General features: G+C 39.0%; 1 protein-coding gene across 1 annotated transcript; it reads left to right on the top strand.

Moving 5' to 3' along the window:
- Positions 1-24493: 24493 nt before the first annotated feature.
- Positions 24494-59902, top strand: SERTAD2 (SERTA domain containing 2). Its single transcript, XM_053459732.1, has 2 exons — positions 24494-24706; positions 57488-59902. Exon 2 carries the CDS (start codon positions 57492-57494, stop codon positions 58455-58457), a length of 966 nt encoding a protein of 321 aa, XP_053315707.1. The 5' UTR covers positions 24494-24706; positions 57488-57491; the 3' UTR covers positions 58458-59902.
- Positions 59903-68600: the final 8698 nt, after the last annotated feature.

A 68600-nucleotide genomic window follows, 5' to 3' on the forward strand; every position in this document is an offset into this window, starting at 1 on the left:
CATTCCATTGCCCTAACACAACATTTAAAAGGTATAACCCTCCTGCCCCTGTTCACAACCCCCAAACCCGTTAAGCCATAAGTATGAAAAATACTACCCTATAGGGTACTATATGTACTATATGTAAGGGATGGATATGGTCCCTCTAGAAGGAAAAAAAACTAAGGAAGTGGGGCACATTTGACAGTGATTGGTGGCCAAATAGCTGCATGAAGTGTGCCCAAATAACCCTGATAAGATAGTTTGGGTTGTCTGCTTTACAGAAATATATACTTTTGTGGGTATTTTTGGTTTATTTGTTTAAAATTAGAGTTGCAATCCCGTCATACCTAATGTAAAAATTCTACGGCTTTGTAATGAATAATGTACACCTTATAGTATGTTCCCTATAAGTGCTGAGAAAGTATGGAAAATCTATATGAATTAGGTATTTCTGAAATCAGGACATCTGGATTGATAAACTTGGAGGGGATTTTCCATCACTTTACCTAATTTTGTGGGGATTCAGAGGGGGAATATATAAAAAATGTTTTTTTTTTTCATTTTCGCTAGTTTTTCAGCTAATAATCTAACTATGGTATCAAAAGAAAGCCCTCTCTCCTTGAAAAAAACAATATATAGTTTAGATGGGTACACTATTCACAGGAAAGGAGAATAATCGCTGAACGGACATACAGCAAAAATGGCAAAATTGCTCCGGGCTTTGGGGTACCAAAAACCCCTGGGTCTGAAGGGGTTAAAGGTGGAAAAAGTTCTGACGTGATTTATCTTTGTCTCATTCTTTAACATCACAAGAACCTGGCATTTTAACTTTTTTTGTCTTTTGTAGACTTTTTATATCCACTGTATTAGCACTTAGCAAAATGATTCACTTGCAAGAATAAACTGAAAAAGAAAACAAGCCGGTGACAAATTCATGAATGTTAAAGTCACAAATACCAGTGGGAGGTAAGACCCCAGGGGGTTACATAGTGACGTTGTGATACAGTCACACTATGGGAGGCATGAGATCCAAGCCAGTGAAAATCAGTTTTCACCTTGGGACTTAAAGGGTACAAACCCGTAAGGGGGAAAAAAGATTATATGTTACCTTTTTGTGGCCCATTCAGCAATAATGAGTCAGGTCATTTTGGCCATCCAGATTCCTGTCACAAAATACGCAAAAATAAATATATACTCCTATGCACCAACAGGCGTTTAAAAGATACATTGCACAGCCTTATGAAAAAGTAAAACATTTTATTCACGAAAGAAATAGTTGTCAGGAGAGTTGTAGTTTCAAGTCTTAGACTTCATTATGAAGCCCAGTGAGCTTCTGCTGCAAGAAGAGCTTGACCAGCTCTATATAATGCACAGTTACACTTCTTAAGTCTCCTTACCCATTAAATAATGCATTATACCTGACCAGGTAAAGACCCAACACCTGTCCAGTACGGTCTGCCCAATGTACACAACACGGTCTGAGACTAGGAAGGTGATCCATGAGCATACCTGGGAACTCTTCAGGTTTTGCCTGGAGACTCTGGGAGAAGCACTGCTCCTGGGAGTCCTGACACACCACACATTTCCCCCACATTTGCCCTTTAATTTGACAGCAGATAGCAACCATTCTGCCCGCCTAGTCTGCCTGTTTCTCCTGCTTTAAAGGCTCAAACCTTAATTAGTCCTTGGTCTCATCTTAGATTCAGGATAGTCGTATGTAAATATTTCCTTCATGAGTATGCAATGCACAAGTGCTAAATTGTATCGCATGTTCCAGTCCATTGTATATATGATGGATACAGTATGCATCCTCAGAAGCCTCCTTGTCCATTTGCCAGATACTGACCTTTCATATTCATTTGACTGCATAACTTATTAACTGGTGTCTGGATACCTAGCCTCTGGTCCCTGGTCGTTTGTGGAACATTTTGCTTATTTGCCATTAAGCATATAGTTTCTTTAACTGGTTTACTGTTTACTGGTCACCACCTCTCTCTATCCTGCAAATGGCAGCATGCGCTACTTTCTTGTGGCAGCTTTCTCTGTGTTCCCGTCACACACAAGGCGAGGCTCCTGACTGTGTTTTTGCGGTGTGACTACCATTATTTGCTTAATTCAGAACAACCCACACAGCCGATTCTAACACGCTGATGTAGGGTGAAAAATCAAGCACCTAACCATAGCTACAGCTCTCATTCTTGCTGCAATACCAAGGTCCACATGATGTTTGTAGAGCAGAGGGCATTATGTCACAACGTAGAGAGCTGTACTTGTACTCCCCCCCCCTTTAAAAAGAAGTGAATGGGCGACATGATGCCGGGACCGGCAGCTGCTTTTCATTAAAGATGTGTGCACTGAAAGTTTTTAAAGATGACTTGATCTATTTAGAGTATGTGGGCCCACTGGGGGTGAGTATAAAATATCACACTTGTGCAAAGTTTTAAAAAATTTAAAAAATGGTCTTATCACCATAGCAACCAATGGAATAGTACAATAAGCAACATGTCCAAAGAATTGACAATATGGTCTGGATTTCATGCTTTAGTTGAAGACGACACTTGTCAATAAGGGTGTATGAGTTAAAATAACTATTTATCATGTTGCTGTATATGACCAACAAAAAACATTAAAATTGAAGCTGTAGTGTGAGCGGTCACAGAACGCGCGTTGCTTTTTGGGCAGGATATCCTCAGGACCCACTGTCAATATGTGCCTCAGTATATAAGGATAACAGTTATGCTGTACCCTCGTCAATGTGTGCCTCAGTATATCATGATAACAGTTATGCTGTATCACTGTCAATGTCTGCCTCCGTATATAATGATAACAGTTATGCTGTACCCCCATCAATGTGTGCATCAGTTTATAATAACAGTTATGCTGTACCACTGTCAATGTCTGCCTCCGTATATAATGATAACAGTTATGCTGTACCCCCGTCAATGTGTGCATCAGTTTATAATAACAGTTATGCTGTACCACTGTCAATGTCTGTGCCAGTATATTATGATAGAAACTATGCAGTTTTAAAGTGTGTGTGTTAGGGGTGCCACATACACCGCCCCAGGTGCCAAATACTCTAGGTGCGCCCCTGCTTGCAATGCCCGTGGCTCTTAATGGTGTGTTCTAAACTGTTATGGTTTAGTTTCATTACAGACATATGAGGTTTTATGTGATTAGTACACATTGCTGTTAAAATGACATCTTAAGTCAGCTGCAAATAAGTATTTCATTTTCATATAGTTGCAGCTGAGTCGAAATAGGAAACAGAGCCAGACCACAAATTACTCAAGTTAATCGGGAGTAGGCCACGTCTTGACTGGGATTGTCTAAAGTCTGAATTAGAAGTAAACACGACATGCAAATTATACAAAAGACAGCCTTCAAGCATCATGCGTGGGCAGAGATGCAAGACCACTTAAAGCTTTTGTGGCTTTCCAAGTGTACACATTAGATTAATACAAAGAAAAATATGTGTTTACGCTTAAGTATACTTGTGTGTTAAAAATATTAAAAATATCGATGCGTCTGTTTATCAAAATAAAGGAAAATAACAAAATCTACTGGCAACATCTTTCAAAGGGAGAGTTCACCGTTTATGACAGCCACACTAAGAAAAAATACCTGTTATTCAAAAAGAGAAAAGATATGGTAGAAGCTGCAGCTATGTAAATGCCCTTGTACTCTGTGGTCCAATGATTCTTGGACTGCATGATGTGTTCAGTGGGGTTGATGTGCGGGCCACTCGAGTTCCTCTACACCAATCTCTAGATTGTAAGTTTGTTTGAGCAGGGCCCTCCTCACCTGTTGTCTCTGTAAGTCAAATTGTTATGTTACATGCTACTTGTTATGACCTGTCCTCCCATTGTACAGCGCTAGAGAAGTTGATGGCGCTATATAAAACAATAAATAATAATAATAATAACTTGCGAAATCATATATTTATGGACTTTGCATTGTGCACAGGGGCACAGTCATGCTGGAAAGTTCCAAACTGGTGCCACTACGCTTAAAGTTGTGCAAACTGGTGCCACAACCTTTGATGTTTCTCTAAAATGTTGTATTCTGCAACATGAACATATCCCTTAACTGGAAATAAGAGGCCCAAACCCCCAAAAACTGTGGCAAACTATTATCGCTCCTCCATTAAACTTCACAGTAGGCACTATACATTACTGTAGGTAGCGTTCTCCTGGCCTCCGCTAAACCTAGATTTGTCCATCAGACTTCCAGAAGCAGGATTCATCACTCCAGAGAACACATTTCCACTGCTCCAGAGATCAGCGCTGAACGTTGGCTTGTGTGGAGCTTCTTGGCCGTGGAAATCCATTTCATGGAGCTCTCAACAATGATTATGCTGATGTTGCTTCCAAAGTCAGTTTGGAACTCTAGAGTGATGCTACAGTGGGCAGACAATTTTCATGTAATAACACTTCAGCACTCAGTGGCCTTGCTCTGTATTAGTTGTCAACCGCTTTATGGTTGAGTTGTTTTTACTCCTGGACGCTCCCACTTCACAATAACAGATCTTACGATGGACCTCGGCAGATATTTGATGAACTGACTTTAGCCCTTCTACATATCATTCCTGCCTTTGATCCCACGCAATAACTAGAAGGCGCGTCCATACTTTTGGTCATATAGTGTATACTGTGTGGTAGTCAGTGGCATTTTCAATTTTTATAGGGTTTTACTATCACCTAATACTTATTATATTTTACTTAAATATTTAATTTGTTTTAATATTGGTGTACTGGTATTCTGTACAGTTGGTATGGTTTGTAACAATGTTTGTGACTGCATAAATACACTTTATGTTTAAGGACCCTCATACTGAACAGGACAAACCTCTATCTTCTACTGTGGCTTTACGGTCTGCCTTGTAAAGCACATTAGAGGGATTCTGTGCATTTGCCTCTTTCCTTGCCCCCCAGCTTCTAAGCTTCTAATTGGCTGAACATATCTCCTGCTCAATAAAGCACATACAGCATGTACTGTTTTCACCACCAGCAAGCTCTGGTTTGCATGATAGTTTCATGGGGTCTTGTAAGACCCTCCACACACACGGCTTAAATTGAATGTGTCAGTTAGCCAACAATAGACCACAGAAGTTGTTCTGTGCTGCAGTTTCTCTTCAGGTAAGTGATTTATTTTATTATTTGTTTTACAGTTTCAAGAATACTAAAGTACTTTAATGTGCATTCTTCTTTGGCAGACTACATGGGATTCTAGAGTACTATAGCTGAGTACCTGACTTGTGAATAGAGGACGAGCATGAGATTGACTCGATCCAGCGCACATCCCTCCTCTCATTTGTAGTTTACTTCTATAGCTCCAAAGCTGCTGTTGAATAATAATTCCCACACAACAACCAATTTACTGGTAGACTTGGGTCACATTTATAAAGAGCAATTCTGGATTCAATATGTTTTGCATTATCGCCATGGAAACCCATGGAATATTCCTGTGTTCGATCCACAGTTAACACTTTTCCACAGACCTACTCTTTCTAACCTTAGCACATATAGCAGTAAATGCTAAGCAACATTCACAGAAAAAAAGTTGTACTGCCTTTGATAAAATGCTGTATTCAGTTATGCCCAAATTAAAGTGTTTGTAAGCGTCTTTATAGCTGCCCGGAGAGAAAAAGAGAAGCTTATATTGACTTGGAAAATCCCTACATTTCCTTTAAATAATTAGAGCCCACTGCAATAAGTGACAAAGGTGACACATGCAGTTTCACATGTTATATTTTAAACATCAGTAAGATCTGTAACATTTTCCATCAATGCCTTAAAAAACCCTTTTGAGTGGCCAACAGTTGTTGCTGTCTGTAAGTATGCACAACTGTAATGGACGGATACAGGGAGAATCCACCGAATCCGGACCACACAGGTGTCACCACCACAGAGAATGTGAATGACCCTACAGTGCTTCTGTGGCCACCACAATGCCAATTGTGTTTTGAAAGACACCGATATAGGAGACACATTCTTGAATTTAATGCCTCCGTAAACTCAATATTTCAAGCTTTACATTCACCTGTAACACTGCAACTTGGTAATATGTACACAGGAGAAAAATACCCCTCCAAGCTACTGGGCTCTCTAGTTCCCATCCTACTCAAAGCAGCCTGATCAGAAATGAATGTCAATATTTGCTTTTTATAAATGAGGCTCAGTCTAGATTTGAACAAAAGTCAACCTGTAACAGAGACTCATCTACCCCAAGTATGAGTCTGAATTGTTTTTTTATAGATGTTTGGCACAAAATACAGAAAGATAAGTGACGGGTTCCTGGGACGCTTGCCTAAAGATTTGGCTTGGTGGCAGCATTGGCTGAGTAGATCCAAACTCTCCATGCACAGAAAAAAAATCTTATCGTAAAACTTAAGTATCTGCAGTTTCCATTAAAACTATAAATTATTGTGCTTCTTATTGTAAACTTAGTATAAACAGGCAGATTTTTCTTCCCCAGGCTGGTGGCAAAACAAAAACAAAATGGTTATTTATTTCTTCCACCCCTAATCCTAATTCTTCCCCTGCCATTCATCTACCCTCTGCCTTTTAATTTACCATGCATTCACCTATTCCCTCTATGCTTCATATATTGTCATTTCTTTATTCATTTAAAATGTTTAAGCATCTTTGCAGCTATTCTTCATGAAAACCTATTGTTCTTAATAAATAATGGATGCTTGGGTCACAACTGCCTATGCACTATGAGTCTGCATTCCACGGAGAGGGAGAGGTAGGACAGTATTTGAAGAAGTAAAACCACCTGAATGAGAGAAGGGCCCTCTTTTCCTAATGTATTGGCATACCTGCTCCATCTCCAGGGCATGGGAGCTCTGTTTGGCCATGTCCACTCAATGCCCAAGTCCCCTACCGCACAATTCTCTATGCCCCTCGTGTAATCACCCTGCCAATGTGAGCAGAGGGCGAGGGCTCTGGGTGGCCTGACCTGGGAAGTTCCCAGGTATGTATATCGCTTTGTCTTATTCTATCAGTTCTAGTTCTGCTATCTAAATAAAATATAATACTAGGCAAGGCCCTGGAACTTTGTGTAAAGGGATAACTTTCATCATGGGTGTGAAAGAGATTTCTCATTCTGTGCCCGCTATCACTGATGTATGGGAGGATGGTTGAGTTACAGTGCCGTGGCATACATGTGCTAGAGATTTGTAGATTGCGGATATGATCCATAGTCCAGTATGCAGATTCTGTGGAAAGAAGAGTTTGACTGTCACTGTCTGTAGCACTAAGGCTGTGAGCAGGTTTCACTTCTTTTTTAAGTTATTATAAATATATGTCATTGTTTTGGTCTTCTCTTTCCTTCTTTGTCTCCGCTTTTTCTTATTTTTCTTGTTCTTTTTTGTATCATCACTCTGGTTTTCTCATTTATTTCACTCCTCTCATTTCTTTATTGTTTCTCCTCTCTCTTCCCCTTCCTCTCATGTCCTTTACCTTGTCCCTCTCCTCTCTACTATCTTTCTCTCCTTTCTCTATTTATTGTATCCTTTTCTTTTTTGTCTCTCTCCTCACTCTTTCTATCACCTCCATGCGAAACTAAACATTTCAGCTATCGCATGTCCATGCCCCAGCCATACCCCATACACAACCATTCATTTTCCAGGAAACAGCTTGGCAGAAAATGGTGACCCCAGCACCTAGTGGTCTATGCCCACATTCCTCTCCATTCTGCATGATAAAGTGCAGACCCCGGTGAGCTTTTCCTGCAAGGAGGGCTGAGCTAGTTCTAAATTAAAGGTAATAGTGGCGATGTCCAACACTCTACTCATTGATTTAGCTAGCCATTATACAGAATAACCTCAGCGTGTCTTGGAGAAGAAGCTCACTGGGGTTTGTACACGATAAGGGATTGTGATATCAGAGAGTTGAAATGTTCACCTCTTTTGCAAACGAACTTTTTAGCATAGGAGCACATGGAAAGAAGCAGCACACATGATAGATTATTGGTTTGCATATTCACTTTCTGGTAGCTTAGTGAGAGCAAAAACTTATTTTACACAATGGCCTAACTATGCCTGTGGTGTCCTTCGTGTCCTCTTAAATATGGTTCCTGGGAATGCAACTCACTGGGGCTTTCTATTGTGGCATGTGTATATATTTTTATTATTTTGGAGTGGGCACTTGTTATCCATACTTTTTCTGATGAGAGGTCCACTTCAATAATACGTATTTCAGGCTCTACCAAGGTCTAGATATGTTTACATATGTTTTTTTCAGTATATTTGTATACTATGAGTTCTCTCCAAACAGAAGACATAGGTTTGGTAAATCTCTCTGGTATGCAGCACCAACATTATTATTTTGGCTTACAGTTTTGCTAACAGTATAAGTATATTCAGTATAGATGGATACACGGGTAGATAGATAATGAATAAAAAATAATATTGCAATATTACAGGAAAACACATTATATACACAAGATAAGCCAACTTGTTATAGACAACTTAATACATTATCTTAATGCACACTTGTCGTAAGAGTGCCTTTAGCTATTAGCTCAAGAGGGGGCTGCAAGTCATTGCACACAAACGGATTATAAACTTCCCTGGCAGCCAAGATATAAAAAACACGTCCAGTTGTGTTATGAAGTGAAAATCACTTTTTTACAAGATCGCTTAGAGAACTCGATTGAAACCGCCTTCCTTTGGGGCCAGGACTCCTAAGTAAACAATAACCTCCAGTGAGGCAGATGGGAGGTAGGGTGAAGGGGTGTAGAAAATAAGGGGGATGGGAGGAATATGTTGGGAGAGGATTGGAAGGACGGCACAAAGAGTATTCAGAGACAGGAGAATAATTAAGGGATAAGAAGAAGGAGGGGTATACGAAAGAGACAAGAGTCATAGAACAAGTGGAGAAAAACATATACATTAATGCTATGTGGACACGTACTAAGTCGAAACATTCAAATAAGGCAGGTAAGAGGTAATGTTTGTAGGTATGGACAGTAATCAGGACAGGCAGATATTAAAAATATCAACCAGGCACCAAAGTTAATAGTAAGAATATGAAAAGGTTCTTGCAGAATGCCTTTAGATTGAGGATTTTTAATAGTAATATGGAATTGACAAAGATTTTGTAGCACGAGCAGTTCTTGGGCATTGTAGTTAATATGGTACAAACACATTGGCACCCAATATCATGATCATAGTGATTGGTAATGGAGAATTCCCTGAGTTTTGTTTTCCCATTTTAACTCCATCGATCCAATAGAGGCGTTGGCAATGCATGATGTCTTCTCTAGCACTGATGAGGTTAATTGCTAATTTTGATTGGATTCTGATCCATCACATCAGGGAAGTATCTAGATGCTGATGGAAACACATTGCAATGACTCTGTAGGGGTGTAGCCTGCTATGTTATTTTATTAAAAAATAGTACCCACTTAAAAAAGGTACATGGATAGCATTTTGGGGCAGATGTGCTTGGCACCGAAGCACACCGTTTTTACACTTATTCAAGTTGTATCTTTTTTTTGAGGATCAGTCCTACTCGACTTTATATTGAATGCACACTTAAGGAGGACGATATCGAAGGCAGGGCTCTCTTGGATAATTGATTTGTATTTTAATCTATAATAAATAATAAAATGCTATTATGCTATACAAAGTTTAAATTGGTAAATATTTATTTTACCTATTTATTTAAATGTCTCCTTTTTTACCAGGCTTAATTGCAACAGTGGCTATGACTGTTATAGAGACACAGAAACAGAATCTGACAGCAAATAAGAACCATTCGGACCACCTAGTCGGTGCTTCTTTCCCCTGACGTAAAGACTCAGCAAGCCTCTTGGATGCCACTGATTGGCATTATGAATCCTAGTACTTTTCTTTCCTTGTAAACTTATACTTGTTCTCACTCCTTTTCATAATCTTTTTTCACTCCCGTATCTCATTATCCTTCCTATTCAGCAACTCTTCTCAGTGTTCTTATCTACTCCCCCATTATCCACTCTTTCCATATTATAACACCTGCTATATGCCATATTATTATCCTGTTCACACTCTCACTTAAGTTCCTTTCCCTATGGGCATTTTACTTTCCCCTATTAACAAATGTATTCTGATCTTGATAAATAGATTGTTATGCCTTACTATATCAGAAATATTTCATACCATTTAAACAATATTTCACGTCCAGTATAATAAATACAATTTACCCTTTTTTCAAGAGGCCTGAAAAGGGGGGTTGCATATTATACCTGAGTTCAATTTTTTTTAATGCTGCATGATCGCTCCAATCGTGATCATGGTATTGAAGGAGTTAACACTTATGTCTTCAGTCCCCACAGGTTTGTGTGGCCAAGTCACAATCAATGCTCTGCTCTTATGGAGCTCCAGCATTGAAAGAAAAAATAAATAAAAATAATAATTAAAAAAAAACAGCACTGGTCGGAAAGTCAAAGGCGCTTCCAGATCAGTTGCTGTCAGTTACACTCTGCAGCACATGTCCTCTCACCCTTCCACCTGTAAGAGTCAGAGAGACACGTCATCCTGGTAAAAAAAACACATACAGATTATTAAAAAAAAACTATTAGAATTTTGTATCATTTTTATTATATAACTGATTAGTGACATTATAGGCTATTGATTATTGATCAGATTCACCAATCACTGACAGTGACCTAATCCAGTCACTGATAGTAGTTACAATATTTACAATATTTATTTTATTTTTAATAGCTTTTAACCTAATAAATTGTGATCTGATCCACATTTAATGACTCTTTAGGTTGCTGATCGTTGATCAGTCTCGCTGATCATCAGGCAGTGACCTAAGCTGGTGTGTGGGTATTATACACAGGTACTTCATTTTTCCTACAAAATTGAATATAAAGGTATATCTGCGTATTATACACAGGTGCGTATTATACCCGAGATTTTACGAATATAAATCCTATATTCTAGTTCTTACTTTCCTCAGGGTAAGCTTCAAAAAGTTAAAGGTAGAAAGTCCATTTATTAAAATTTTCAAGAATAGCTACAGTTACTTTGAACACATTAACAGTTAGTAGTAATTTTTTTAACCCCTTAAGGACAATGGGCGGTCCCTAAACCCATTGAAAACCGTATATGTACGGGCTTTGTCATTAAGGGGTTAAAAGCAACAATGACATTCAGGGCCGGCCCAAGGCAAAATTTTAAAATGCCCCCCCCCCTTATCTACCCTTCCTCTCCCTCCGTCCCTGCCGCCCCCCCCTTGTACTTACCTTTCAGCAGTCCTGTGGCGAGTCTCCCTGTTCGGTCTTGGTGCCGGCTTGTAATGCTGAGCGCCGGAAATCTTCCGGCACTCAGCATTACAAGCCGGCACCGAGACTGAACAGGGAGACTCGCCGCAGAGCAGAGAGAGAGGGGCGCCGAGCGGGTACTGACAGCTTGGTAAGCGAAAACCACTCGGCGCCCCTTTCTCTCTCTTCGCTTTAAAAAAAAAAGGGGCTTGGGGCTGCGAAGTGCTGCCCCTTCAAAAGTGCTGCCTGGAGCGGTTGCCCCACTCGGCTCCATTGTCGGGCCGGCCCTGATGACATTGCTTTTCTACTGAAACGCTTGAGGCACTTTCATAGCAGTGCAATCCGTGATTGGTTATATGACTACGTAAATTCTAAATGCCACCAAACAATTGTATAATTTTGCATTAGCAATAATGCTGTAAAGACCAATTGTATCTTCCTCAGATTAGGCATATTCAGTAAGTATTGAAAACTCTCGTAATTATATTCCCTAACGGATCAAAGCAAAAAATATGTTGGGATACACCATACATAGTACTTAAAGTTCTAATAGGTGCTGCCTGCGTTGCTGGACACAGCAGTTTTATTACTAAATACACAAAACCTTGACTTTGTGCATCACATTGAGACTGTCCGGCAAAGTACCCCTTGAAAAGGACTAAAAGGCACCTTTAAATATTTTAGTTAAAAATAATAGAATATGATACCTATTAGGATCCTGATTCCATGAAAGGCTTATGCCATTAACGCTGATCACTAAGGCTGAGTACCAATGGCGCTACGAAGTATATTTGTTGCCAAATTCCACTATTCTGGGACATATGTCCTGAGGAAAGTCAGTAATGACTGAAACGTCGACTTTGTTTGAATAAAGAGAAATTGTTAATTTAAAGACCTGACCATCTTTTGAAAGTGCTTTTCATATATATATATATATATATATATATATATATATATATATATATATATATATCCTAAAGAGGGAAGGGGTAGACATGATACAGACATTCAAATATGTCAAGGGATTAAAGTTCAAGAAGGAAACATTTATTTTAAATACTGAACAATCAAAAGTGAAAGTAAAGTATGTTTAAACTTCCCTAAACACTGTTACATTCAAATTACCAGGATGCAAACTATAAAGGGACTAAACATACTATATATAATAAATCTATGCTCCATTTCTATATGTAATTATATTTATTCCTTAAGAAGTTGGGTTATGTACTGACAAAACGTGTTTTTTCTTTGAGGGTTGGTTTACGGGCAGTTGTAGTGGTTACCAGTACAGAAGAAAGAAAGGATCCAGAATTATCTTTATTCTGTGTCCATGCCCAACAAGGTTCAACATGACTTTACATTGTTTTGTATGGCTTATTCCTTTACATTTTTCTTCCCTTGTTGGAGTTTTATTACATATAAAATCATTATCTTTTCTGTTTTATTCTGAGCATTTTGAAGACATACATGATGAAGCTTTGACCAACTCAGCCCAGTTGCCTGGGGCACATCAACTAGGTGGGGAGATCACTGGCAGCAGGTGCAGCGGATGATTCTAAGATACGTGGAGAAGTACACAAGCATTTATAGGCCTACATTGGCATTTCATACGTTCATATGCATCCATGTAACCTTCACAAAAATAAATAATAAAATATTTACCTCAGAACTGCAGAAAAACTCCCCTTCAGCGGTCTGATGTTTCACACAATTGACTCAAAAGCAGCCAATCAGTGATAGGGCAGTGTTACATATTGAATAACATAGGACATATCAGGAGATGTGTTTGGCCAAACTGGTTGTAGGAGGTGGACACTACAAAATGTAAAGGGACCACTCAACTATCATATACGCTTAAGTGCACCCCAAATCTACTTTTTTGACCACTCTGTTAAAATATTATCCAAAAAGTTCTCAAAAGTACACGGGGGGGGAAAAAGCATTGTCATCTTCTACAGCATTTCATAAAACTCAGTGCCCCTCATGTTTTTCTTTCCAGTAATGTTGTCAATGTGAAATTATTTACAAGTTTACCTGGGCCCCAGTGCACTAGAGCTTATTTGTTTTTCTTTTAAACAGACCAAGCTCACTTTCTCGTAGCGCTGTAATATTTTTTCATATATTCAGATGTCCGTAATAGCCTTAGAACATAATAAAGGAAAGGTTACCATTGTGGCAGCTACACTTGTATTAAGTTAAATGCCGTATATCTTTCATATGGTGACCACATTTTCTTCTCTGGAATTCAAGCACGGCAAGGTCATGGTTTTAGGTTTGTCAGTTACAAATGCTTGTGCAATGATCCAGCACATTTAAGCACCTACATATTGTGCTTTTCTTGGATTCTTCTATTATTCTTCAAAATTGGGTCTCAAATTAGGACTGTCCTGTCACATCACCTTCATCTCATATACATACACACCTAATTTGTATGTCCCTTATATAACTAAGCTGATATTGCTACCTCTTCAATGTTTCCCGTACCCTATAAGAAACCCTCATATAATAGCATTTGCCTTTAGGTAACTCATCAGGTGAGAGGGATAAGTGTATTTTTTATGATGTCTATAGTTTACCTTCAAAAGAAATATGACAAAGTACAGTATATCTCCCAAGCCTGCTCTGAGACTTCCAACTAGAATATTCTGTTCACAGGAGAGGTTCAGGTTACATTGGTGGCTGGATGCCAAGTCACCTGTTAGACATTGTTTACCAGGTACCTAGCAACAATAATACCTGCTAAAACTAATACATTTGGATTGAGCAATTTTCTGATTGGCTTCCTAAAGGTCAAATATGACTGGACAGACCGGGAGGCAGTCATTTCTGTCTTGTATTTCCCGTGTTTCGGTTCCTGTCCTTCTGTATGTTGCTTGACTCGACATTTACTGTGGAATATGCCCAGATGTTCCACTTTGTATAGTTTACTCCAGAACAATGTTTAACTCAACCATTTGTGTGACCATTTTTTTACAGAACCCCTCATTGTCTCAGTAATGTTTTGGCATCAACCAAATAGAGATGTGTACCAACAAACATGTTGGACCTCAATTTAGTTAACATTGATTCCTATGTAGTCAATGTAATGTAAGAACTAGGTTCAGGTGTAGCATCATTCTTCTCTTTGGACACATTTCCAAGCTTCTGTAGACTAGATGCACCTAGCACCACAATGGAGGACTTGAATAACGGGACTTCTTCTATTGTGGTCCCTGAGAATTGGTGAAAGGATCCTTACATCCCATACTGTGTTTCCATAAGCTCTGCCCTAACTTAATGCTCATGTTGTATTTATACTACCAGTTCATACTTGTCATCACCTGGAGAACTGCTGGAAAAAAAACAGAATAATTTAACTACAAATCATCATCGCAAACTTCTCAACTGTGCTTTCTTATAAAGCGGCAAAGTCACAAGACTTGGTTGAACTTGTTATATTGTCCAGTCTTTTGGAAACATCAGATAGCCTAACATCCACTCATTAGATCTTTGTTAACTCGTTGATAAAGTATCAAGGAGTAGGACATGCTGAAAACAGAACAGCAGGTTACAAGAGTCTCTAGTGGGCATAAAGTAAAAAAAAACTAAAATCAAGCAATATTTATATTTAATAATAAAACAGCAAAATTCTCAAGCTAGTCACATGCTTTTTTTGCATAGATATGAGGAAAGCCCTGAAAATTATGTGTTTACACCATGTTCCTAAAGCTATAACAGCTTCCACTTTTCTGGCTGATTTTGTAGTGTTTCTGTGAGAGTCTTTAAAGCAGGAAAAAAATTGAAAAAAGACTAGAATGGTTGAAATCTGTGGTCTATTTCTATGTTTCTACCAATGAGCATAGAAGAAAATAATATGAACTAAATAAATAAAGTGTGTGTTGTCACAAAACAACACACCTGTGATTAAAGGGACACTTTAGCCATCATATGCACTTTAATGCATATAATAGCTGTGTGGTCCCTTAAAATGTTTGTGTTATCCGTTTAGCAAACCCATGGGGGGATTCTAAAGAATCACTCATATGGATTTGCTTCTTTCCACACTCCTGGCTAAATGCCTTGCAGCAGATGTAATTGGATAAACTCATCTCCTTGCACATGATATACTCACTTCCAGTCAGTAAAGCTGGGGATTCGTTCAGACCATAGCATGTATATGTGTGTGGAAAGTGTTGCCCTTGATTTTAATGGGAGCCCTTTCCTGCCACTGAGGGACTGCTTCAAGCAGCCAATCAGTGAACAGAATGGTTGACTCTTGGAGGAGGAGTGTAGCTGCTGCGGGTTTAATTATTTATATTTTATTTATTAGTGCATATTAAGTTACTTACTTTAATACTTAAATTGGTATTCTTCTTTACAGAGTGCTTTTACAGAGTGTCAGGGAAATTAGACGGTCTTTTAAAAGTTAACCATTATTTTAACATAAAAACAAAAGATTTGTTTTCTCATTGGCTGGTACTATCTGCTCAGGCCCTCCTAGAGCTGCTTTGCAGTAGTAGTCATGAAAGGTACCAGTATATGATGGGAGGCCTCAGGGGTCTCTGCAATATTTCTCTGTTCTCTCTCACTATAGCACTAGGCACTCAGAGATGCCAGGCCCTTTGGGAGTCTGGGTCTATGCACAAATGTCCCCAAATTGTGACACCTCTAGGTGCATCACTGCTTAAATGTATCATGTAAATGTCAAAATGTTGTTTGCTCGCCTGCATATGCGTAGTTTCTTTTTGAACGCTGCGCTCTAAAAAAAAAAAAAAAAAAAAGTATGTTTTGGTTTTTGAAATATTTTGACTTGGCAACAATGCTCGTCGTAGTATAACCCTCCAGTTCCCTGCAGAGAAAGTGAGAATAACTTTTTAAGATACTCTGCTCGTCATGTAGCCTGCAGAGAGAGGCTTTTTATGACCACTTCAAAGTCCCCCTGAGTTCCCCTTAGAAAGAAAAAAAAGTTAAAAACACCAGCTGCTGTTAGTTTTCAGGACGTGGAAATTCAGTTGTAGAGAAGGCACTGCTGCTTCAGTCCAACATGTTGACCAGTCTCAAGTTGTTGAATAGCTCAAATACTTATCATATTTGTGGTTGCTGCACTCAGCGGGCTTACTCTGTTGTGCATTAAAAGAGAACTGGCTTTTGTCATTCATTACTTTTCTAACTACATATCTAAGCATATACCGCCTTGTGCATATGCATACTTTTTATGCGTGTGAGTTTTTCACGGGATGGAGAAAAGGTTGTTTTTTTCCCCTCCGTAACGTAAAAAATCAACAAGGCAGTTCATTCAGCAGAGCCATGTTGGGATGTGTTTTTGCGTTACTGATGATGGATTGTTCACCATCTGTAAAAATGATCAAAAGATAGCACAGATCTCTGTTGCCGTGCTGTTCTACATTAAGACACTGGACATCTTGGTATCTCAAGCTAAGATATAAAGGATTGCTGTGGACACCCTTCTACCCCTCACGATCAGGATGCTTGTGGCAGAAACCTGGGCTATGACGGTATAGACAGTCACTTACCAACATCCCAAGACCAGCAGTGTACCAATGGTAATAGCTATCCTCAACTACTAATCCACAAGGTGTCTAATTGTCAAGGTGTCCTGGTCAACAGGGCTAAGCCCATTTGGACTTCATCATTGGCCCCAGTCAGAGTCTAAACTGGTTCATGGCCACGTGGCAGTGTTCTAATGTTGAAAAGTGTATGAGTAACTTTATTAATTGTGGACCTGTTTGAATAAGGTCCAAGCAGTGTATCGGTGAATGACTGTGTAGTGTAGGCCTCTGATTGCCTCTTCCCGTGTAATGCAACAAGATGTGCATGACATCATGGATTTCCCATGCCCAATGAGGTCGGCCTACGTCCTCATAGCATGACAGTGATGTGCTTCGTATATTACTCCAGCAATATAGGCCTTCAGCCTTGTGTGACCCTGCCGAAAACCAACACTCCAGTTTAGGCTCCATCAATTTACACCAAACTTTTTCCAAATACAGATATATGTGCCACAAACAGAGGAACCAAGGCTTGCAAAATGTAAGCAGCTTTTCCTATCATAGAATAAAAAGAATTCTTGAAACTTAAGAATTCAGTTTTATGATCAACCAGGAAAGCTGTCTTCTAGTAGACAACTTCTATGTGCTACTCTTCCACAGTGTTGCTAGGTAGCAGTCCTCCTAAAGAATAAGTAGACTTTCCAGTAATCTATTATAGAAAAACACCTTTTTTATTCTACGAAAAAAAATACTACCTAGCAACAGCTACTTACCCTCTATTGCTGGTATTGCCCTTCTGTGATTACAACCGTGACAAGTGTTTAGCATTAGTTTGGTGCAATTTAGTTTCATAAGAAGAGATCCTGTTCCTCGTTTAGCTCTAGATACACTGAAATAAAGATTGTTGCACATCTACTTGAAACACCATGTAGTTTTCTATACTCACAATACTGACAGAAATGTTCTCATAACCACGTTTTATCCTTCGTATTGCTTTTTCATGACTGATAATCCCAGATGTAAACCAACAGCAAGCCTAAACAAGTGGCCCAGTAATAGCATGGTCTCAACAAGCATTTACTACAAGTTACCCTGTAGTCGAACCAAAAAAACATAAAAAAATCCAGTCATGGTGTAAAGGATGATTTGCATTCTTGTTACTCTAGACACCCTTGTGACTGTTTGGGGTCCAAAATGTTCAATTCAGAGCATCACAGGCGTCATCTGCCTCTTTGTCCCCTTGTCAGTGGTCACTAGCTGTAGTATTGGCTGCTTTCATTTGTATTAATCAATCAAAACCATGCTGCTAGAATCCATGGAAATTCAGTCCAAATCATGCCAAATACTTTTCTAGCACAAATACAATTTTATTTAACTTTACAAGGGTTACCAAATCCACAAAATACCCATCTCCCTGCAACCCTGCTGCCAGCAAACGGTTGGTTAACGCGGCGTTTTAAAGCCAGTGCATATATTTCTAGCGGAGCATCTGCAGTCATTCATCTCCATATGCCGTTAATTAATTAAAACACAATTGCCTGTTAGCCAGGTAGATACTCTGTGCTGTTTAGTCAGTCTTAGCATGCAGACCAAGACAGAGTGGTCTGACTATACTGTGGGCTGTCTACCTTCTTTCGGGAGGCTAAAGGCTGATGAAATACCTCCCCAGCATGTTTAGGCCTTCATTTTTTTGCCAAAAAGGCTAGTTGATTAACATAGACATCAGGTGTGTAATACAGATATACACTACCGTTCAAAAGTTTGGGGTCGTTACAAAGAAATTTGTAGCTATGTAACATAATTTTAAAAGGCTTTTCTAATGATTCATTAGTCTTTTAAGCTTAAACTTGGATAAGCGAACACAATGTACCATCGGAACACAGGAGTGATGGGAGTAATGGGCCTCTGTAAGATATTCCATCCAAAATTCGAATGTTCCCAGCAGAGCCGGCCTTAGGTGTTCCGGCGCCCTGTGCGAACTACTCCTCTGGCGCCCCCCCTCACTACCCCCCCTCTGCCCCTTCAAACTACCCCCCCTCTGCCCCTTCAAATTACCCCCCATCTGCCCCTTCAAACTACCCCCCCCTCTGCCCCTTCAAACTACCCCCCCTCTGCCCCTTCAAACTACCCCCCCCTCTGCCCCTTCAAACTACCCCCCCCTCTGCCCCTTCAAACTACCCCCCTCTGCCCCTTCAAACTACCCCCCCTCTGCCCCTTCAAACTACCCCCCCTCTGCCCCTTCAAACTACCCCCCCTCTGCCCCTTCAAACTACCCCCCCCTCTGCCCCTTCAAACTACCCCCCCTCTGCCCCTTCAAACCGCACAGGGCGCCACACTCCAGGGGGCGCCGCCGCCGCCGGGTCCTCCCCCGCCGCCACGGGGTCCTCCGCCGCCGCCGCCGCGGGGTCCTCCTCCGCTGCCGCCGCCGCGGGGTCCTCCTCCTCCGCCGCCCCCTCTGCACCTAAATGAAAACGTTGTTTTTTTTGTTGTTGGTTTTTTTAACTTTATTTAACATCCTCCATGTTAAATAAAGTTAAAAAAACCAACAACAAAAAAAACAACGTTTTCATTTAGGTGCAGAGGGGGCGGCGGAGGAGGACCCCGCGGCGGCGGCAGCGGAGGAGGACCCCGCGGCGGCGGCGGAGGACCCCGTGGCGGCGGAGGACCCCGTGGCGGCGGCGGCGGCGCCCCCTGGAGTGTGGCGCCCTGTGCGGTCGCACAGGTCGCACACCCCAAAGGCCGGCCCTGGTTCCCAGCTACAATAGTCGTTTACAACATTAACCACATCTACACTATATTTCAATGCTATTTTAAAGCTCAAGATTTGTTTATCTTTCAAAAACAAGGCTAAATGACCCCAAACCTTTGGTAGCGCATGTCACCTTGAAAATTATACCTTATTTACGAAGAAAAGAACTTCAAATCTATTCACGTAATTACATATTCCAAATTCCCCTGTAACAGCCTTTATTCCCATTAGTAAAAACACGTAAAGAAGTACAGTATACGTAATGAATGTAACTGGAATCTGGATTGAGAATATATATATATATATATATATATATATAATATATATTTTCCTGGTCTTTGTTAAGCAGTGCAATTGCACATGGCTGATTAGTAATTATTATGAATTATATAATTATTATACAATATTTTTTATATTTTTTAAAACATGTATTCAGAACTTTTTACAGTTTAAAATGCAAAAATGAATAATAGGAAAAAATAGGATTTTGAATCCTATCCCAAAGAATTTGTGATGAAAAACAGTATATTAAACCAGTTACCCTGTGATTTGTCCATAATCCAATATGAATAAGGGCGGTAAGGTAAAAACATATATTAACTGCTGTCTACAAAAGTTTAGCAGATATTCCTTTTTCCTGAAACAGTTGACATTTTATAGTAGCCATTTGATACGATGGGGAATATCTATAAGGGCATCATAGGCCCGGCTGTACAGATCTATATAATTATTTTCTTGGAGACAGAAAGAGATGTACCTTTCAAGGTTAATAGGAACTATGCCAAAAGTTAGGCACCAGGAAGAAAATTTGAGGAGACTCCAGGGATTTATGACTAAACCATGAGATGATTCTCCAAGACACCTCTTCTCATCATCAAGACTATTGAACACACATTGTATGTTTGATTATACTGAGAATGTTCGATATTCCTAAAAATAATAGTATACAGAGTGGGGTGGGTAAGGAATAAAAGAATAATATTTATTAAGCTTTTCAGCTCCAAAAGGTCCAAAAAACCTTATACTGGCCACCTTGGTAAGTATGAAGAAAAACCCAGAACATCTAACATTGTAATAAAACTATTCAAGGTAATAGTCAACCATTAAACAAAATAAGTCATGATCAATAGAGATACCTGAACTATTTAAATAAATTTAGTACTTGTTAAACTCTTGGGGATATTATATTGTGGATTGTGAGAGAGTTTTTTGTAAGATACACGGGCTGAATTTGACATTGATATTGTACAAATATGACATGATAGTTGTAATAATACTACTGTTTCCCTTTATTGGTGTTGTTACATTGGAGTTCCACATGATCTGATTCTCTTATAAAATTAGGCTTATAATTAAGATTTGGTTTCTTTATATGAGTTTTCATAAATCATGGTGCCCATCATAGGAAATACTGGCCAAGGCTGCCCCTCCTAGGACACCACCTAATTTAAATGCACCTTTGGTGCCCATTCCTAAAAGTGCCATTAAAATGGTTTAAATTTGTTGGACATCATGCACATTTAAACCAGTTTTAGGTTTGGGGTGGGTATGACCCAGCTAGTACATCCTGCCATACTACAGATTTCCACCTATACAACACACAGAAGTCATTTAAAAGTTTCTACACTGACCTGGTTTGTGTTCTTGTCACATGTAACCTGTCATACGACAAAACAAAAAGGTTTGCCGTTATCTAGATAGCTTATTGGCAACTAACAGCTTGTAGACTGTATTCTACAAGCACCCAGAACGCCTGAAGACACAACATGAGCTCTGACCCCGTCAATCTACAATTATGATTACTTGACCTTCAAAATTGAAAAGTCAAACAACGGCTATCAACATAGAGTGGTTTATCTTGTCTAGTGTTAAACCTGAGTAGTTTGTAACTATGTAAACACACAAGTAGCTGGTTGAAAGGTAGAAAGGGCTTTACGTGTTGTACATTTGTATTTGCTATATTTCAAACTGCACCAGACCCATCCAGGGAGACAGCTGCAGCACAGGTGCAGACTCATCTGATCCGAACATGGCTTCTTACAGTATGTGCTAAAATAAATAATGGTTTTGTTGCAAGAGCTGCTTGTGCTTAACCTTAAACGTTAAGGTTTTTAGGAAGCGTCCCATGTGCACTTTATGTGACATTGGAGGCCCAGATATCAAGCAATGCATTTACTGCATGAAGCGTAAGGTTTTAGAAACCTTTCTATTTCCGGTTATTTCTAGCTTTGTCTACACATTGCAACATATATTGGGGTTCTAATATTGAGATAATACTTGGGACAATCTTTTAACACAACTACTCACATGGTTTTTTAACCAGTATAATGGGGTGGCAAAAACTAGCAAATCTAAAAAAAATCCCCTGTTGTCCCTTTCTAGTTCACACTTATAAAGTCTGCCTGAACAGACTGACCACAATTATCAAACTAATTAATATGGGAGAAAAAACTTTAAGGGACCCTCCAGCCTCCAGCCATGCACTTTAATGCACAGCTGAGTGTCCCATTGATATTTTTGATTAGTCCCCCTTGGAAAAGCATTGGAAGTTGTATTGCGTAGATGTCCCCCGCCGGCCCCGCAAGACACCCGGGAGTCTGCTCCGGTAAGTTGGGGAGAGGGGGGCAGAGGAGGACAGTGGTAGCATATCTCAGGGAGGGAGGACAGTGGCAGCGTATCTCGGGGGGGGGGCAGAGTGGCAGGATGTTTTTTTGGTGCTTTTTTAAAGAAAAAACTTTTTCTTTAAAAAAGCACCAAACTTTTAGGGTGCGGCCTATATACGGGGGCGGCCTATATCCGAGCCAATACGGTATATGTGTGTGTGTTTGTGTGCTTTTTGTTTCGGTTTATGTATGACTCTTCTCATCATGTGACTTGCTGCTTCCTCTCCAGTAGAAACCATAGCTAAACCTTATTTTATAATTCTGCTTCTTCAGTTCTTTTACAATTAATGGGGAATAAGTGAGGGGCTCAGACCACTATGCACTTTAAATAAATTGCTCCAATGTCGTCTTTTATTGAGTAGGGTGGTCAGATCACTTTTTTAAACTAGGGGCAGTCTAATATGCCTGACAGCATTACTGTGAATACTTTAATATGCATTCTTCCAAAATGAAAAGAAAAATAAAGTACTTACTAACAGAAGTTGCAGCCATGCTGCACAAGCTGCCCTCTTCCTCCATAATCGCTTGCTCGAAGCTGTCAGTAAGTGGCAGGAAAGCGTTCCCATTTCAATCAATGGGAGAACTTTCCACAATAAGGTTTAAATGGACCACGGCATGCGGCATTCACCGGAGCCAGAACTGGAGATGACTGGAGGTAAGCACATCACGGGCGGGGAGATGTGTTCAGGGTGGGGAAAAGGACGAATGCATTAGGGGTGTTCAGCAGAATCCCCCTAATGCATTTCCAAAATGGACACATGAAAACTTGATGGGACCACACAGTTATAATATGCATTAAAGTGCATATGATGGCTGGGGGGGGCCCTTTAATGTAACCCACAAGTATACATTTTATACTTATATCTTCAGTGAAATCATTCAGTGTCCTATGGCTATGGAAATATCTTTATTGGTGAAAGTAATTTGTAAATAAGGGTTTCAGAATGTGACAATCTAAGCATTTTAGGTAGAGTGTAGAGTGTTTACCTCCATTCTCCATTGTACAATGCAGCATAATCTGTTGGCACTTTAATCGCAAAAATAAGACATTATTAGACAAGTCAATGCCCCACCAAAAAAATCATGTATATATATATATATATTTATATATATATATATATATATAATATTAAAATTTTTTAAATAATAATTAAAAATATATGTGAGTACGGAACATTTATTGTTACTTATTTCACATAGCAGCTCAGCCAGAAACAAACCTTTAAAAGGACTAGTACATAGGGTTGTGTAAGGTCACAAGTGATACAACCTGCAGTTCTGGATACCCCTTAACATACAGGAACACCGACCTGCAATTCAGCACTTCGCTTATACATTTACCCCATACTGATGCATCGTTTGACAGTCCTCGAATAGAAGACCATCTAATGCTAATTTTATAGCGGAATTCTATTTACAAAGAAACAAATACTAAAATAAATAAATAGTGATCAGTTACAATGACGACACTGTTACGGCAGCAAAATAAGTGAGAGATATTAGAAATATTGTGAATTTAATGTAAACACATCGCAAGCACATTGTGAATGCTCCACGTTACTGCTGCTAGGATTTTTTGGGATTAAGCTCTTTAAAATACCGCACCAGAAGAGATTTCCCAGGTCAGCATGGCTGCACCTCTGGATGGACGGGATGGGAAATAACCATTTGCTAGGGGTTCAGAGAGAGTCCGAAACTTTACTTAGAACACGCTTACACGTCAGTAGTCGGTATGTCCTCCAGCAGCCTCCCTGACGGCCCTTAGTCTGTTGGGCTAGAACCTCAACGAATTCTCTCTTGCTTCCTAACATGCATTGGCGCGGATTCGATCCATGCACCTTTTGTTCCTCGCCGTCACTTAGTCGCTTCCCCATCATTCACCAAAATCTGCAACACAATAATTACACATAAGTCCTTCTACTTTCGGGCATATAATGGAATTTGCCGCATTGTTTATGATCAAGGCTACAGAGCCCAAGCAAATGCTTACCCCCCCCCCCGTACACTGCGCGCACACACTTGCAGCAGAATTGCATTAACATAGCTTGATCTCTTGGGACAAAGACACATGTAAGTGATATGTGAGAAGCCTCCCTGCAATTGGCCAGTCCCTCCATGTGGAGCATGTGCTGTGCTGCTGTCTGTACTTTAGTTTCTAGCCCTTACTCTGGAGCTGCAGATCAGAGCAAAGGCTGGGAGGAGGAGGGGGGAAGGGAGAATACAGAAGGAGGGAGGAAGAGACACACAGCTGAAGGAGGGAGCGCTTGCTGGGGACAGAGGAGGAGCCTTGACGTGAGCTACAGGGCAAGGAGCTTGCGAGAGCTTTTTCTTCACGTCATTTTATTTCATGGCAAGTGCTGGGAGCGCAGGCAGTCTCGTAAGCAGTGGGTTTTGCTCTCCTCTCTCCCCACCTCCTCCTCCTCCATTGTATAATGCCTCTCGTCTCCAGCCAGCAAAAAGCACTGGCTTAATCGTGCAGCCGGTCCGACATATGGAGCTGGTGCTAGATTAGGGGGAGAGGGGGTCGGTCCTGATGTTTTAAACCTCAGGTGAAACTGCATGTGGTAAGTTCAACTCACGTCCGATTATTTATGCATACACACCGCTTGCTGCAACATACAAACTGTTATGCATGACACTGTTCAGATGTCAGTGACAATCACATGTAGATATCGGGCAGGGGGGGGTGCTGTCACTCACATGTTTTAATCGCTGGATCTAGTGCCTCGGAGTAAAGTTCTGTCGGTTTACATTGTTACATGGGATGTAAGTTGTTCCAAGAAGTAGTGGATCGTTATCGGAGAGGCTTTTCCAGTGTTGTATAGAACATCGGGAGCGATCCTAAGCGCTGTATTCTTTTATTTATTTCATTTTTTTTTCTGCTGTCCGATCGCCCTTGTCAGTTGAGTTATTTCTGCCCCATTGATCCCAGCACAGTAAAGGTTAATTTGTTTTTAGGTACAGTATTGAACTGGTGCATTATAGCGATCCATTGGATGACAGATCGCGTGTGATCACGAAAACAACCTATAGAAAGGATTCAGAAGGCAATCACTGTACATTTCCAAGTATTTAGTCCACTGTCAGAATCCCCGAGTCTCCTAAATGCTTAAGTTTAGGTTCTTCCCTTGAAGTTTGAAGATCAGAATGGTTCCTGAATTCTGGAGGCTGCTCCTGTCTGCAGTTACTCGATGGATCTGACAGTTTCAGAAAGTTTCTCTCTCTTTGTGGCTATAATGGAAGTGAAACACTCTCTTTTAGTGTTTTAGTGGGGTTTTTTTTTGTATTTGTGGATCTCTGTCAACAAGTACATTTTAGGGGGTGGATATATGCACTGATGCCATGGGGGTGGGGTGGGGACTGCTGTGTTAGTTTGACATACATTGCATAATGGTTAATGCTGCACTTGCTGCATTTTTAGAGTCATTTCTAGAATTGACATGGAAATAGTCCATTGAGCTGTGTTAAAGCCCATATTCACAGTGGTAAGTCTCAAGCTGAAGCAGGCAAACAGTGGGCTATCTTCAGTTGCAGACAGATGGCCTGGGATCAACAATGTTTTGCTGGACCTTTGTCTTCAGTGGAGATCTTGTAGACAATTGTAAGCGTGCAGGCTCACTTGGTATGGGCTGTGTGTTGCATCAGGCTTGTACCTTCATACCCAAAGCTCAGCCATCAGAAATGGCATTTACTGTTGATTTCTATGAAGGTTTAAACTTTGTGAACACTCCAAATCATCTCTGTGCTTTGATGACCACTAAAAAGTGAAGTTTAGGGTTTGTGGAAATGCTTAGCGTGGGAGCTTGACTGTATGGATTTCAATATATTGTAATGCCTTTATTAATGTATATGTTTTTGAAGAACAAGAGAAGAACCTTGGTTATGATAAGCAGCAAATACAAAGAGCAATGTCTTTTTGGTGGAACTTCATTCTTTACATGTTGTTTTTTTATTTTAAAATGTTTGCAGTCATTAAATTAGTTTGTGGTACTTTATACGTTTCTAAGTATCGTAACTAATTTTGGAAACAAAGTACTTAATAGAAGTTTTTCTATATGTCCATGATTGCTCAAACAAATTATTGATATAAGGATAATGAAGGCCTCGTGTTTCCTCCTTGAAGATGCTGCTGAATTTCACAAATAAGTTGTGTGTCTCTTGACTAGTTTTGCCATATAAAAGGGAGATGAAGGAATTCATTTGGCACATTGATTATGTGTAATTTTGCCAGATCTTCTGCCTGCAAGATGGATTTCTAACCTTTCAATTAGAAAGATTTAAAAAAAAACGCCCAATTTTATGATAAGATATAGTTTATTTCGAAAAGACTGACTGGTTTAGAAGACGGTAAAGCTACTGTGTATCGTTATGTCTGATATGACCTCTAACTTTGGAGACACGGCCAAAGGACTTTTTGTGTTCTTTGCTGCTGTGAGTTGATGGGTACATAGATTATGTTTTACTTCTGATGTGTTTGTATATTTGGACTACAGAGAGGGATATGTAAGGAGTCTCGAGGATGCTTAGGAGATTTGTTGACTTAACACTTTAGCAATGAGACTTATTAACTACTTCCCAACATGAGGAGCTACGTAGACCTTCCATGTTCATGAAGAAGCTCTTCCATGAGCCATAGCTAGTTCTATAAGTATTATCTGCACAAATTGCTACTGTTTACTCATTATGTGGGCATTTGTGTGGGAGTCATTTGGTATTCTGCCTACAACTATAATTTGTCATGATACAAGTCTATTATAATACTCAAAGCACTAATATTCTATATTCTTTTAAAAATAAAAAGCACCTAATAATATAATGCACCAGACTTGGACGTAGGCCATTCTTTTGGGTGTTTATTGCCTTCTTGACAGCATGTCAATACATACATAATTCTATAATGACATAAATGTACAAAGTGCGTTATAGCTGATATACCAAAAAAACAATAGTATGTTTATACACATACCAAAACTTTTAGTATTGAGAAATTAGGAAATTGTGAAAACAGCGATATGTCTGTTACTACAACATCAAAATTATCTTTGGTCATGTTAGGGATAAAACAGTCTAGACTTTATCCGAGATTAAAACTTCAAGATCTTCACAACAAAATTACTTAATTGTAAACATTTTTATATTTTCAAACCCTTAATAATATGTCAAATACAAGCATATAAAGTCATATTGATCCTGATTTAACAATCATCTTGTAAACTAGTTAGAAAGGAGGAAGTATTGAGAAACATTTTCAACCTGAGGAACTGAATTCCCTTTCTGTTTTATCAGACGTAAGTGAACCCTGACACATTTTACAAGAAATTAGGCGTATTGTATGGTTAAAACTTTTTTGGAATAATTAGGTAAATTCACTGAAATTAGCTATAGCGTGGGCAAAACTTCAAGCAGGCCCACCAACTGGCATACCACCCCTAGGATAAGAAATTAGAATTTAGATATTGGCCCCAAATCCTGGGTGTTCCCTGAAAAATGGGAACCACGGAGGGATTCTTCTATAAACTTTATGGGAGCAAAAGCATTTCAGGTCTCTCCGAACACCATGTTAGGGTTAATATGAATCTAAAGTGTAGACGCATACTGTCTGTTAGATGTAGCAGGTATAGTATAGCAATGTCGCGTGACAGGTGTATTTACAGGCGTGCTTCAATCAGCCAATATTTAGCCAGCCATCTGTAACTTTGGGAAACTACAGCATGTAGGGGGCTGCGCAAAATTAGGGGGAAAAGGTCAGATCTCATCTCAGCTGATCAGTGCTAATGGATCAAGGTAAGTAGTTTATGTTAGGTTATATAGGGAAACGTATGGGAAGAAATCTTCTCCAGCTTCCATGATGATGAAAGAGCGGAATGGACAGAAATATCATACAGGGAAAGAAAGCCTTCTTATCTTGATTATCTTGTTTTGGCGGTTCGTTATGTTACATGGATGTATGTTATTACGTCATAATGATTCAGGAAAGAAATAGTTGTCGCAAGGTCATCAAGCCGATATTTAGGGGCTATTTGCAGGGCTTGGCGTTCTCACAGAAGCTTTTGCCAAACATGTTAAAAAATGTCTCTTGCCACACAATGCTACTCAACATGCTATACGAAATGTATAGAGCAATCAGCCAAATGGGCAGTCCAACCATTTTGCCCACAAGTGGCTCATTTTCCTTGCATTTTTTGTAAATGTGTACATTTTATTGACTTTTATAAATCAGGATTAGCGAGGAAGGTTTGAAAAAAAGAGATTGAGATTAAGAGATACAATAAGCAACAAATTGTGTGTGCTAGCCATATCAAGTGCTGCGTAGATTGTTGGCGCTATATATAAATAAAAGATAATAATAATAAGAATAATAGTATAGCACCACCAAGGTGTATGGTGTTTAAATTTCATGCCAATATTAAAACAAATTATATATAGCCCTGATATAATTACTAATACAGGGCCCCTAAACCTTTACTGTTGGTGCCTCACATTTTTAGCTGTATGTATGCATTATAACTTCTTAATTCATTTATTAGTAATTGTTTTGCTACCTAATACTGCTTAATTCTCAATTAAGACTTACTTGGTGGGGCGATCACCGTATAGTGTTAATAATTAGCATGAATTTATTCCTAAAGCTTCAGCCCATTCTGCAGCCCCGTGCAATAGATAGAGAGAAACAAATAACTATCGACAACACAAGTGTAGCCGCTGACGTAAAAGGAGCACCTTGCTTGTAAAAGATTACACTGGTTTGTTTAGCTGCTTGCCAAGTAGCAGGATCTGATGTAGTAAGAAGGCCACACAAGGGCTAACTCAAAGTGATAATGGGGTCAAAGACTGTTTTCTGAGTTTTTAATATATGTATTAAAAACGTAAGGAAATATAAAGATGTTTCCTACTGTGTGCTGTGTTTTTAATATATATATATATATATATAAAAAACATATAATATATATATTAGTACGTGCGGTTGGATAATCGTCGCATGGATCACTGAGGCACTAGAATGGGTAATCCTTATTCTATTATCGAGCACTCAGACCTGTTCAGTGTGGAATGCACATTCAGTTCTGTACTATATCCCTAGGGTGTTCATATTATTTAAAAACCATCCCTGGCTTTTCCAAAGATGCCACTTGTTAGCTGTTTAATTGTTTCCAGTTTATTTATTTTTTTTAATTTATTTATTTTGCTAACAGATGGGCCAGTGTTACATTGAATTGGGGTTAGGGGCTGCCTGTGAGTTCTAAAGGTTCGGGTAATCTTAAAGCCTCCAGTTATTTCTGAATCCACCTTGTGTGAGATGGGGTGCTTGAGTTTGGGATCCAAGAATAGCTATCCGTGGTATGGAGATGTAGTCCTTGTGTAGAAAAAAAATACAAGGAAACAAATTGTGGCAATAGATGCTTTTTATTTTATTTATTTTTTAAATTATTTGACGTAATAATCCTCCTCTCTCTATGCATATTGTAGAGCCGCTAACACAAACCTCGTTTTGTTAGCAGCATCCCAGTGCATCCATCATACCCCGTTAATGGGACTTTGCACATGTCTGCTCACCCCATATAGCAAATAAATAATGGCTGCAGTGATTTCTGCAGGCTCGCTGCACAGTTTTCTGTGTGCTGGACACAAGAGGAGATGGCTCGAGTTGCTACAGCTCTTGGCAATAAGGACATAGTAGGAGAGAAAACTGGCTGATTACAGGGTCCAAAGATCATGAGCTAAAAAGGAGCAAGGTCCACTTAAATCTAGACAGGCCGGCTACGTTTCCTACTATATGCCTAGTGTTCTCGCTTAATGCCCCCTGCTCCTGTGTAACCCATTGAATCCCACATGACCTTACACGATCGCTACCATTCATGTGCAAACTGAGCCTCTCCAGCTGTTAGATTCCAAGGGAGAGACGTAGAAAGCAATTCTAGTGCAAAGTGGTTACACCGGGCAATCTTAATAGAAACCATTTGAATGTTTCTGCTGATTGTTCAACTTTTAGCAGTTTTATACAGAACCCCATAGTCCTTTCACAAAAAAAGAATGATCAATATATCTTTCAATAATTATGCCTGTGCTTACCTCATATGTAATCTGCTGGCGTCATCATTACCTTGTCAGTATACTCGCTCAATACGATTGCAACTGTGCATCAAAGAGTGACCAGATATATTGCTGTTTTTTTAACAGCCAGAAAGCATTTTTTTTTGGGGGGGGGGGATAATTTTTCCTTTAACTGGACACATGTGAAGGTAAAACATGTTATACGTAATCTGGCAACCTAGTATTGACTCGTTTGGATGTGTGGATGGATTAATTTTTAATGTGGAATATGCATTACGAATAAGGCAACTGCTTGGAGTGGGACTGTTAGTGGAATTTGCTTTGGCCAGAATTCTAGAACGCAAGAGGTAGATATATAAAAATGCTTTATATTGTGGACTAGATTCCTGTTAATGAAAAATAAAGTGGTCAAGGTGACTGCGGTCCGTGGTGCAGACGCTCAGTGCTTTTTCCAATTGTGTGAATGTGTAATATTAGTAGTTATGTTTTTGAGGGGTTATTCTATATTTGGGTATTCAATGTAGATAAAATGGATTTGCCAAAATTGTATAATGAGTTTGGAAAATGTCATTTTATTTTGATTATAGGCATGAAACCAGCTATTCACTAAACATTTTAGATGCATTTTAGATATATTTGACAAGTAGCATCTTGCAAATGGAAGAGAGTATTTGTAGAGTTAACGAGTGTAAAAGATTGCTGCAATTATAGTGCAGACCTTTTCTAGTAACAAACAGTAACTTATTCTAAAAGGGACGTTTTTGGTTTTAAAGGAAAATGCAAATAATAAAGCACTTATCGGAGGTAGAAGCTGCAACCCTTCTGCCCTCTTCTGATGTGGTCCAACGGTTCTTACCACTGATTGGCTGCTTGAAACAGCCAATCAGTGGCAATAAAGCATTCAAATTGAAATCAATAGAAGCACTTTCTACACATGTGCATGTGGGTCCGAATAGACCCCCGCCTGGCCGCAGATGAGCTGTCTGGAAGGGCCAAATGTATATGGGAGATTCTGCGGATGGACGCCACAAAAACATTTAAATGGCCCACACAGCTAGCATAAGTGTGACAATAAGAAAATGGCAACATTTGTTGTCCAATTTTTCATCTCTGAATAGCAGGTGGCTTGTAAATTGTCTGTAATGTCTACCTTTCCTCTTTTTGGTGTGGTTATTGGTTACAGCATTGATTATTACACTACAGCAGTAACCACGGCTTCGGAAGAAAGACCCTGAGCCATTTTAATAAAGTGCAGATTCCGCAGCACAGTATTCACAGCATAGATGGTTACTGGGATTGCTCAGCTGTCTAAGCGAATGCATTTTTAACAGAGTTCATGCAACCGCAGCCTCTCAAGCTGTTGGGACTATAGCCAGTCAGCCAAAAGGCTGGCTGAGTGTAATGGGAGTCCCGATTTCAAACCGCCCTTAGCCTACTATGTCTAGCAAGTTTGTTTTAAGTCTGTTCTTTTAAATTTATTTGTAGATAAGATGTATAGATCAAAATCTACATTTCTCACGTACCGAAATAGACAGATGTATTGTGGGGAGCCCTGATCAACAGAGCTTGCAATTGCATATCTGCTAGATGGGAAGCACAATATCTACACTTGCAGATCTCTAAGGCGAGATCTAATTTTCTGTAACATCTATGTTCTCAGGAGTATAACATTTATTTCATGTGCTACGCCTGCGCCCGGTTCGTTCTGTGCGTTCCAGTAACATTTTAAGGGTCCGGAGAGTCCTCTGTTTGTGAACAGAGTTGTTGGTTTGACTCCTAATATTTTCCACCGTCCGTGTGCTGTCTGAAGGCTTTTTCTCTTGCTGAGACGCTGAGCTGCACCATAAAAAGGAACGCCCATAACTGGAGGTGAACTATGCAGATCAATGGGGGTGGAAGCTGGAGACAGCGTGGAGGGCCTTCTCTTTTTTTTTTTTCCTGCTATTCCGAAGCGCAGCGCACGCTTGCCACAGCAGGTTTGACGAGTTTTAATTGCCTTGAGGGAGATCTGCGAAGAGTGGCTCGACCAAACTATTTAAACCTATTTCATAACCAACGTGCTATCCCTTTCTGGGTCTCAGACCGACTTCACCGTATAAAAAAAAAAAATGTTCTTCTTCCATGGAACAATTAATGGTTTATTTCCCAGTTAACCATTTGAACTCTGGTTGGTGGTTATTGGGCAGCAGTGGTGGTGGTGGTAGTGGTGGGACTCTAGTTTGAAGATAGTATACAAATATAAATGTATATGTATCGATGTCATTTCAAATGTATGATGAAATAACACCACAATATGTCTAGGCTTTTCTGCCGTCTCTTATGTTGTTTTCTGATACTTTAGGCAAGTCTCTACAAAATAATATTAATTTTGGTTAATTAATAGAATGAAACAGTTAAAAATTCACTATAATAAAGCTCATGTATAATTTTCTTTTTTTTATTATTATTTTTGGGTCTTTTTAGCTGGTTTTAATAATATATTTAAGTGTGACTGTCTCTTCATCAGATAGTTATTCCCTAGAATTGCCCCAGAAACAAAAGGGTTTATTCACTAAACTGTGGGTTGCAGGTGCGCTATGGTGAATTAAAAAAAACATCTATCAGTATAGATAACTATAAAAGGCTTATACCAGGGAGTCTCTCAGAGAGAGGAGACGAGGTCATAATGAAATCTGCAGGGTGAAATGCAACTCATTTATAATTAATGAAACTGTCTCAATTTTTGTTAGGAAATTAAGGGGAATTTATGTTTAGGAGCAGATGAAAAATTAGCCGTTTGAAAAAAACTATTTCAATGGTGAAGCCAGGGGTTGCTAGCCGTGGTGATTAGCCACGGTGATTAGCGTGCCACAGCCACGTTCCTTTTCTTCTGGGTTGAGTCATTCAGCGGCATGGTCATGTTGGACAAATAGGTTATTGGGTCTTTTTTCTGGTCTTCACGGAGAAGCAGCAAACCAAAAATGTTGTGTCAATATCATTACACTTAGGATGCATGTTAAATAAGCTTCTGCCACATCACTTGCGGCACAGAGATTAAATTCGGTGTCTTCGAGCATTTGATCGTACATTTAAAATGTAGCATGACCTATAGTACGACTGCTTTATCTTTCTCTGTTTTCCAGAACGTCAAAATGTTAATATTAGCAGTGCTAGTTCCATAAAGCCATTAAGAATGTAAACGCTTAGACTTCACTACAGGATGAAAAAAAAAGGGAAATCTGCGTTTAATATTTTAGCAAACGTTAGACTTCTTTACATAGCTCTTTTTTTCAGTCTATATGTTTCCTTCCAGTTGTCTGTTAGGTCGCAGTGTTACGCATGCAGGCCCGTACAGCTGTTATCATATGAGCCCATATGGCAGTTAAAGGGATATGGCTGCTGAACTAACATTCCACCCCCTCCTCGCCGGCACGTGACTTAAATCAGAGTTTTAATGGTAGAAAATATCTTCCTGTTTGGAGTCAGAAGGCCAATGCTTATTCACTTTCCTAGATCAGGGATGTATTTTTTAGCATGCAGAAAAACACTGGTGGATTAACCCTTTGCGTTTGATACAGTATACAACATGGCTTAAAAATAACAAGCCTTAGGGTGGTTTTTTTTGCCCAAGTGGCAGCTAGTGGACCATAAGATATCTAATGTATATTTGGGGGCAATGCCTATATCCACCGAGTTCAGAGGGGGGGGCTACAAATGGTTAATGGGTTGCAGGATACAAATTATCAAGAAAGACTAAAGGATCTCAATATGTATAGATTGGAGGTGGAAAAAAAGAGATGAGATATGGTGATAATATAAATATACGGAAATCTAACTGGTTGTGAGGTCAGGGTTTTTTACAGCTTATTGATCCAGTGAGAAATCAGGTTTCATTTTGGGGTGAAGAATGACTTTTTCCCTTTTTGAGGCACAGTTGGAAATCATTTGAACGAAGGGTTTGCCTTCTGGATCAACAGCAGTGTTGAACTTTGACTTATTATTATTACTGTAATTTTTACCTGAAAGCCCAAAGTTATCATATTTCCCCTCGCTGTGTGAAGAAAGGTGCTCCAAGTGTGATAGGACCACAGAGGAAACATTTGGGGCTGCGCTTCCCAGGTGGGGATGTCCAGCCCCTTCCTTCCCAAGGCCAAAGCCTCGGCGGGGCAAAGAAGTCTTCAAGGCAGCCAGAAGGCACAGCAGCCTCCTCAAAATGTCTTGAGGGACGAAGCTCAACTGCAGCATTTTCAGTGTAGAACACAAATGGAAGGAAAACTTGCCTGTGAGTGAATGCGGTAGGCAGGTTTCATTGTCATCCACCCTTCTACATAGGATACTTTGCTGAAATGAGTTATCTGGTGTCTATTCTCTTCTTTCCAATCTTACAATTTCATTGTTGTTACTCCAAATATTCTAAAAGATTACATATTTGAGTATGTGTCCTCAATAGTTTTCTGTTGTGGTTTTGTGATGGTATCAAACCCTTTTGGTATAAGTAATCATATCTCATACCTCCCAACTTCTACCCCCCGTGAATCAGGACGCCAGGGGTTAGAGCTTCGGAGGTAGGGCGTCACTCAAACTGGGAGCGTTACTGGGCACCGCTGCTGTCACAGACAATGGAGAATATAATCGGAGCCGAAAAGCAGGACAGAGGTAGAGCTCAGTGGGGCAGCAAAATTGGGACTGTTGGGAGGCATGATATGCAAATTATGGCAGCAAAAAAATGGATATGAATCCCACTGTCATGGCAAGTAGGAGATGGTAGCATGTTTTGTGGACATTTCTTACCCTAAATAAAGACCACCCTCCGTAAAGCTACTATCACAACATAAAAACAGCACTAATTTTGATATTAGTAAATGAATAGGAATAGAAGAAAACAATACATTATGTCTTATACAGGTGTAGTTCCTGAGCAATCATGGAATCTTCTTTTAGACTTGCAGAGAGTTCTCCGAATTGCTTACGTGTTAATTTGCAGATACTTGTGAGTCATGTTTTCAAGAACATGACAATCTGTCCACTTTGCTGCCCCTGGTGCTTTTTTTCTTTAGCCGACATGGTCAGAAGTATAATTTGGGTACAGGGGGTTCTTTTAAAAGTGTGATGAAGGATCTGAGCGCATGATTTCCAGCCCGGCGAGATAAGCTGTTAATTATGTTAAGGTTAACACTGCGTGATCTCGCAAGCATATTTCTCAGCTCTCTTTAGCTATAAATAAAGGGTTAATACAACATATCAAATAGCCCAAAACCATTTTGAAGCGTGCTGTTAAGTGTACTTTATATACCTGATATTCATTTTTAAGAGAGCTGTAAGTTGGTCAATGAACTGTCACTGTCCTAATGAGTTAGATACTCTTTTGTTGAATATCTATTTAACCCTTTTATTAACCTCACGAAAGTCAAGTGCTTCCAAAGTAGAACTAAGAATTCCGTATTAGAGCCCATCTCCATCTGTTCCGGTATGTCTTAACTTGTTAACACCCTAAAGTGTTAATGTTGTTGTCAGTTTTAACATTGTTAGTTTTCACTTCTCCTTTGTGAGAGCACTATGGACTGTACTGATGGTCTATATATATATATATATAAAATATATACTGTATATATATACGGTATATAACCCTTTTTTATAGTAAGTTTCATTCATTATAATATACTCTATTATAGGGATTTCATAAAATGTAATTTTTTCCCAACCTAGTTACCGTATGTTTATTAGACAAATGTCCCCCTGTTCCATTATCATTCGCAAAAATGTTTCCTTTTTGTCCTTTTTAAACATTTGTGTTCCGTACACACCATTTTTAACCCTAGAAATGCCAGTGTACAGACATAAGTGGAGAACACATGTAAAGAGAAAGAGCATGTCCTTTGATAGCATATGGAATATCTTGTACCGTGAGCTTTAAAACCACTGTATAATTCATAGCTCTTGCAGTTCTTACTCTGCACTATTTTGTTGGGCGATTGCATGGTATATTCATATTTTATTTAAAAATCACTTTTTGTTGTTTGAGAGTAGATGCAATTAAATGCATGTAAACAAATTGGACAGATTATGTATGTCAAGGTGTGGAGAGTGCTAAATATTGAGTATGTTTTCATAAATCTGATATTAGAAAGGTTCCAATAAGGGCACTATATCTGGCACTAAACTCTAGGACCCTGATCAGAGCAGACGTTAGAGATCTAAAGGTGTAAAAATAATAATTGTACAAATTACCTATACAGGCGTCCGGTGTGCAATTCTAGTGATATAAAAGGCATCTCAGAAATGCACTTCCAATTCTGCGGGATTTGCTTACCTTTCACATTTTTATCCGTTTGCATCACAATGACACTGACGTTCCTAAAATATTTTTAAACGATGACCTCTAAAAGATATGGCTGGGCTGTAATATCCATATTGGAAAGATGCAAAGACTTGTATTTATATTTTCTGATTGTGTATTAAAATGATTTGTCTGTATGAGAAATAAATGAGTGTGTGGGGGGGTGTATGCCTCCCAAGGGTTACGTCTCATGTTTATTTTTCCCCAAGCCATTCTGGTTTGAATAATCTTTGGAGATGGGATTGTTCACTGCAAACTTGACTAAGGTAGCGACTGATTCAAGTGTGGTACTGGCTCCTAAACTGAAAATAAAGGGAGCTCTTTTTGCGCATGCTTCCAAGAGTTTCCTTGGAACTCTTCCACAAACCATTGCTGGAGGTAATCGCCATATATACACTACTATGAGGATAATCCATTTTGAATAATGTATTTTCTGCAATGCAAATAGCTGATGAATCCTTCCATACATTCGCACATTAAAAAAACTCTAATAACTGCAATGTCTCCTGTTGAACTGCCAACCACACATTTTACAGGATTTGGTTAAAACCAATTAAGGTTTGGATGGGTCATTAAATGGGACCCACTTTCTTTAACGTTCATGGCTGCCACCTTAATGATTTAAATGCTAAAAGCATTAAAAAGGTTACAGAAAATGGAAAATTGGGCAGAAGAGATAAGATAAACAGAAACATGATTCATCACAATCCCTTAGCTTTAAAAGAGTTTTCGCAAATAGTTGTAGCCTGCTCTTTTTTTTATAAGCATCAAGAGTTTATTCCTATGACCTGCAATTTCAATGAGTTAATTTCTTTTATTTTCCTTAATAACGCTGTGCAGGCGAGTGACAAGAACCTCTGACGGAGACACAAAGGCTAGATCCGTGCTCAGATCTAACAAGCCGGGGACCGTATACATTTTGACCTTTTAGTAGCACCCAAGACAACCAATTACCCTGCGAAGGGCAGCATCTACTAACCCCGTCAGCCTTTGATAAATCAAATGCACACTCCAAAAGTTTATGTTCACTGAAAATTCTTATACAGATACAATGCTGATTTTTTTTTAACCTCTTTTTTTTACACATGAGGATTTTTTTTTACCCATTCAAACTATATTATATTTTTATGACAAGAAGGTACTTTTTTGAAGCATTTTCTATCTATCTAGATGTCTGTCTGTCTATCTACGATCATGTAGCATTAAAGAAAAAGTTGTGGGGAAAAAAAATCACCTTATTTTTCAAAGCTTTTCAAAGTATAAATTGTACGTAGCTAATGCAAATGAGGAAAAAGAAAACGCAAAATGTACTCATTTATTTGTTTTAAGATTATAAACCCCTCATAATCCTGGAATTTGTATCTACCCTTAGCATTTACAGGCAAGTATCAGAGTGCACCATGTTACGTAAACCTTCCTTTACCAACCTTTAAAAAACCATATGGCGAAAATTAAACATTTGGACTCCTTGCAGTTTTTTTGATGCATTTATAGTTTTTTAATGTTATGCAAGGGACAAAATACACGATACATTTTTATTCTTTTTAAAAATGTTTGGGTTTGTGAGTAAAGTAAAATATGTACATTTCCTCTGTAGGGGGTAGGAGGTGTTTGGGAGCATTTTATATATATATATATATATATATATATATATATATATAATTTTTTTTTTTCCCTTTAGTTACATTTGTCCCTTTTTTTGTTTTTTACAACTTCTTTTTGCTCTATTAGGTAGCAGTGCAGTATGATTAGAGATCTCTTTGGGGTCTTTGAAGATGCAAGGACCTCTTGTAACCAGTGAGCCAGCGAGGCTGGAAGGAACCTACAGGGCCTGCTGGAGGAGAGCCTATGGAGGGGAGCATGGGGAGAGGGAGTTATTGGGTATGGGGGGGCATATTCCTGCAGCTGGTGGTTGGGGTGTGAGGAGGGAGTATATCTGCAGTGTGTGGGGTTCCCAAACTGGAATGTTGGGGGTTTGCATCTAGTCTAGCTACTTTAGGTTATATCTGCCTATGGGACATTGATGTTGGTTATAGACTACAGTGGTTCTTTATGTCCGCGCCTGTTTTGCCATACCCTCATAGTACTATTGCCACAGGGGCTCACTGCTTTTGTTAGATGTAGATGGGAACAGTCAGAACGTTGGAAATGTTGGTTTCGGTGTAATATTTTTCCTGCTTGTAATATGTTTAATTGCCTGCAAACACACACTTGTAAATATGAACTTGAAACTCTAGCACTAAAGAATACTCTTTGTGGCCCTTCAATTTGATCCCAATAGTAAAAGAATAATGATTAGATTGTATGCCCATGGGCAAGGAACAATTGTGGAAACAAAAAAATGTCTATTGAGAACTGTATGCACTAAATGTGATAAAAATAAAAAAAATGTTTAGTCTTAATTTCTGCCTGAAAGAACACAATATCTGCAGAAGCCAAATAAAATAGAAAATATCAATAGTTCTTTCTTTTTAAGGAATTTTTGAGAAACCAGGAACAAGGCAACTTTGTATTTTGCATTTGGCTAAAAGGAGATTTTGGAGAAAAAGAGGTTTTTGCAGAGAAATGGTGCTTTAAAATACATACTTCAAGAACAATATCCATACTTTGCATGGCTGAACACCCTTAGAACAAAAATATTTATTTAGCATAAAAGGGAAGATCTGTATTTCTGTGCCCCTCCACACCGCTTACTAGGCTGGCTAAGAGGTCCAGTAGCACGTTGGCCGAGCTGGACAATGTACCTCTTTGCGTCTGGCCTAAGACTCTCACAAACCCATCCACCTAAAGCAGAGTTTTGTAATTTCCATCCTTGATAACCATTTTTAATTCCTCCCCATACGGTTAGAAGCAGGCCAGCTAGGGCAAGATCTGGTAAGGGCAAGATCTGCTGGAAGGTTAAACATTTCAGCTCCCTGTATAATGCATAGATAATATAGGAAGTTTCTTAAAATTCTCCCCACAACTTTAACTTTGTATTTTATAGGGTCTGCTCAGTCGTTCTTGCATAAGAACACTGTTTTTAATACATAGTTATATTGCGAATTTGGAACATTAAACTTTCTCTCAAACTTCCTCTTTAGTTCACAGACACCACAGTCATGTCTTCACAATTCATTCAGAGAACCCAAGTTCTAGGTAGAAAGGCTGAATAAATGTCTTGTACAGTCTGCTTTAAAGGGCAAAAACGTAGCAGTTTCCACTATGTTGAATCTCTGTTGACTCCAAAGGGGAATCATCTTAGCAGCAAGGGTAGGAACCAACACTGCTCATGGTGGACATTTACAGTGGTATGTGGTGGACAATTTAATGATGTTCTGTGAACCTTCAGAAACCTTGACACGGACACTGGTGTCCTTCTGCGGACACTTTGCCTATCCCTGGAGCCCGAAAAAAAAGTTTCTGCCCATTTTAACCAGCCAGCGAAAGCTGTAAGGCACTTGTCGTTGGCCTCAGCAGGATTCACATTGCTGGGAGACCCTACTGAGGTTTTCACTCAGGGTGGCCTGGGTTCATTTTAGTGAAGACCCCAGTTGACACATACTTATGTCCTTTTTAAAAGAGCTCCTAACAGCAGCCATGGATAAACAGAGGCGCAGACAGGAAGCGTGTAACCAACATGCTGTCTGACACAAGTACTTAGAAAAGTCTTTAATCCGTACCGTGTACAGATATCTAGCCCACGCAGTCTCAAACTCACACATCTCGTAGTTGCAACAATGACTGCTGGACATGCAGGTAACCTTGGCATACAGTGTCGGCTGTAGTATGAATAATGCCTACACAATTTTGGCGGGGTTGCTATGAGCGTGTGTTCACCGTACAGTCAGGGCAAAGGCATGTAAAGCAACATCACCTGTTAGACAGGAAGCTGTAGTTAATTCCTAAGTCTAATAATAGTATGATGTATTTGCAAAGTTATCTTATAATTATAGTGTGATCTGCAAACCGTGTTGCACTTTCCTATAAATTACTATTGTTTGTAGACTGTGCATTTGCAAATAAAATGAAGATCAAGCCGTGGGCAATAGTTGTAGAAGTTGTAGATGCGAAGTTCTTCTCAATGACCCTTGGGATTTTCAGGGACTTTAATTCTATAACTCTGTCCACTTCCCACCAGGTCTGGACTGCCACCGTGGCAAAAACCAGTGCCTTTACCTTTGATACACTGCATTAATGTGTGGCTGTAGGCTGGATACACACAGCTGCGCGTATTCATCCAGTGGCCGTGTCATTTAGTAGCTGCTGACCTTAATGTGCCAGCTTGTGCTTCTTCCCTGTCCTGCCCTGCTTACCATCTGTCTGCATCCTGGTCCAACTCAACCCCTTCTTGGTCTGTGTAGCTGGGACGTTCTTGGCTATGCCCACAGCCAAGTGCACTTGGAAATAGGAACATACCAAATAGCCCACAACTGTTTCTTACTTTTAACACAGCTCATTTTGTACCTAAATGTAACTTCTTGGTGTGTAGAAAACTGATCTGCGCCCAGAACTTATAGGACCTTCTTTGATATAGCAAAGCCAACATGGATACAATACCATGTCATTTCTGCCTACCTAAGGGGGAAATAGTAAGGTAGTGTTACAAAACAGATTACACAGCGACATTGTTATCCACACAAGAAACACAAAATAGTAGATCTGGTCTCCTTATTCTACATTATTCGTGTTTTTTTTTTTTTTGGTCAGAATTCTTTTTTTCATTGTATCAGCCACTTTACATTTACTATATAAAGCATTTAACACAGATTTACTTTATAAGTAACTATCAACTAATGTATTTTCGGTTAAAGGAAAAATGTGTACCAGAATAATAGAATCAAATCCACCTATTAACAAAATTAGTAGTATACTATTGCCAAAAATTGGAAAATATTGTTTTCACCGTCTGTGCCAGAATGTTGGTCCTGGTTTACAACCCATATGTGTGTCTTTTTCCCTAAAGATATCTTGTTTTTCCCAACACATTGTTCAACAGCACCAAGTTAGATTTGGAAAATCCCAAATAAGAACATGGCGTTCTGTGCCAAAATGTAGTTTAAAAGCTGCTAAGAATATTAGAAAAGGGGATGTAACATGGTCACATTCTATTCTTAATGGTAATTTCTTTGCTTCGAAATATAACAAACTATTGTTTTATTGGAAACGGCAAATGTATTATTATTTGTGTTATTGATGGTTTTGTTGATTTAGTATTGCTTTGTGTTTGTAGCCAGCGTTTTAATGCAGGTTTTGGGAAAAATTAAAACAAGCTTGACTGTTTTTATTAGCCAAGACATTCACACTCAATACAGTACATGCTTTGGAGGACAATATTAGTGTTTGTAAATGGGTTAATATACCACAGATACTGTTAAGGGGGACATGCCACGTGAACCCCAAATAAACACACTAGAGCATGCCCAGTGAATAGTCTAAAACTAAAAGTATTTAAGACATATAACATTTTTAGCAATTAGACTAGCTTTATTAGTTCACAAGTCTTCTTTGATATAGAAAACTATTATTACTCAATGAGTATTAGGTGTAGGCAAGAAGGTATCAAAGGAAGCTAGATTTATGCTAAAGTCAAGTCTAGGGTAGTCCCTAAAATGTGAGAAGAGATATTACTGGTGGTCCACCCAGTTCATAGGGGTGTCATGAAGGAGATGTCGTGAGCTAGTTGGGAACGGGAATAACGTGAGATGATCATGTGTTTGGTTTTTGGGAAGAGTAGATATTTTGACACCTGATAGTGACTCGTTAAAAGTGTGATGTAGCCCATACTCAATATGATCTCATACTATACTTTTGATATGTTGATGCTCACTTCAGCACTGTAAACATTATGTCTTGTTTGTAGAGATTATAGAAACCATTAGACAAAAGGCTGGGGAAGCTGGGACATTCTTCTCATGGGAATGTGATGTCTTTGTGGTCTAAGATTGCATTTTTTATGCAGAGCTTGTGATATGTTAGGCTTGTGCGTTAAGGAAACCCATTTATGTGAAAATGTGCTGAAATTGTTGTCTGAAATCAGGTCTTTATTCCCCATGATAGTAAACGTCATCCCCGTGCGTTGAATGAGTTGTAGACTTAAGCCAAGTCTTTATTAAAGGGGCAAGTGCCGCAGCCACATGCTTCAATACAAGTAACTTATTTAATTTAAAAGATCACATGGCTTTTGCTTTTTGTTTGACATACACTTTTTTTAAAGATATTTAGTGTTAAACTTTAACATTATGGAAGCTGAGATATGTGTAAGGGTGGCCGAGCCAGCATAACCCGATTAATTTCCCGTCCAAAAATGAAAACTCCCATCATAATGTTATTATTTTTCTACCACTAATATCACTTAAAATAGTTTTAAATGTACGGCCGTACAGACAAACAAACCTCATTTTAAATGTACGGCTGTACATCTATCTGTCTTAATCATCCAGAGGGGTCATCTGTCTGATTAAGGTCTATGGGGAAGGGGACTTTCGTAGTGTAAGCAAGACTTTTTTAGCATTACAATAAAGCTTCAGCTCTGGTGTTTGCGTTTAAAATATAACCAAATTATCACATAGTTGCCTACAATGGCAACCTTCAAATCTGCAGATAAAGTTATTAATAAAACAATTTTAAAACATTGATCTCAAGATTGTAACCTTGCGAGCTGAGCCTCTCCACCTAATGTATCGGTTTGTATTTGTCAATTCTCGTCTTGTCATACCCCTTGAATATATGTATTGTATTAAGCGCTGCGTAGATTGTTGGCGCTATATAAATAAAAGATAATAATAATTATAATAATAATAATAATGTATACAACACTGAAAGGGTTTGGCTGTGAGACTTGCCCTTGAACTCTTCTCCCCACCAACCCCTTCAAAGGACTCCTTGAACCAGTGAGTGACTTCTGGGGACGCGTAATCATGCAGATCCTGAGAAAAGGACGTTTAGATACATTTCCCCATTGTATATAGATAAAGTGGGGTTTTCTTACTTATATATTGATTATTTTAATATTTAAAGCTGAAGAGCGTTGGGTTTGGGAAAAGTGATAGCTACACATTAAGGATACTACGTAGGTATAGGAATACTAATATGTCTCATCATGGTCTAATTCAGATTTTTGGAGAAGCTTATTAGCTGCCCACGAGGTAAGTTCAGTAGATGCTTTATTCTTGTATGGCGTAGACCAACTCCACTACATGTTCTTTCTCGTTGCCAGTCAACACCTCCCTCAGCAGCAATTTTTATTTCAGTTGGACACATTCCATTGAAATAATTTTCTGAAATATTGACTTAAGTTTAAATATAGAATAAGGACACTCTATGGCTGCTAAAATGCCATTTTACACTTGTCCTGCACCTTACAGCCGTGGAACTTCCTGAAAAAAATTGTATAAAGCTCTTTGTCCAGGGTAATTCACACCTGAGTAATTCTGCCGGTAGTCTGTGAAAAAAAAACAGAAATAAGCAACACACAAAACTTCCTTCCGGGAAGACAAGTGAGTGGCTTATGATTCATGACAGCTCAAAGCTTAAAAACAGATTACAGCCCTAACTAAGTACAAATATTCATCAGCAGATCCTGGTAGAAGGCGGTTATAATTTTATACAGATTCCGGATAGACCAATGTATATTGTCTACACATTTTGAATTTCTATGTGAAGCTGTAAATCTTGTTTAGAGCATGTGAAATACGAGTTATGGAACAGAATTGGTGTTTTTGTATTACTCTTGGAAACAAAACTCTCAGAATACGGCCATTTTCCAGTTGGAAAAGATGTTTTCAGCTTCATCCAAAGTCCTACATATGTATTTCTGTTTTCAGAAGTACATTTATACAAAGGGCACCTTGTTCTAGCAGTAGTACATTAAGGTGATTTGTAAGATCTTCTGGAAAGGGACTTAAAGCTTCAGTTTTGCCCTTAGAAACTAGGTCGTTCAATCCCAATAGGAGATACTCTTCATAGACAGATACAACCAGAATGCACCAAATAGGACCCCAATGTGTGCCAACAGCAATCCAAAACAAATAAAACATGGCACAAAGCTCTACTTATCCAGACCTTAATCACGATATGTGCTTTCAATTTGATATATGGAACGCGATAACCAAATTATACTTATACACACACACTCTGCCATCCAAAAGTTTGGGGTCACCTAGAACTGTCCTTGTTTTGAAGGAGGTTGTGTGTATTAAAATAACAGTACATGGATCAAAAATACAGGGCAGACATTGTCTATGCTGTACATGTCTATTGTAGCTGGAAACGGCTGATTTTTAACTCTGACACTGCTATCGTTTTCTGTTTGTAGGAAGAAAACCCATTTACTTGCTGTATAATTTAGTAACTATTTGTGTGATCGGAAGACGTCTATTAAAAACGTCTAGATCATGTGACGAGCGAAAAAACATTCATGTGTTTGAGGAAGTTCTCCTTTTTGCAAATAGTTTCTCTGATAATAAAGTAAAGCCGTTTCACCTTAAGCGTGTGTTTCATGGACCACCGCTTTTTCCTTGTGGTTTTTAAAGGGTTCTAGATGAGAAGTGATTTTTCTTTGTTTTTTTTTTAGATGTTATATCACCCTTTACTATTCAAAAATGTTTCCTACAAAAGGTTTACTTGATGTGTAAGCTAGTAAACTTGTTTGAGCAGGGCCCTCATAACATTTTGTTTCTGTTAGTCCAGACTATTATTTGACACGTCCTGTTCGCCCATAACACTAGGTTGTGGAATATGATGGCTTTTTATTCATCAATAAATAATAATATACAATAAGCATTTTATTTTAGACTATGTAGTTGGCAATTAGTTTTTTTGTACCCAGTGTTTATCTGGTGGAGCTGGCGTGACCTCAACCCCAACTCAACCCTAATGCCTGGCTCCTTACCAGCTAGGCCCAAACCAGTTAAAAATGAATTATCCCATTGCAATTAGTGACACACACACCCTGAAGGATGTTCCTGACAAAACCGGTATCTGAAGGGTGGCTTTCGTTCAGCTTCTGTATGGACTAGGTACGCCAGGCCGAGGTCTGCGCATTGGCCCCATCTCGGCTCATGCCCTGCTACACCAGATTTCATAAGTGCGCCAAAAGTTCATTTCTTGTGAAGCGCAGAATATTTCTTAAATTATTTTTGTTACTTAGTCTTTTTTCAGGCAGACAGACCAAGTGTTTTCTCGATCTTGGCCTCTCATTTAGCTGTAACCTGAGGTTTATGTAAATACATACCGAGCTCAGAGCCATTGGATGTCTCTTGGATTGCCGAGGTAGACAGCGTGGTCAATCTGTGCGTTGCGTTCCATGGATTAGCTGTATGTGTGCAACAGCAGTATGGACACATACTATATACACTATATACAGACCTGTATAAAGTAATCTATGCCCTCAATGCACCATTCAGCTTGCTCCTTGCAATCGATAAACATTTCTTTGTGACACTGCTATATATTTGATTAGAAGTTACCTATGGACAATGTCCATTCTAACACACACATTCTTTTTTTTAATTCACTGTTTTTTTCAAAGCCTAACCTTCCTTGGAGTAAAATGTAGCTAAAGTCCCTTTATAATCTGCTTGTTCTCCATAAATATGATGCGGCTGTCGACGTTGCGGCTACACATCCCATCAGAAGCCAACAACACGTACAACTTAAGCGCTGCGTAAATTGTTGGCGCTATATAAATAAAAGATAATAATAATAATAACTGACTGCATAGGACACATTGTGACAGTCCACTCTTGTGGTTATGGGAATAAGGGCAGTTAAGCAATCTCTCTGTCATCGGTGTTGCCGTTTAGTACATAATTGGCTATAAACACTTTTCGGAGAAGGTAGGGTCAGGACAAGATGTCACCGATCTCTCTGGCAAATGAGTGGTTAAGGGCGCTCGAGGATGCATTCCGCTCGGTAAACAATATATAACACGATCGTTTGTCGCTCCTTGCAGAAGTTAAGTGTCGGAGCAGTCTGGCGAGCAGCGACGAAGCCCCGATAGATACACTGAGTGTACAGCGCACATCGCAGTCAAAACCCTGTGTCTGAACATTAATAAACAGCTAAAACTTGTCTTGCCCTCTGGGCTCTAAATAGCACAGCATGCAACAAGGGAGAGAAAAGCCCAGCACGAGGATGGAAACAGTAGTATCAGATTACAGATTCAAAATATCGCTGGAACACATTAGCTGGCTCTACGCTATTAACTCGCTTTATAATTACATTGCTTATTTGTTAAAGAAGGTTTTGTCTCACTTTCTAATTAACATGGATGTTACTGCTGGGACCGAGCTACAAAGAAACATGTGGTGCTGGGTTAAACTCTGTTAATTAGCACTCAATCCTGAAAGTTGTTTTATGGACTTTTTTTTTTAATTTTATTTATTTATGTATTATATGTGTACACAGTTGCTTTTCATTATTGCTTCATTTATACGTAAAAATGCATTTTAATTTAGGCTTTTTGTTTAATTTGTGTTTTATTTTTTTGTTTACTGGGATTCAATATTTGTACTGAAGTGAAGAATCAGGGGAAATACAGAACAATTAAAAGTCATAACTTATTTAGTTTACGGCTAAGCAGGGATGCGTATCGTATTATTAAAGGGGAACAGTCACTGTCAAAAAGAAGTTTTCCTGCGCTGCCAAGGGCCACAATCCAAAGACATTTAAAACCACAGTGGGTATATCTATCATAGGGGCCCCTGCAGCGGCCATAGACCTGTTACTTAAATCAGGGCTGTCCATGTTGTTTCATATATAGGAGTGCAGGTTTCTTTGCCAATTTATTAAGTAAACCTTTCTATTATTGTGACAATCCAAGGGTAATTCATCAAATGTCAATAAGTTAACTATTACAAAGTAATATTTTAATTGCACATGAATGAACACTTGGTACACTATGGAAGTGTTCCTGTAACTGCGTAGTTCTCAGAAAGGGGGAGGCAATTGCCGTTCATTCGGGGAGAAATGTGAACTGTCTTAACCATCTCATCAATTCCTGACTTCAGCAATGATGTCACATGAGGTCACCCAATGTCATGTGATGCCACACAGATCCTCTTGAGATCCTCCTGTCCCAATGGCCTGCCATAAAGATATGCATGTTGTTATTTATTGCCATTATTATTACATTGTTGTATGGGTGTCGGCTGCTACTTTTTCTTAAATATGGCCATAATAAATAAAAATGCTGTAGTACAGTACATGGATAGTAAAGGCTAACCCGAGCATATAGGACAACTAGGGTACTGCCTGCTGAACGTGTGTGGTCCATGCAGGAGATACCAGAGACATAGTTTGCTATATGCCATGCAGCATATGCGTTCAGCTGAACACTTCTCCCTGCGTGTGTTATACTCGCCGCCTCCTGTTCAGACCCCTGCATGCATATGCCATGCAGGCCATCCCATTCAAGTGGCCAATTATTGGCCACTAATGTCTGACCACGAAGGAGGAGTGCTGCTGCTGCAACAGGGCTGCAGCTTTTAGGTCAGGTAAGTGCTTTCTGCTCTAATTATTTTTTGAAGAATGCATAATAACTTTCAAAATACTAATATGCATTCTTCTTTAATGGGGAGGTCATTAAACCATCCCTTACGTGCTGGCTACACCTGTTATGTTTCCTGCTTCAAGACATAAAATTTAATTCTAATTGTCTAATTTATATATGAAGGAATAAAACATTTCTACTTCTAAATTTGTGTTAACCTTGCTTATTTTTAGTTTTAGGTTTTTTCTTCTTACAACAAAGCATATGGCATATAATAATCATCTCCTAGTTCATAGGTGACAATGCCGGCCCTGATTTAAAGATAATTGGCACATAAAGTCAGTATGGCTTATCCCAAGAACCATAGCTATTATGATCTGCATAGGTAGAAAGAGAGTCACGGCTGGAAAGGGTTCACATATTCAACTGTAATTTACCTTCGTTTTCGGGATGCATAATATTCCTGGAATTTCTGTTTATTTTATTTATTTTGCTGCCGTCTTCCAAATATTTAGCTTTACTTGTTTCATACACTTTATTTTTTTTTTCACAAAAACATATATCCTTAAGAGAGAAAAGTTCTTGGAAAATGACAGCAATTTAATGAAAGTTTTTCGCAAAGAGGGGGGAAAAAAATGACCTTTTGCCCATATGTAGTTATGAATAGGCTCTTGTGCTTCCATTTAAAGTGACGACTCCGCTTGTTAGACAAGAGTCCTGGAACACTTCACAGAAAAGCACAGTATACTCATTCAGGTTCCAAAAAGAAAGACTTGTGTTTTTTAAAATAATGATATTACCAAAAGTAAAATACATTTGACCTTTTTTTTTTTTTTTTTTTTTTTTTTAGAAAAAGGAGCTTTTATGGAAATGATGTGTACTGTAGTAACGATGCACAGTGGCTTCCAGCTGAACAGCCGCCCATGCTGCACTCATGTTTCGTTGAGTATTCACTAGATACACCTATTCTTGAGAAGCGTACCTTATAGCAGAGCTGGAAAGATCCCAGGAGGCAGCGAGGTGTGGCACCTAAATTATATCAATTCCTCGCCTCTATTAAAAATCGAGCTGCCTCCTAAACTTTTTCTCCTTTAGAGCTCCGTGTTTTACCAGCTTTCTCTATTCAGTGAGACTGGTGTGATGATCGCATATCCACATTAACGGGCCCTACTCAGCTAGAGGGCAGGATTGGGGTGATACGCTAAGGTTATAAGATGTCCATAAACATTCACTGAGATCCAATGCAACTTCAGATAGTAAAAAGTAGGACGTTATAACCGTTTCACAGAAAATTCTGAGAAGTAATCGTTCTGATTCAGGAACACGTGAAAAAAGAATGGGTTTTGTGTCAAGATAAAAAGTTCCAGTTGGTACTCTTTCTACTTTTCTGTTTGAATAATACATGGCTCATACGGTGTTATTTTTGCTTCATATGAGCAGTGAGTGCCAGCCTAATCATGGGGTTGAGACTAAAGGTAACACCCAACACTAATCATAAGTACATTTTGGCGATTGACTGATGTTAATTGCATAGCAAAGATAATAGTATCTGAGAAAAGGACATGACGGCTTGGCTAGTTTAGGTGGCATCTATTGTACCAAACTCGTTATATATATATGTTACTGATAAACGTTAAGGTGTCTGAGTAATATTAATATTATTTTATAATTCTGGTTTTTAACTTGCTCTTTAGTAGATTTACAAGACAAGTCCATCTGGTCCTCCAGATACTCAAAGCTGCAGGTCTCAACATGCTGAACCATGCTGTCTCTCTCCCTCTCGTCTCTCAAAACATGAACATTCTGATTAAGTCAACAAACTTGCTTTGGTAAATAAACATCCCTAAGGTAGAAAGCTATAGAATTGTACTTATTTAAACAAAAAGGACATTTTTTTCCCCCCTTAGGTCTGCACAGATGGATGGAAAAAAATCTAAACGAATATATGATAAGGTTATATTTTATTTATTTTATTGTTCTAGATCAGTTTACGTGTTCGCTGCCTGTCATACGGGTGTCCTTAGTTCACTTTCATTCTGAAATTCACCTCGGCCTGCGTTGCCTTGTGGTTAATGCCGCATTGTATGTACAGTATGTTAAGTAGGAAGTAGGACGCTTCCTGTCCAATTCCTTTCCTCCTAGGTAAACCTTGAGGTCCCTAACAGGAGTGATTTACAATAAAACTGCAAAAACTAGTTTCTCCAGCTGGTGGCTCGTAGCCCAAATACGCCACTTAAAGGCACATTGTAGGAAAACAACATTTTGCATGCAAGTTTAAATGTTTTTTAACCCCTTAATGACAAAGCCTGTACATGTACGGGCTCAAAATGCATTGTTTTCAATGGGTTTAGGGACCGCCTATTGTCCTTAAGGGGTTAATGTTAAAGTCTACTGTGGCTGGTATAGTGTGTCTACTAAAAAATCTTGCTGGGCTGCTACATGGCACATACAGACTGCCAGCTCGATTGCCGGGCTATCAGTTATACAGGGCCATGACTGATTGCTGCAAAACAAGAAAGTCCCTGTCCCAAATGTCTTGCCTGTGTCACCTTCTTTACTGCTTCTTTCACGTATATTAAAATGTTTAAACTATTTTAAATCAAATATATTGATTAATGGTATTGCATTATTAGTTTATCAATATCCAGCAAAGCCATACTTCCTGCTGATATATAGAGTCACTGCTAAGTATTACCAAACTTTGAGGCAACAAAATCCCCCCTTTTAAGTGGAAAAACCATCATCCCAGAAGGTCGCCCTATGATGGTTAACGAGATCAAGTTGATTAAAATGATTGTTCTATTCTTGATCTATACATTTAATTTGGCTTGCACGAGGTGTAGGGATCAGAAGCAAATGGCTTGTTAAAGCGATATCATTTTCCATGACCGGTTCCCCTTAATTATTCATTTAACAGAAAGTGAATGTAGGATTTGCTATCACTGTTTCCTAGCAAGAGATGTACCATATACAATCCTGTTAAAACTGTTTCTAACAAATATAATAATATATATGGATTTTTATGCAAACTGTAGGGAGCAACATGAGAAAATGATATAGTACTACTCTCTGTAATATATGTCTTCAATACCCCAGCCCGGCCTTATTGGTGCATGTTACGGGTGCAGTTCCCATGTTGTCATTAATAAATATTTTGTAATTTGTACATATATTGCATGGAACATATATATACATACTGTATATGTATGTATATATGTATATATATATATATATATATATATATATATATATATATATACATACTGTATATGTATATATGTATGTACATACTGTATATGTGTATATGTGTATATATATATATATATATATATATATATATATAATCTGGCTTCCTAGTGTTCATAAAAACGTAGGTGTGGCACATACAGTCTTTTCCTTTCAAGTTGTGAATTTAGAGAATTAAGGACAAATCTGCTATTCATTCTCTCCTAAAATGACCCCGTGTACCCCCGTCCCCGAACATAGTCTGTATTTATAACTGATTAATAGATGTCATGTAAAATGTATTTGCCTCCTCAGGCATTGTCTCCTGTTTTTTTTCCTCCACTCGAGTGGTTAAAGGCTTCTCGATTATTAACACTGCGTTTTTACTTTACGTTTAAAGTGCTAATTATGCACATGCACCAGAAGGCCTGTTAGTTGGTTACAACTAACCCAAAAGGGTCACAAAATCAGAAATTATTTATGTTGTGACTCCGTTTCATTCCATTTGTGTAGCCAAGAATGTCTACGGCCAACTTGAAAGCCATAATGGCTTGCTCTGTGTAGATGTCTGGGGCAAAGTCCCGGTCAGCTGGGACATTCCTTCAGATGCCATGGCGACTGCACCATATTTACCAGAATATTGTTCATTATACATAACTCTTGCTGCATGGCTCTTCAGATAATAGACACGTCGTTTCTATGTGGGATAATTGTATCAGCCTGAGGGAGCTTTAGACAAAACCTTGTTGTTTGTGTAATATGTCTGTCTGATTCTCGGGCTCTCAGTGGGGAAGTCCCTGAAGCCGGTGGGGGCTTTGGATCTGCTGCTGCTGTTTTACTGTGTTCGGGGTATTTTATAAACATCTCTGTGGATACATACTTACATCTTGTTGTTAAGCAGCTTCACAGTTTTAGAAAATTAGCAAAAGTGTTTATATTAAACATTTTTTCATCATTTCCGATTGCTATGTGTGTTGCAACCTTACCAGCAAAATGTTCTGTTGTGGCGACAGTACTTCAAGTCATCATATTTGGAACTAAGTTTTTAAAGTCAAAGTCTCTGGGGTATGGACAGATTCTCAGTGTTGCACAGCCTGGAGCTAACTCTTTCCTATTCTATTATTTATTGCTTTTATAGCGCCATCATATTCTGCAGCGCAGTACAATGGGGGTTCCGATCTAATGGCAGAGCATTAACAAGGGCTCTTGGCATGTGGGGGAGCAACGACTAATACATCACCAGACCTCTGAGTTCTCTGCGGTTACATTGGCACCTAGTTCCACACTAGTCACTATGTGCAATTTAGAATTTATTAGCTGTTTTTTACTAACGCGCACCTGGTTTAAGTGTACTTTTTCATTTATTTATATGTTTAGCTCTGATTTGTTTGCTGCGGCAGAAGCGATTATGATTTCCCATAGGCAAATTGTCGTATCTGGTTATTTCCTGTAAGCGACTGACAGGAAAGCAGAAGAAAAAAACCCTTTTCAGATTAATAGCTGTACTACGCATTGCTCATCAGTCTATTATCCTCTAGCTGATAACGACGACTGCGTGTGGATAAAACCTCCTTTACAGACATCTGCTGTAACCGGTCACGTCTGAAACATCTTCCCCCTCTGATTCTTCGCGTACAGCGTGGTAATGCGCGGTCTGCAGAACGATACCCTGTCCTTGTGTTACAGAGATCGGGTATTTAACGGAAGCCCGGCCTTCACTGAGAACATATATCGGGCCAGCAGTCTAGCATCTACTGTTTAATAAGAGCGACACCTCGTCATGTTTATAGGGTAATGATTCAATGTATGTGGCAATAACACACTTACCACATCTTTATTCGCTCCAGAGCTTCCTTTAGCCAGCTATGGCGATTACCCAAGTGTCCGGGTTACCTGGGTTAAGGAGGAAACTTGTGGCTGTATATCCTTGTAATGATCATTTTGTTTTGTGTTGTGAAAGACTGCCATTTGGAATTCTGACTCATGCTGAAACACTTTGGAAATACTCTGAGCTTCCTCTCCCCTTCCCACCACCCCTACGTCCACGTTGTTTGAGAGCCATAGAAAGAGTTGTGAGACAGACAGACAACATAACAAGCACAAAATGTGATACAGAAACACAAAAAAAGATAGGAGATAGCACACAGAGTAGAGACACGGAAACACAAATGGAAAGGCAGTCAGACAGAAGCAGATGAAGACACTGGTGGTTTAAAGCTGCTGTCCATAACTCTACATTCCATCTTAACAAATGATCTCAGGGATAGATAATATTGGAGAAAAATCTTTTGATACCCCCTTTGGGAGCATCTTCCTGCCATTAATTGGCTGTTTCAAGCAGCCAATCAGTGGCAAGAATCATCTGACTACTGAGGAGGAGGACAGCTTTAGGGCTGCAGCTTCTACCTCAGGTAAGTTCTTTTTTCACTTTTGAGGAATCCACATTAACTCACTCACTAAGTACTTTAATATTCAATTTTAGCGGGACTATTTTATAATAAATAAGCTGCTCCATTTTTTTTAGTTTCAAACACAGACCCTTTTGCATTCCGTTCTCCCGCTTTGTGTAATTATAACCGTCTCCGAGGCTTTGGTGTTAGAATCCTGCCCTGTAAGACACAGCGTAAATTGTATCACTAAGAAGCAGAAAGAAAATTACATTTTTTATGTTGTTGAGCATAATTAAACTGTACCAACTCCGTAATGAAACTATATTCTAGTGACCTTTTTCAAAGCTTTTGGCCTTTATTCTTGACCATTATGTCATTAAAACCCCCAATACCCCACCCCCCACACACTATTGTTGTGTACATATGAATGGTTCTCAATTAAGATCACTCAGTGAAGCAAAAGAAGACAAGATTGTAGTTATCTTTTTATTTCTTTTATCCCGTTACGTTAGCTCAAGGAGGTAAAATATCACACGGCAGTCTTGTGTCCTCTTCTAGAAGGTCCCAGATTTTAAAAATGAAGTCCAAGAACTACATAATTCCACATTAATATGTCACATAAAGCTGTCACCACCACAGACCACTTATTCCGCGTCATAACAGAGCTCTGGGATTCATGTCCTGTGTTGGTTTGATTTTATGAAAATGTATGTACCGGTTCCTTGGATGATCTTTGAAAGAAACATTTTCCCCGTATATGCGAGTATTGTTATTACCGGAGGACCTCTGCGCACTAGACTAAGAGTCATCTCACTCAGTACTTGTTACAGACGGCTACAAAAACATTTAATTACCTTCAGCGAAACAATATAAAAGATACAATAATTGCTATGAATGCATGAAGTTAAGGGTAAATACTATATTCACTCATGTAAATATATAGAAGTAACCCTACCTCAAAAGTGTAGCAATTTAGAAAGGACCCTTCGGGACCCAAACCCTTCTGACTCTTTGCGTTAGTGGTCCATCTTGGGTAAAGGTGTGTTAAAATAGTAAAGCTAAGGTATTCTAACGAGAGATATCTTCGGGATATCATAAACACGTACAGAGAAAGTTTCTATCATGTACAGAAGACACAGCAGTGATTGCAAGCTCTTCGGGTAATCTAAGTGGCTATGTATCAGCTGCTCTGTGCCCACTAGTTCCTGGAAACCTGTATGCTCTGCTCATCTTGCCAGATATGAGTCAGTTTCCCTCGCACATGACTTTCTATTCTTCACATGTTCGTTCTCTTCATCTGGGACCATTTCCCACGTAGGAGACTAAAGTTACCGTATTTTCTTGGCTAAACAGGATCACTAAGCACAGACCCCTGCTGGGCAGCTTTATGTTAGAACATAGATAGAATTATCAATCTGCTTGTAACGTGTGCTTGACTTGCGTGTGCCGAACACGTCTGTAGTTAGACCGGTCACTGCTAGACGACTAGATGCTGCAAACTATTGTTTATAGACTAGGCTTGTGCGTTGTATGTAATGTTCAAAGTATGTTGTCATATTCTACAGTTAGTCCCTACTTAGGGGTTCACTGATTTTGGCCCATACGGTGCTTTAATGATCCTGTGGTGTTCAGTGGGTGCTATAGTTCAGACACTAAAAGATCGCAAGCACTCCGTTAACTACAGCTAAATGTCAGGACAGGGAGGATCTATTCCTAAATTTCTTAAGCGGCAAACCGTGCAGTTCACATATGACAAACAGGAAATGAAGTGTTTAAATGAAACATACTTTCCCTTGCATACTGAAACCAGTAATGGCATTTCAAATATCTTGGGATCTGTAGAGGCACGGAATGTCTTCATATATGTCACCTATGCTAAATAAAGCGGCACAGAAGGATAAAATATGGTTGCACTATTATAGTTCCGTTTTTGGGACACACTTCAAAAAATTCTCAGTGGCATTATAACAGCTCTCCTTAAACCCTTATGCTATTTCGGTATGCTATCGCTGTATAAACCACACAAATTGATGCATTATTAGTAATACCACAAAAACAAAGATGGCCGAAGTATGGGTCAGTCTCTTGATCATATGTGTCTTATTTTACTTGCTTTTAAACAAGCAATATCAGTAAAGATCCCACCTAAACGACAGACTTCTCTGCATAGAAGAAGCCTGATATGTGCAAGAACAAGGGTTGTGGGTACATTGTTCTCAAGGCTTCTGGGAGAGAAAAGCCAAAGGAGAAAATTAATTGACCGATGGGTATAGAGGCGTTCTCAGAAGAGTAACAGGGACCTTCTTACCCCTCTGCATCTTCAGTGAGTTTGTATATAGTGTCCTAGAGATCTCTCCATCACTGACACCGAATGTTCCAGGATACCAAAATAAGAAATCCGATCCAGAAGTGTTTTATAGTCTTGTCTTTGTGGTTCATCGCTCTTTTCTAGCCAAAACAAAATACATGCTGCTGTTGCCGTATAAACATAATTAACTTCTTATTGTCTTCAAGCAGACATTTCTCACTAGGCAAGGATTGGTGGAATGGAACAAAACCTCAAGTTGTTGGGTGGCTTTCCTTGTTTTTCAGAGTAACCTCACCATCTGACCACCATGCATGATCCTACCATAGATACGGTCATAGCTGGTGATTATTACATTGGGTGGGAATTATTCATGATTTGTGTTTGCCACTGTATTTTCTACTAATTGTAAAAGTCTGGGAGCACAAGGAAAGGCAATACAAAAACGAAAAATCTATGTATCTCTCCCTTGTTAAGTCCTCAAACATTGCTCCTTTACTTTGTCTTAAAGCAGCCGGTGGTGCACTGTGGGACCGTCTGCTGTCAATCTAGTAGAGAACTATCTGGGGAAGTAACAGGTTAATGAGCATATTCACTGCAGAGACATCTAGTATATGTCCACTACAGCAGATATATGATGTTTACATTGAGTTCACCTCTCCTGTGCCAGAGAAATAACACGGCAAACCCACCAAACTCTATATTCCTTTGCAGTATCTACCATTTGGCTCGATATTTCTTTTATCACGGCTACCGAACAAATATGATGGAAATGTACATTCTAGTGTACATGACATGTTTAAAGCTGATTAACACTTTGTTTGCCATGGCTTCTGTTGTAAGAATAACATTCCCTTGCTGAGTATGACTGGTAATGTTAATATTGCTTGATTACTGCCTTGCCCTAAAGTGGCACCACTGTACCATGCTGAACTTGGCAGTGTTTCAACCTTAAAATTATTCTTATCGGCATCTGGTTGGGTTATCTCTGCTGAAACAAGTTTATCCTTAAAACTCACAGATGCCAGTTTATTTCTGTTTTCAAATGCCATCCTCTGAATAGAGGAAGGCACATGAACATGGAATAAGTGTTCGGAAATAACCTAACCCCTGTTTGGATACTGAAGCTGCATGTCTGCTATTTTTGGACCCTTAACCTCCATCCATTCATCTGAAGCACCTACCCCCATGTGCTCAGAATCATTCGTATGAATTAAGTTGCATAGTGCTTTTTAGATGAGTGTTAATGTTCAGAGATGAAAACCCTTATAGTGAACTATATATATTTTTTAAAGTTATATAGCACCCTTTATTGGAAAGGTGTTTTTGGGAGCTACTGAAGTCTGCTTCTGGAGTGTAGGTTTCTTTTGGTTATGAGCCACTTTCCCAGTGTTTAAAGGTTATTAATATCAATATATAGGACTGTCTTCACCTGGAAAGGGGCAATTTGAAGGAGTGAGGGTGCTTTGTATAACTCCTAGGCTTCCAGCCAGGACCATAAATGCTGGGGATGTAGACTTCATCTCACTGCAGCTCTCCCACAAATCCTCATTTGTTGAATAAAACTACTCTTTTTCGTTGCAGATATATGTTGGCTAAAGCGGGAAAGCGGAAGTTTGACGAGCATGAAGATGGGCTGGAAGGCAAAGTGGTATCTCCTACGGATGGACCATCTAAGGTGTCCTACACTTTACAGCGCCAGACTATCTTCAACATTTCCCTTATGAAACTCTACAACCACAGGCCGCTGACTGAGCCAAGCTTGCAAAAAACAGTTTTAATTAATAACATGCTGAGGAGAATCCAGGAGGAGCTCAAGCAAGAGGGTAGTCTAAGGCCTGTGTTTCTTGGCACGTCTCAGCCTGCTGACCCTCTAGGTGACAGCTACCAGGAGGCTCAACCTGCATTCAGCCATATTGCCTCCCAGCCTATTCAACCCACTGACTTAGTAAGCACTACACCACTAGAGTCTTGCCTCACACCGGCCTCCTTGCTTGAGGATGACGCATTTTGCACTTCCCAAACAGTACAGCAGAATGGTCCTAACAGCAAACTACTACTACCACCTCCTCCAACACCTTCTCCGCCTTGTGTCCAGCCAGTAAAAGACAGTTTTTCCTCAGCCTTGGATGAAATTGAGGAGCTTTGTCCAACAACTACCTCCATAGAGGCAACTGCAATCGCAGAAGCAGGGGCAGCACATCTCAAAGATGAACCTGCTGCATCTGGCGCTCTGAAGCCTGAGGGAACACAAGAGAGCAGAACAAGTGAGCCAAAACTAATGGATCCCCTTCCTGGGAATTTTGAATTAACAACATCTACTGGCTTTCTTACAGACCTGACCTTGGATGACATTCTTTTTTCTGATATTGACACGTCCATGTACGACTTTGACCCTTGCACATCCAGCGCTGGAACAGCCTCTAAAATGGCACCGGATGAACTCCTAAAAACATTGTCTCCTTATAGTGGCCAACCAGTAACCCCAAATCAGCCTTTTAAAATGGACCTCACGGAATTAGATCATATCATGGAGGTTCTGGTTGGATCCTAAAGCAGACTTTATATTCCTAACCCTTTCAGATTCTCAGCACTGTGCATGCGTACTCTTGCCTTTTAAGGAAATTTTAAAAAAGAGTAAGGATTTTGATAAATATGGCATAATGCTGTATAGGAGTGCCTTCAGTATGACCACTTTAGAAATATTTTAAAAGTGGTTCTCCAAGGAATATCATACCACAATCCTTTGAAGATTGCGTATTCCAAACTATCGAACAAAAATAAAAACATCAGCTAAAGTTATATATGTTAAGCACAAGAATTATGCTGCGGGGAGGGTGGGCGGGAACGCTGTAAATTGCATGTGCATAATTGTCTATTTTTTCAATAAGTTTTAATGCAAAAGGTAATTTTTTATTATTAAGGTAATCAAAGCCCCTTTTTGGCATTTTAGTCCTTTTTAGGTTAATAGAGGCATTAACAGCTTTTACAGTAAAACAAGAAAATGCATATACATGGCTGCTTAGATACTGCTGTCCAAATGTCTTTTTTTTAATATTTTTGTACAGATCCGGTCATTTATGATATTGTTTTTCTAGGAAAAAGAAAAAAAAAGCAGAAAACAACTGGTATTTATAAACTCAAAATTATTTTGTAAGGATTTGGGTATGAAGTTCCTCTCTTACTTCTAATGTACAAGATAGGCCTGTGCTTTTAATAAGCCTATTGGAATATTTTTATGCCTATGTGGCCACGAAGAAATCAAATAAAAACCTGTGCAATTAAAATATGTTAGATGGGGAAACAAATAGAGAGCAGGACACCAGTCTTACCACCAGGGGGCAGCAGATACATTTAACTCAATTGTGAGTTTCCCGTAGATCTTTCGACATAGTAAAGGTTACAGAATAGGTGAGGAATGGTGAAGAAATCTTTTGCAGCCATTGTGTAAAAAAAACCAAGTATTTATTACTAGTTAACAAATGTATTTTGCTTTTTAATAATCAATGTTTTAAACCATCTTCTTCTTGCTGATTATGAACGTCGGAATTACACAGCAAGCGAAATAATTATGTAGACATTCTAATTGTAACCAGTTGAGTTCCAGAATTCATGTAGTGCTCTTAATCATTGTTCTCACCACTCAGTGTTTTTGTGATCAAATCTGTAAGAAGTCCTAAGATTGAAGTCCTAATGCCATTTTATAGACGGCAAAAAAAACCCTTTCACTACAACGCATGCTTTTTTCTGAAATTGCAGACTAGCGTGCATAAGGCAGTATAATTGCTGATGGAATTTTCAGTATTTGGTTGGCATGGTCTCCAAATTAATGATAGCTTTATTTAGGTTACCACGTGGGCTTTCCCAAGCATCCCTTTCAAAAACGTTTCCATCGGAAAGATGTCAGTGTTCCATTAGATTGAAGGTGTTGACCAGAGGGACTGCTGTGTAGAGTACAATCCATTGCTTACCCCCAGCTAGGATTTAAGACAAAAATAAGGTGCCCCGTTCTCTTACGCCGCATACATTTAGCGCTTCAGCATTTTTGTTTGCATTAACCCAGTATATTTCGCTTCGATCCAATGGAAAGTTTTGCCACTTTATTTGAGCTCAGATACAAACTATTTATTATGGATTTTTTCCCCTTGATTGTCTATACAGACATTGCATCGGACACACAATTTTCATAACGTAATACAGGAAAAGTGCTAAAAATGTTGTGCTTTGAGCAATACCAAGTTGGTTGTACAACTTATTTTAGTGGCTTTCCCTTTGAATTACACTTTCAGGGTGTAAAGAGCCCCGAAGACACTTAAGTCATCGAGAAATTACATTTTAATATTCATAATCTTATTACATGTGTCTCAGTATGTTCACTACATGAATAAGATGAACTGTTTTAATTACCTTCTCTGACTACAACCAACTTGCATTTTTGTGTTCTCTTAGTTCCTGGGGTGGAGACGTTCCACTTAATCTTTGATTAATATATCAGAATATGTCTCATAGACAAGGATACTGCCAGGGTCTATACACATAAGCGGGAAGTATATGCAGTTTTATACCTTTTATTCGCTTTCTTCCCTTTTAACACTTTTGTTGTCTTATTTTAATCCATTTGATTAGGAATTATCTGTCAAAAACAGACAAAATACCCCAGGTATCTTTTATTACTGCAGCACAATGGATCCAGGAGTGTTATTTCTTGTCTATACTACAGTAGCCTTCATATTTTCTAAGAACGGCCATATTGTCTGAGGATTAGAAGAAGTGACACATTGTCATTTGGCAGAAGATGCCGTTCTTGGCACTTTTCTATAACAGAATAGATGTAAATCCCCTCTGCTATTTCAGGTTAGCTTTATCCAACAGAGGCTGTCCATTTGTGGCCCTTAGCTGTTCAGGACTGTTAACTGGAGCCGGACTGCTGCCTTAAAGGGACGGTTTTCTGTCCCCGACAACCCCACTAATGAAGAATGCATATTAAAATACTCTGTGAATATGCATGAAGGCGGCTGTAGTGTCTCTTTAATTCAACATCAGATCGGTGACCCTTATTCTTGTGAAGTCTTCTGTGCGGGGGTTCATGTTGAGAATACACAAGTTAGGGCTGAAAATGTCATCTTAGATTTTGTTCCTGGGGGGTAAGAAACCTTGAGAGTTCCGTAAAAATGCTGTGAATCCCTAACATTAGATGAACGAGAAATGTTTTGTACTTCTTGCTAGGAGGTATTATGTTAAGCGGTGAGGTACAATAATCTTTCCATCTCGACAGAGGGGACAGTATCTTAGCGCCTAAAACCTGCTATGGCAGAGGGAATTGTGCCAGTTTATATTGGGTTAACCTCTGATTTTACTTTTAGGGGTATATTATACCTGTGATATTTGTTGTTCTTATAGCCGACATCATACATGGCTGTCCCAAATATGCCTCTAAATGTAGTCTGAGTTGGTCAGACTTCCTATGAAAGTTGTAACGTAGAACTATTATAAATTGCTCCAGCTCATTTTCCCCCAAAACTTGAACCAGGGTCACTCGTTAGACATAACCCCAGACAAAATGTGTGTGAAAGTACCTTCTTGTTAAAGAGAATGAAATTAGTCCTCGTCTCCAAAATCGGTGCCGTATCTTGGCTGTCTATATGGTACTCACCTGTTAACCACAACTCTACATTTTTAGAACTGCGTATGGCTTTTTTTTAGGAATTTCTTTTATATTAATTTATTTAAAATATTTTAAATTATGTTTTATTTGGCAATGTCAGGCGGTATCTGCTCTCTTCTTGCCATTAGACTGGGTCTGCCTTTTCACCTGCAAATTGTTTCACGGTCCAGTGATCGACCAAGGTTTTACGCATGCATGACAATATATCCGTGCGAGAAAATGTGAATTCAGTTACAAGTCATTATTTAAAACCTGAAATATATAGTTCATTTTATATTATTTATTTTTATAGCATGTATGTATTGGTTATTAAGGTGGACACACTTGTTTTGGGGGACACAAGGTTAACAGACAGGCCACGTCTACAAAATGATGAAATATATAAATATATATATTAAACATATATATAGATATATATAATATATGTGTTAATATAACAATTATATAAAGTGTAGTTGAATATCCTGGTTCATTCATTCAAATGCGAGGTTGCCATATTGGATTACCCATGCCAATGCATAGATTAATGTGGCTTGCATAAAACCTGTCCTTTTAATAGGCCAAATTTATTCTAATTCTAAATTCATCTGTAACCACTTAAAGAGCAAATTAGTGAAAGGTTGTTTTTTATCATGTACATTGTATAAGTAGACTTGTCCGTGATGCCCGTATAGAATCACATGTGGACTGCAAGGTAATGCTGGATGTAGAACGCATTATGCCCTACAGAATAAGTTCCTAAATATAATTTGTGAGGTGGGTCAATGCTATATATTATATATAAAATACTATAGGAATGGCTAGACAAATCGGCTTGCTACGAGTGTCGGAACCAGCGTAGCACAAGGGTATGCCCATGGCGCCATCTATAGATCTATACATATACGGACTGAAAGTCTCACTAACACTTTTACTTAACGAGGACCAGATATTTATTCTGTATTGAAAATGTATTTAGCAAAACAAAAAAAAGGCAAAAGTCCAACCAATACTTTGTCCATGATAAACTCCAATAGCAAAAAGATCCGACTTCTCTGCTCTTAGGTCTTTTCTCCAGAACCACTCTTTATAAATATGGCTCATGGTTTCCTTAATGTTCATCTAGGAAATGGCATTCTTCCAGCTGATGTTGAACTACAACTCCTGTGGTTCCCAGCTACGCAAATATTGGCTGACCATGATGGCAGTTGTAGTTTAACAATGTGTTCCCGGCCAAGTTTACATTTCCTGATGTCAAATATTTAATGACATTATTAGGATGAGCGGATCAGTTCATGTTTATATGTGTACATGTAATATGGCAAGCATCATTTCCAAGATGGCTACCTCCTTGCATTTGAAAATATATAATTATCCCTGTTTATTATTTTTCTTTAGTGTATCTATATTTTATTAAAATCCTAAAGCCACATTTTTTTTTAAATTATTCTTTGAATTTCAGTCTTATAATACATATGCAAGATAAATTTGAGCAAACAAATGGAACGCTTTCTTGAAATGTTATTTCTGCCGATCATGCATGTTTTGAGATGTGCTATGATATGACAAGAATTGAGCAGACCCACTTAGCTTTGATTTTTTTTTTTTTTGAAGTGATTTTTCTTTCCTCTTTAAGTTATTTATTCATGTTTTTTTTCCTTTTGTAAATATATTTATTTTATTGTGACGCTAACATCTGGATTGTAACATGTACAGAATGTATGGTAGGACTCGACTCTGTTTAGGAATGTAAGTCCATTTACAAAGAAGGCAGGAGGGAACGAAATTGGTCACCTTAACCTTGGCCAGATGCACAATTCACACAATTTAGTTTTTTGGGAGTTGAACTTGGGGTATATGGTTTTCCAGTATTCAGAATAAAACGAATGGATCAATTACATTTTTAAAAACAATTTCACTTCTCTCACAAGATTGCTCACATTATTATTTTTGATAGAAAAATCCTCATGTGGGTAAATATACATACGTATTGTCCAATAAAAGTTCTGGGGAGTTGAAAATGAATTTTGTGTTAACCATTTTGTGGCTGAATCTATAATTACCGAAGATAAGCTGACTTTCATTTTGATTTATTTTAATGAATGCCGCTTGTAACTTGACAAGTTTCACATGTTACTTTCTAGTACATTGGAATTGACCACTGTCTTTATGTATTGATTATTACATTTATAACATTTTGTTATACGCATTCCAGGACTAGTATTTTTTAGAGTTAAAAGAAGAAAGAATATTTGTGAGAAAGTGTTACATGGCATTTTTTCCATGATTAGAGCCATTATACGGTAAAACGATGTAGTTTTAGTTACTATATTTTCCCGTTTGCTTAAATATTTGACTCGAATTGTATGAATCAATATGATGGCATTAACACCTTGTGTGTACTTTGTATGCCCTGATATAAATGTGGCATGTAAAAGAAAATGTTCACACTGTGCTCTAGCAATCTGGAGTTAGGAGTCTCGAACCTAAAAACTCAATTTATTAAGAAGGCGTCCGAGTGCATTTAAAATAATGTGCATTTAATAACTAGTGATATTTATACGGAAATGCTAGTAACTTAAAATATAACAGAAATCAAAAGCAGTGATGGTCCCATATGTGAATACTGGAATACCAGTCTTACTCTACTTATGCAGATTTTTTTAAAAAAAGGGTAAATTTTGTGAATTGAGCAGTGCATGAAAGTTTTTTTTCTATGTGTGTCTAAAAGAAGGCTGAATTTTCCTCCCGCAGACTTAAGAGCTGTGCCTTTTCTATGCAATATTACAGACACGTCTGATACCAGATTACTGTATTCACATGTAGGTTTGGGCTGTAAGCAAACAGTTGGACATATGTACATGGAAATGAGCAGTCTCTTTTGTAGTTTTATATTCTACAATAAACATTTAAAATAATGTTGGTTTCTTCATTTAAAAAAAAAATCTAACTTCATATAGTATAACTGTACAAAGATGGTGGTACCAAGGTGGTTTTGACCAATTTATGATGGGAGCTTGGTGTGAAACTGGATTAATGTGCTTACGACAGCCCTAGAGGCTTCAAGTGCCCCTCATCTACATGATGGTTGCTTAACCTGAGACCTAAACCATCTTTACCTCCTGGAATTACTCTTGTCTATGAGTTGGGTATATATGAGCATTTTCCATAACTCAACAACAACTGAGTCAACATGAATTACACCAGATCTATGCGTGTTTACAATGAATCTATATAAATAACCCGCTTGGTATAAATGAGCACTTGTGGTATATAAATAGCAGTCACATTAAAATTGGGTGGACAGATGGCTCCTTTTACAGGGATGCCTATAAAATTCTGCTTCATGCGGGAGAGAAATTATTTTAATGGAGATCAGCAGTATACGTTTTTATAAACATCTTCAGTTAAGAGTCATCGCCCTGCTTAAAAGAGCTTGGGGAGATTTGCCCTCTAGCCATGACACCTTGACCACTTGTTGAACAATTCATTAGATTTCCCAAGGGAACATGTAGAATTGGGGTGGGTGATCATCTAATGCAATAGACTGTGCTCAATCAAGACTTTACCAAGGTTATATCAACTTTGCCTGCTTAGGGCACCTGTGTCCTTCTTGCAACAATGTCTCCAGTGTTTTGCTCCGAGTTGACCCTATGTTGGAATCTTCCTCAGGAGGCCTCCATTGGGGAAATAGCTGACTGCCTCCACTCATGACTACTATAAGGTGTGGAGGACACACAGATGCCATGGTGGTCAAGGTTTAGGTGGCACTATAGATTACTCCGCAGAGCTGGGTACAACGCACCAACACCCAGGACCAGCCCTGATATATATATATGTATATATACATGTGTATATATAAAATGTAATCCTATATAATGTAAAAAGAAAGGTAATCAGAGGCGCGTGGCTGTATATTTGATCCCGTTACGATAGATTTCGTACAGGGTGGGCTTCCTGGATTGTTGGTTGTCTTGTTTCCATGACAGTTCTATTTATAGATATTCTTTGGGTAAATTATGCCACCTCCTCTTTTGATGGCGGCTTGCAGTAGGTGAGGGGTATTTTTATTATTTATTTTACATCTAAAAATAAACTCAACTATGACAAACGTGGCAGCTGTGAGATTATTTAACACATTAATCCCCAAGCAGTCTTTTACTATAATAATTCTGGCATTTGTTTCCATGGTTTCTATGTAGTTTCTATTTAAACATTTTTTTTTCTCTCTCTCTCTGATAAAAGCACATGAATCCGGAACCAGTTATTATTAAGATACCAAGCAAAACTAAATTAACCCTAAAATCATATTTGCATATATAAACATTACATTGTACAGAAAAGCAGGAATCCATATAGGGAGGAATTGAGCCGGAAATGAATAGTTATGGGGATTTTTTTTAGCATTATGCAGCAAAATATATATTCCCTGGACCTCGGCTGACTAGTATATGTTACGGAAAATACCAAAAGTGCTTCTTTACCAGCAGATACATTCAGAGCCGGCCTTAGGTGTTCTGGCGCCCTGTGCGAACTACTCCTCTGGCGCCCCCCCTCACTACCCCCCTCTGCCCCTTCAAACTACTCCCCCCCTCTGCCCCTTCAAACTACCCCCCTCTGCCCCTTCAAACTACCCCCCCCTGCCCCTTCAAACTACCCCCCCCTCTGCCCCTTCAAACTACCCCCCTGCCCCTTCAAAGTACCCCCCTCTGCCCCTTCAAACTACTCCCCCCTCTGCCCCTTCAAACTACCCCCTCTGCCCCTTCAAACTACCCCCCCTCTGCCCCTTCAAACTACCCCCCCTCTGCCCCTTCAAACTACCCCCCCGCGGCGCCCCCGGGAGTGTGGCGCCCTGTCCGGTCGCACAGGTCGCACACCCCAAAGGCCGGCCCTGATAGTTACCCAAACCCTACAGGATCATTGTGCATAGTATCCATCCCTTCAGACTCGTTTTAGATCAACTTTGAGTAGGCTACAATCAGAGAGCGTTGACCGTTATGTTACTCAAGAGTGTTTGTGTTTCTTGGAAACTGTTTTCTGTCCGTTTTATTAACGTGTGTTTCCCTCTTAGCCCACCACCTCCTCCATCGGCTGAATAACATCATGGCCAGAATGCCGAGCCCTCCTCCCCCTGCGGAGATGACCACCGGCCCCGTTGCAGAGATGTGGTGCTACACCCAGGTGGGACACCATAATGATTCATATTAATACAATTTAGTATTAGTAAAGAAATGACTATAAACATGGTGAGATACCATAATGAATCATTTTTTAATAGGAAACGGGGAATGGCTGCAGGGTACAACTCAACTACTCAACTAGCATGCACCGTTTACCTAAATAATTACAATAACAGTTATTTCTCTTTTCCATGTAGCTTCCCCTTTAAGGGATGAACCCCTACATCAGCATGAGGCTAGCATGAGGCTCCCCATTATGACAGAATGGCATCGGCTTTGTGAGTCCTGCATTCTGAATGCTCTCAGTGTGATACAGAAAGACGCAGGTAAAGGCTGGTTTCTTATTAGCTCCTAAGATATATTAATATAAAAACTACAAATATAATATAAAAAACTGCAACCTGTATGATAACATGTCACCTAACTATGTACGAGTTCCCACCCAAACAATTCTTGATGTATATTATATTATATTGACATTAGGTAAACTGCTAAATGTTAAAACATATTTTTTCTCTCTCTCTATTCCAGTTCTGAGTACCACAGTATTTGAGAAAAAATGGGTAAGTTCAAATATTTTGCTCCTTGTTCATATAGCATTTATCAGATCGGTCCAAAGTATCCATTTCTGGATCTTTAAAGAACTTCTCACCTTGCCATGGAGGTCGTCATCATTTATCCTGGACGGTTTCACCGGCGGGTATCGTATCCCACTAACCGATTGTCTCAATCGGCCACCGTTTTTTAATGTCAATTAAAAACCGAGCCCTTTTTAGGGTTAAAATTCAATTTTGTTCGTTGTTGGCATTGTCATTTTGAAAATGTTGCATTATTGTTAATATCCAGGCTATTTTCAAATTGCAGAAGTTGCTAGGGTTAATATTCAGTTTTGTATATCGCTAGTATTGTTATTTTTAAATGTTGTATTTTGTTAATATTAAGGTTATTAATTAAATTGTATAACTTGTTAGTCAATTTTAAATTTTGTATAATGCTAATAGTATTTCTTTTTAATTTTGTATATTGTTAATCTTGTTTTTAAATTGTATACATTGCTAATATTAGGGTTCAAATGTTGTACATTACTATTGCTAAACGTTGCACATTGTTAATATGAAGTATTTTTGTGTGTTTATGTGTATAAAGCGTGTCATAACCTAACTTCTTAAGCTATTCCTTCCTGTTATCTTCATTCATAAACCCATCAGACCTAAGCCAGCATGTTGCCTCTGATTTAAATGTACACGTGCAGATACAGAGGCAGCGGCTGGCTTGTGCATGCGTTGTGTTGGACATGTTTACATGTATTTACCAATGTATAATAACCATTCATCTGTCTGTAACAGCTCGCAGACACCGACGTGGCCGCCGCCGCCATCAACATCAGGGCGTGCTGGCCATCGGAATTCAAGAAGGTGAGATGCATCTAAAGGCTATATTATGATATGTTGGCAGCGGTATACTTCTGTATGCTGTGCGTTGTACATGTTTACACATATGTACCCGCGTATAATAATAATTTCTCTGTCTGTAACAGGAAACAGCCTCCAGGAGGCGATTGACCGCCTGCTAACTGGAGAAGCGGCGGTCCTTCTTGCGGCAGAGGAAGGTAAGATGCTTCTAAAAGATATTTCATGATACATCTGCAGCTTTATACTTTTGTATGTTGAACATGTCTACACGTATGTACGTGTTTATAATAATCATTTATCTGTCTTTAACAGAGCAAAGCCTGCGACGTCTGCAACAGGGCCTCCGCAGGGACGTAGGAGGGTGGATTATTGGAGTAGAGGAAGGTGAGATGCATCTAAGATATATTATGGTACTCAAGAGTGTTTGTATTTCTTGGAAACAGTTTTCTGTCCGGTTTATT

The sequence above is a fragment of the Spea bombifrons genome, chromosome 3 (genome assembly GCF_027358695.1).
Source record: "Spea bombifrons isolate aSpeBom1 chromosome 3, aSpeBom1.2.pri, whole genome shotgun sequence".
Classification (NCBI taxonomy): Eukaryota; Metazoa; Chordata; class Amphibia; order Anura; family Pelobatidae; genus Spea; species Spea bombifrons.

Coding starts and splice junctions, on each gene's coding strand:
- SERTAD2 (XM_053459732.1), top strand. CDS start 57,492: ATGTTGGCTAAAGCGGGAAAGCGGAAGTTTGACGAGCATGAAGATGGG.